Consider the following 72,089-nt stretch of genomic DNA (forward strand, 5'->3'; position numbering starts at 1 on the left):
CTGGCTTTGTTGTTAAATTGTCCCCCATTGTGGAAATGATTTTCACTATTCAAAAGTAGGACATAGAGTAGCTCTTCAAGAGTTTATTTAGATACATGCAGCTTCATTTGAGTATTGGAGATTCTGAATTCACAGCAGTGGGAAACAGAAGCAGTATTCCCCAAAATTATTGGAGAAGATGAAGCTTTTAGGAGGTTCAAAAAGTTTCATACTTAAAAGCCAGAGGTTAAATGTCCTCCATAAAGCTTCAGACAGCAATATGGAGATGATTCTTTCTCAAACAGCAGAGCTCATTCTCTTCATGCCTGTGGTGAAGATGGTTTGAGGAGCACTTTGGAATCAGGAGGTTGCACTGCAAAGGCAACACAAATCAGTCTTAGTCAGGGCTGGAAACTGGATCTGCAGATGCTCAGAACCTCTCAGGATCATATAAAAAACCAGAAGCATGGCTTATTCCTCCCATGCAGTCCCTGCAACCTAGCAGAAGGAGAACACTTCTAGCTTACATTTCTCTTTTCCAATCCCCCCTTTCCGCCCCCAACCATAACACTTGTCAAATTACATTATACATTATACATATGGTACAGAAACTTAAAACATACCCTTTGGTAAAGAAGCTTACACAGTTTTCTAGCGTGGGTAGGATTAATCGCAAACGATAATTATAGCTCTATATGTCACACTTATAAAACCATTTAAAGACTCCGCTGAACAGAGCCAGAGTACAGTGCAGCAACTTTTAGCAAAGTGAAGGAAAAGTGAATTACTTCCACCTTAGGAAGTAATGCTCTCTTATGCCTACCAATCCTTTCATTCAATTTCTTTCACTTGCCTTTGTTTACCCAGAAGTGCTATAACACATCCAGTAAGGCAGGGATGCACAACATGAGGCCAAAAACTGTCATAAAATATAGCCGGGGCTGCTCTTCCTCCTTTATTGACAGCATTACCTGTCACATAGGAGCGGATACAGACTATCTTCTCACAGAGTGTCATGACCCATGGGTCTCCAGGATTTATAGGAGCAGCCACGCTCCAACCCTCCGTCTGGCAGCTTGCTGATGCTTGCCTATCTAGGACTCATGAAGCCAAGCACCAGTTTGAGGCTTTACCCCTGTAGTCCTATTGTCGGAGTCCCAGAGCAGCTGATTGGCCTGCTAGCCCTACTTACGCCAGCAGCAGGAGCAGGAAGTTGTCTGAACAACTGGGCTCCACCCTATTCTGGACTGTGCGCCTTGTGCTTCCTGCTCCTACTCCGGGATGTGCTCTGAAATTGTAGAGACTATTTCTGCTCTTCCCTTAGGTCACATATCCCGGCAGAGTTCCTCTGGGCCACGTCCACTTGCTTTCTGGACACCTTCTAAGATCACTGGGAGTGTCTAGGATTCTCTGCTCACTGTCCCCCTCTGACTCCCTGATTTTGGCATTATGATCTCACCCCCATCCCTGTTTTTCCATTAGTTTTCCCCCTCTTCTCATATGGGCTGTGGTTTAGGTAGTTTCCTCCCTTAGGCTGGGGGGGGGAGGAGCCTTTAGATATGGGCGGTATCGTACTTGTCCATGCCCCAGATGCTCAATAAGTGTTCCTGCTCCCCTGGCATCCTGACCTGGTGTGACAAATGGCATCTGATTTGAGGTTCTGACCTCCAGTTTGTATCTGGACTCTGACCTCCTGGTATCTTCACTTGGATTGACTCTGGGTCCTGACTTATGGTTCTGATCTCCAACTTGTCTCCTGCTTCTGACCTCCTAGTATCCTGACCCAGATGACTTCTTACCACTTTCTTGTGACTGTGGACTCTGGCTCTTACTACTAGGTCTGGCCACTCACAATCCAGCCGTGACACAGAGGGCCTGAGTAAAGAACTGACCAACTGGAGACTATTGTTCCCAATGAACTCAAACCACAAGCAAATTCTAGTCATCTATCAAGGAAGACAGAAGTAAGAGCAGAGTCCATGGTTGTGTGAACTAGATGCTTCCCTTGTGGTTGCAAAACCAGACATCTCTGCATCAGGACAAGACAGACTTATGGTGAAAATCTGGTCTCCATTATGAACCTGACTGGCAGAATTCTAGGCTCTTCTATTTAACTATTGCCTAACAGACATACCGGTAAATATTTTCCAGTGTAGAAATTTAAGAGCCAAATTCTGTCCTAAGATGCATCAAGACGCTTTTAAATTATTTTAATGGAAGCTATGCTCCTGTTTTGGAAGCAAGCAGAATTTTGTCATAGGAGCATAGTTAAAATACAAAACATGTTGTTGATTGACCAAGAGCTTCACACATAAAGGTTCCAGACAGTGACGTCATTTGTTATTTCGCGGGTGGAAGGGCAATTGCTCCCCCCACACCTCGGTTTGCTCCACCCCCCAGACTTTTCATAGCTCACTGTCAGCTAGCACTGAACTGTCTCCACTGGGACTGTGGGAGCTTCTGAGAAGTGGACAGGGCTGAGGCTCCTATTTGTTGTTTTGTCGGTGTCATCCCCCACTCCCTACCAGATAGGAGCACCAACGATGGTCTGGGCTGGAGCTGAACGTGGGGTGAGTCAGGCCTTGATCCTTGCCCTGGGCCAGCCATGGTGAGACAACCCTATCCCCAGCCTGCCACCTCCCCAACCTGTGAATAATTCACGAGCAGCCACATCCTCAACAGGGAGGAGAAGCAGGATTGCTGGTACAACTTTACCCCCCACATTCCAGAATTTTTCTGAAAGAATGTCCCTGGGTTCCAGATTTTGCAGTAACAACATGAGGTGCCTATTTAAAAACACAGAGAGAAAATTCTGGATCAGTCCCAAACTCATATATTGGATATTAGCAATAGTTTTGCACAGAGCTGGTTGAAAAATGAAATATCCATAACACAGGAAATTCTGACATTTCAAAACTTGTTTTCAGCCTGAATTCAGATGAAAAGTCAACATTTTGAAACGTTCATGAAATGGAAATTCTGAAAAAGTTGGATTTGGAAACGTTGACGTGACTGTATTGAAATGTTTTGTTTTGATAATGTCAGAAGGTTTCATTTCAATAGCTTTAAAACATAATATAATATAAAATAAATATACAATTTTAAATTCAATATTATATAACAATGTAATATAAAAGATTAAATGAAAAAAGATGAAGTTGAAATGCAATATGTGATTTCAATTTTTAATTGTTTTGAAACTCTTCTGTCATAAATTTTGTTGAAATCAACACTCTGCCACAAAATATTTTAATTTTGACAAAATGGCATTTTCTGATAGAAAACTGTTTCTTCGAAAACTTTTTGACCAGCTCTAATTTGGAGGATGAGAGGTAGTTTCTGTAAGCCCTGTTGCCTGAAGCCCCTAGAGAATAAGGAGTTTGCTATTAACACCTGTTGGTGAAGAAATAAAAGAGTAGTCCGATCTGCTTGAGAACCAGATGGACAGGGGTTCCATAAGGGAGGGAGATCTCTGCTAGCATCTGTTGGTAAGCAAGGGGAAATGAATAAATAACCCAGGCCTCATGTGGATTTCAGTTATGTGACTGGTTGGGGCATCTAGGTCAAAAATCAGTTAAATTTTGTGTTTGATGGTAATAAAATGTTATTATCTTTGTCAGGATTCTTGGTGGGAGCTTGAGCCAGTGTTATTGGTTAAATTCCAAGAAGGAACTTCTAGATAATTGTATCTGTCCCTTTTTTTTGCTGCTGTTAACATCTGGCAGAAGGGTTACTTGATAATGTTTCCTCTTTTGTGCAGGGAGTAGATAGTTTAGGGTCATGGTCTTGAGCTGTAAAACCAATCCCTTCTAGATTATTATTGCAAAATTAGGTCAGGTTAGCTCTACCTGTAACAGCAGCCACATGAGTCAGTGGATTATATGACAGGGTTAGAACAGTTTATAACTGGTCAAGTGACATGGGGCAGGAAATAAAGCTATCCTGAATGTCATACTATTCATACTCCACCCAAAATTTTTGCTTTCTGATGGCTCTGCAATGGCTAATATGAAGTTTCTTGTTGAATCTCAGTCCAATTTCCTGTGGAAAACTGCCCACATCAAGAAACTGTCATTACTACTGATACTGTCTAGAACCCCTTTGTGAGTCTTAGCTGAAAGTCTGAGATTGAAAAGATCATGGTGACTTATGATGGGTGTACCAGGCTTTTGTGCCCTGCTGGAGGCCCTGCTGCTATGCTACACCCTACCCCAGGATGCAGCAAAATGGGAGGAAAAGAGCAGCAAAGGTGGGTCCTCCAGGCCTGCCTAGAGAGGCCTCACTGGGGCAGTCATCTTAGAAACTAGAGAGACCTGATCCTCCAAGGGCTAGAAGGGCTAGTGACAGCCAATCATAGCCCAGCAGGCCCAGATAAAAAGAGCTGCAGGGCCTTAGCAGATCAGTTCCTGGCTGGGGAGAGAGGAGTGAAGGTTGGTGCTGCTCTTTGGCCAAAGGAGCCCAACAAGTAGCCATAGTTTATGGCTGGCTGAATTTACGTTGAGATAGCAAAGAGAGAATTTATTGAAAGAGGCCCAGGGAGCTAGCTGCAAAGCATTGAAGTGAATGGTATGTGGCTGCTGTATATAAGGTACCAGAGTAGTGGGTGGTCCTGGGTTTCCCAACAGTCACAGGTAAAATGGCATAACCCCCAAGAGGGGGGCAGGACTTATTTGGGAGCCTAAGCAAAGGGCTGTGTTAAAAGGACTCAGAGCCAGACTGAAGACCTTGCAAAGGCAAAGGCAGTCTTATTTGCTGGACTCTTTTCAGTATCCTGGAAGGGGTTCATTTGGACTCTGTGACTTGGCCAAACCATTTAAGACCCCCCCCCAAGTTGGCTGGCAGCCTGCAAGGGGCACCAGGGAGGAGAAAAGGACTATGGTACAGCACCCAGCCACTTGAAGGCACTAAAGAGGTGAATGTCTCTTTAAGAGATTAAACTCTTTCACCATAGAAGTGACTGCTCCAGGTCCATTTTGAGGTACACTGGTGAGGCAATATGGGGGAAGCTTGAATTGCCATTGCTGTTGGTGAATCTTTTATTTGGATAGACAATGGAATATTTATTTTCTAGAGCTGTTGACCTGACATATTTCACTAGCATTGAAATTCTCTTTGCAAAATGAATATCACCTGCTGTTGCCTTGAATCATGAAAATCCACAGAATGGTCTTGGAAAGATCATGAGATTGTCTATTGAGGTCTCATGTTGCAAAGTAAGGAGGAGAGAGCATTAAGACATAGTGAACTGGTCATAAACTAGCTAGGATAATGTCTTAATTTGCTAAAAATTACATTTCCATGACCCAAAGCAATTCAAAAAAATATTTTGTTTTTTTGTCCTGGAGGTTGCAGAAGGGGAAGGAGAAACAATTTAGACAAAGATAGTTCTAAACGTTACACCCATACAAGCAGTACAGTACTGTGTGCACCTGTGTGTGTGCATATGCATTATTCTGTGGTGGCCCTTGCTTGCCATAAAAATATTTTCATAAGCAAATATACTCTGTCCCAGAATCTGTTGCAATCTGTCAGGAAAACAGAGTGTCTAGTCTGACAGTGTAAAGTCTTAGTGGGACACCCAGAAAGGGGGACGATATTTGTTGTTAGGTTTTTTTTTTTGCAATTTCGTACACTTGTTTTTGTCCAGTTTGATCAATGCTGGTCTTGTTTCTTATGGATCCCTTTGTTTGCTCACTCTTCCAAAGTCACAGCCACCAGTCATTGGCTATGTGGCAGCCAGCCAGAATCTAGTGAGGTGAAAAAGTACTAGGACCTGATAAGCAGCACTGGATTTAAAACTGATGCATGTTACTATTGATACAGAAAGTAATCTGCAGAAAACAGGAGGAAGGAGGTGTGATGGTTCTGCTGCCCCAATTAGAAGATAAACTATAAGTGAAAAAAATTGACTTTCAGTTTAAATCTCTGTATCGTGCTCCAGTGTGAATTTATTAACCTTTTCCTCTTCCATATATGGCCCATGCTATACAACTCACATTCCAGTACAGGGCACCAGTGGCATCAGGATTCAAAGGTAGGCACTCACACACATCACATGGAGTTTTAATGCACAACAGCACTCTAGTCTGCTACACACCATGTCACCATACACTACAAGTTCCATAGGGCTCTGTCAAACAGCAGTAGGTCAAAGTTCACTACAGAACTTTGGTAGCAAGACCAATATAGCCATTTAGTACACAGCAGGGTAGAGCACTGTACATTTAGACCCTGGCTTGCTGCACAGTGCACACTAAATTGCTGTGTAAACAAGCCTATAGAATAAACCCAGCAGCCTTATGATGAGAACACTGAGGGTCACTTAAATATGCCCTCAATCAGTGAGCTAGGGAAATAGGCTACAGCTCCACTAAGGCAAAATGTTTTCTCTCAGTGCCTTGTGATTCTGGAAATCAATCCCACTTTGTCTGCCAGAGATGACCAATGGTGCCTTTTGGGGATAGCTCAAGGGTTTATTTGTGGTATGTGGTTTCTGTGTTGTTTGCATACCGGAGGGAGGAGGGGCTCTGATTTATTTGTAACTATCGGTTTCAGTTCGCTTTTTTTAAAAAAAATGCCCTTTGAGCACTATGAAGACAAACAATTTTAATGTGATGATACACTTTTCTTTTGCACTATTTAGTCTTCTAGAACAAGTTTTGTGCAAGAAAATTCTTATTTCCAGCCGCTTGTGCCTTTCAACTGCTCAAAAACTGCTGTCCTTTTTCTATCTACATAGCTGGAATATAAAATAGGAGACAGTGAAACCTGTGCTACCAATCATCGGCTAACTGGGGTCCCTTGTCCCAATGGCTTGTGAGAGCTCAGTCCCCATACAACTTCCTCCGTATTAACTGTATCGGATTATGATGCCTAGTGGCAGCAAGAGTGTTTTTATGGCTAAGGAATAGGACTAGGATGTGGGAGATGTGTGGCTGAGTCACAACACTGACATAGGCTTTCTGCAAGACACAATTACTATTTGCCTGAGTTTCTAAATCTGTGAAATTTGGGATCGTGACCCTGACAGAGAGGTTGTGAGGTTTGAATGATTCCTTTGAGACAGTTCTGTTTGTGTGGAAATATTCGTTATTATGGTTATGGTCAGAAAATGTGAAATAAAGAAAGGAATTTGGTGCTTAATTCTTTAATGTATTTTATTTTACTGAAGAATAAATATGTTGAGCTAAGGGACTGCAATAAAACAACTGGTGGGTAAAGGCGATCCACAAAATGTATAGTTACAAGCAAGAAGAATACAAGCCTTTTCCTTTGTATCATGTCAGTAAGCCTCAAATCTAACCCAAAGGGAACAGTCACACCTACGGCATAAGAAAAGCAATCAATTTCCATGAGATATAATTGGCCCTGTGTACCTCTCTTGTATCAATTTATTTGCCTGGTAGGGTATGGTGAATGGGGACTTCTTATCCCTTGGGGGCTCAATGAGCTAAAGCCACTATAGAGTATTTCTTTCATTAGGACTTCTTACTCCAGAAGCTTGAAAAGCAAGCACCTTAATTTAATAGATCAATAAGTTCCCATAAATGTATCTTTAATATGAGCTACCAACAATGGTTTTTTTTTTTTAAACAGAGCTAAAGGAAATTGGAATTGATAGCTTCTGCTAAGAGTTCTAAACACACAGCCTATTTGTGGCAGTTGTTAAAACAAAACAAAAAAGCTGAAACATTATTTTTCAGTGTACATTTAGAGCAAAATGTTCAGCCATGTTCTGTTTTTGAAGGCCCGCTCTTGAATTGGCAATTCATTGCCCCTGCAATAGTGAGCATACCTCTCATTTGTACTTGCAGAAACCACATTGGCTGTGGCAAAGCAGTAGACCAGCACCTCAACAGTATGTGCAAGTGGTTATTTCTGTACACATAACTGGAGCACACCGCTTTTAAGGGCACAATCACTTGTTCATGTCAAAGTGAGTGTTCTAAAATGAAGACCAACTATAAATGTTGTTTTGGTGTGTGTGTGTGTGCGCGTGCGTGTCTGGGACAATAAAATGACAGTCTTTGAAACACAGGCATGGGCCTACAACAAAATTACATACAGGTCTGTTGCATCTTACATGCATTTAACATGCGCAATTTCATCTTTACGTGGTCGGGGGGGGGAAAAAGCCGGCGTGAGACGCGAATCTGCTGTTCCCACTAAAATATTTTTTCGGGGGGGATATTGACAGCAACAGCATGTCTTTAGGCCTGTGATAAGGTTCTCCTCTATAATAACCCTGGAGGGTCGGCAAAAAAACAACAACGAAAAACAGTTTAAATAGTGCGTATGCCCCGGAGTGAGTGTGAGATGGGAGAAGCGAATCTGCTGTTCCCACTACAGTACTGCTGTTCCCACTACAGTACTCAGTCCCCCTGTGCCTCTCATACTGTGCGCATCTCACCATGCTGAGTGAGATTCTACTGTGCCTGTACTGTTTAAAGATACAGTATGTATATTTCGTATAACATGGCCCCTAAATGCAAGCCACCTACTTCATCTGATGCTCAACCGAAGAAACAGCGATGTGTTCCAACGCTGGAGGAAAAACTGGCTGTGTTGAACTTATTGAGAGACGGTACGTCCATCGCCAACGTGGCGCGTAAATACGGCCCCAACGAATCTAGCATCCGTGCCATCAAGATTCGAGAGAGAGAAATTCGTCAAGCCATGGCATCAAATGCTCCAGTAACTGCTAAGGTGACGAGCCAAGTGCGTGATAAGACTTTAGTGGAGACTGAAAAGGCATTAAACTTATGGCTGGAAGACATGAACCGTATATGTGTGCCTATCAATGGCAACATGTTACGAGAAAAGGCTCTTAGCATGTATGCGCTGTTCAAATCTCCCGCCAAAGAGGGATAGCCTTCTGATAAGAAGGAATTCAAAGCCAGCCAAGGTTGGCTTAACAGTTTTAGGAACCGCTTCAACCTCAGAAACGTGCAGACTACTGGTGAAGCTGCATCTGCCAATGAGGAGGCAGCAAAAGCCTACCTCGAACAATTAAAGAAAATCATAGAAGAAAAAGGGCTATCTTCCAGAACAAGTTTTTAATGCTGATGAGACTGGGCTCTTCTGGAAGAAAATGCCCACCCACACTTACAAATCGAAATCAGAAAGACAAGCCCCTGGCTTCAAAGCAGCTAAAGACCGTGTGACTGTGTTGCTTTGTGGCAATGCGGCTGGGCATTTAATAAAGCCAGGCTTGCTCTACAGGGCTGCAAATCCCCGTGCCCTAAAAGGCAAGAACAAAAATCTCCTGTCTGTGTTTTGGCAATCAAATAAAAAGACTTGGGTGATGGCAGAATTATTTCTGGATTGGTTCCACAAGTGTTTCATTCTGGAGATCAAGCAGTACCTTGAAGAGAAAGGACTTGACTTTAAAGCGTTGCTGATTGTAGACAATGCTCCTGGCCCACCCTGCGGCACTCCGGTTTGCGCATAACGACGTTGAAGTTGTCTTTCTCCCCCCCAATGCCACCTCCATCCTCCAACCTCTTGACCAAGGCATCATTAGCTGTTTTAAGGCCACATACACGAGGCTTATGTTCTCACGGATCCTTGATGCTATGGATGATTATCCCAATGTTAATGTGATGGAGTGTTGGAAGTCCTTCAACATTGCTGATTGCATCACTTATATTAAACAGGCAATGGATACAATCAAGCCTGAAACAGTCAATGCATGTTGGCGAAACCTATAGGAAGACTGTGTGAATGATTTTATGGGTTTCCCGACCATTGACAAAGAAGTGAAACTCATTGTTCAGGTGGCCAGGCAAGTGGGTGGTGATGGCTTTATCAACATCCTCAAGGAAGAAAATGAGGAATTAATTGAGGGCCATAGAGAAACATTGACTAACGAAGAGTTAGAGGAACTGATAAAACCGTCTACAGAAGATGAAGATGATGACGAGCAGGAAGAGCCTGCAACTTGGAATCTTCATAAATTTTCTGAAGTGTTCCAAGCAGCGAAACACTTGAATGATTTAATTTCTGAATATGATCCTTCTATGGAACAAAGCCTCAAAATCACACATAGTATTACAGATGATTTGAGACCGTACCAAGAAATGTTTGAGGAGCTCAAGAGACAACAGCAACAGTTGACAATCACCATATTTTTAAAGAAAAAACAACCAGCAGCAACAGAGCCTACACAATCAACTTCTCGAGCTGAACCAGAGCCAACCATTTCTCCTACAACTCACTCTCCGTCACCCAAGCCTGGTCCATCGTCTCCTGGATCGACATCAAGCCCTGACGACTCAATGATAGTGTTGTCAGGGGAAGAGGAAGACTAATCGTTGGAGTGTGTACAGTACAAGACTAGCAAGAATATCCAGGATGACTGGTGACTGTTCAGGTTTACAGTACTGTACTGTTTCCATTTTTTTTCTTTCATTCTTCTGTCTCTTATGTTATTAAAAATTGTAATTATATTTTGCATATGTAGTCTTTATTATGTACTGTACATTGCTGTATACAATACATAGTACTGTACAGGGTTGTATACACAACTGTACTTTTTGGGTGATTAAGAGATTTTCAAGGGTCGTTTTGACTATGCACGATTTTCACTTTACGCGCTCACTGCGGAACGTAACCCAGAATAAAATGTGACAGAACTGTATCCCGAAACACAGATATTGTGGAGGAATTTGAATCCAAGATCCTAATTTTGGGGCTCAGTCCAAGCTGTAGAAAATAAAATTATCTGAAATAAGGCAAGCTTTTTTTAATTGTACCTCAGTGAAAAATGAGTCAAGTTAGAAGGGAAGGCTGTGCACTTTACCTGATTTGAAGTGTCTCTGAGATTATTTTCCTGCTTCTGCCTCTCTGTAAAAAAAGTAGCTATCATAGGATCGTAGGACCGGAAGGGACCTCGATCATCTAGTCCAGTCCCCTGCACCCATGGCATGACTAAGTATTAACATAGCAACTGACTCATCACCCTTTGTTACTTAAGGAAGCATTCACAACCACACTGAGGCACAATCTGCAACATTAAGGGTTTACCTATATAGCGACTTATTGCGTGGCAGACTAACACACTACATTGACAACTGGTTTGCCAATCACTAAGGCTTACTCTAAAAAGAACATAAGAATGGCCATCCTGGGTCAGACCAAAGGTCCATCCATCCCAATATCCTGTCTGCCAATGCCAGGTGCCCCAGAGGGAGTGAACCTGCCATCCATCTCCACCCTCTGACAAACAGAGGCTAGGGACACCATTCCTTACCCATCCGGGCTAATAGTCATTAATGGACTTAACCTTCATGAATTTATCTAGTTCTCTTTTTAAACCCTGTTATAGTCCTAGCCTTCACAACCTCCTCAGGCAAAGAGTTCCACAGGTTGACTGTGTGCTGTGTGAGGAATAACTTCCTTTTATTTGTTTTAAACCTGCTGCCCATTAATTTGGTGGCTCCTAGTTCTTATATTATGGAAACAAGTAAATAACTTTTCCTTATTCACTTTCTCCACATCACTCATGATTTTATATACCTCTATCATACCCCCCCTTAGTCTCCTCTTTTCCAAGCTGAAAAGTCCTAGCATCTTTAATCTCTCATCATATGGGACCCGTTCCAAACCCCTAATCATTTTAGTTGCCCTTCTTTGAACCTGAACCTGTTCTAATGCCAGTATATGTCTTTTGAGATGAAGAGACCACATCTGTATGCAGTATTCAAGATGTGGGCATACCATGGATTTATATAAGGGCAATAAAATATTCTCTATCCCTTTTTTCATGATTCCTAACATCCTGTTTGCTTTTTGACTGCCACTGCACACTGCGTGGATGTCTTCAGAGAACTATCCATGATTATTCCAAGATCTCCTTCCTGATTAGTTGTAGCTAAATTAGCCCCAACATATTGTATGTATAGTTGGGGTTATTTTTTCCAGTGTGCATTACTTTACATTTATCCACATTATATTTCATTTGCCATTTTCTTGCCCAATCACTTAGTTTTGTGAGATCTTTTTGAAGTTCTTCACAGTCTGCTTTGGTCTTAACAATCTTGAGCAGTTTAGTATCGTCTGCAAACTTTGCCACCTGACTGTTTACCCCTTTCTCCAGATCATTTATGAGTAAGTTGAATAGGATTGGTCCTAGGACTGACTTTTGGGGAACACCACTAATTACCCCTCTCCATTTTGAAAATTTACCATTTATTCCTACCCTTTGTTCCCTGTCTTTTAACCAGATCTCAATCCATGAAAGGATCTTCCCTCTTATCCCATGACAACTTAATTTATGTAAGAGCCTTTGGTGAGGGACCTTGTCAAAGGCTTTCTGGAAATCGAAGTACACTATGTCCACTGGATCCCTCCTTGTCCACATGTTTGACCCCTTCAAAGAACTCTAATAGATTAGTAAGACATGATTTATCAATTAATTCCCAAACCTCCTCTAATGATACTTCAATCTATGACAATTCCTCAGATTTGTTACTAACAAAGGATGGCTCAGGTTTGGGAATCTTCCTAACATCCTCAGCCGTGAAGACTGAAGCAAATGACTTTATCATCTTTAAGTGCTCCTTTTTTATCTCGATCGTCCAGGGACCCCACTGGTTGTTTAACAGGCTTCCTGCTTCTGATGTATTAAAAAAAAAAAAACATTGTTATTACCTTTTGAGTTTTTGGCTAGCTGGTCTTCAAACTCCTTTTTGGCTTTTCTTATTACATTTTTACACTTAATTAGGCAGTGTTTATGCTCCTTTCTATTTACCTTACTAGGATTCTACTTCCACTTTTTAAAATATACCTTTTTATCTCTCACTGCTTCTTTTACATGGTTGTTAAGCCACGGTGGCTCTTTTTTTAGTTCTTTTACTGTGTTTTTTAATTTGGGGTATACATTTAATTTGGGCCTCTATTATGTTGTCTTTGAAAAGTGTCCATGCAGCTTGCAGGGATTTCATTCTAGTCATTGTACCTTTTAATTTCTGTTTAACTAACCTCCTAATTTTTGCATAGTTCCCCTTTCTGAAATTAAATGCCACAGTGTTGGGCTGTTGAGGTGTTCTTCCCACCACAGGGATGTTAAATGTTATTATATTATGGTCACTATTTCCAAGCGGTCCTGTTATAGTTACCTCTTGGACCAGATCCTGCACTCCACTCAGGACTAAATTGAGAATTGCCTCTCCCTTTGTGGGTTCCGTGCAGGAACTCAAGCAAGTAACCCTGCTTAGTTCAATGGGACTAATGGAGCTACCTGCCAAGTGCTATTCAGCATGAGTAGGGAGTGCAGAATCTGACCATTTATGGGGACTTGTCTCCTTTGCTTGGAGCTTAATGGGCCAACTCTCACAGTATGCTGCTTTCTTCTAGTTTTAAAGGGACTCTATTGGGGACTTTAACAAATTAATAATAATTTAAATCAGCTGTGATTGGCTCCTACATTTTAGGGAAAATTTTACATGAAAATGAATATTTAAAGTAATACAAGTAATGGATCCATGCCATAAGATGGCACAACTAAATATTCAGTTGTGCATTTGCTTGTGTCTGGCTTATGTGAGGGATGAGTTTTGTCCCCTTTGTGTTTTGTCTTTTCCTCATCCTTTTTGTTAAAAGTAACCGAAAAGGATAAATTGTTAAGCTTGGAGAGAATGGTGCTAGATTTCATAGATTTTTAAGGACTGAAAGAACCACTGTGATCATCAAGTCTGACCTCCTCCTGCATCACATGGGGCATAGGACTTCCTGTATTAATACCTGCCTCAAGTCTATTCTTGAATGAGAGCATATCTTTTAGAAAGAAAACACGCAATATTGATTTAAAAAATTTCAGTGACAGAGAATCTACAACAACCCATGGTAAGTTGTCCCAGTATTCAATTAGCTCACTGTTAAAATTTTGCATCTTTCTAGTCAGAATTTGTCAAACTTCAAATTTTAGCCATTGGCTCTTGTTATATCTATGGTGCTAGATTGAATAGCCCTCTAAAATCAAATTTCTGTTTCCTGTGTAAGTACTTATAGATTGTGATCAAGTCACCCCTTAACCTTCTCCTTGATCAGATGAATAGATTGAGCTCCTTGAGTCTTTCACTATAAAGATGTTTTCCCAACCTTTAATGATTCCTTTGGGTCTTCTCTGAATGATGAGAGTGGCTGTTATAGTGAAAGAGTAACACTTGCAAAAGCATGTCCATGATTTAGAAGCCTAAATCCAAAATTTTACACAATTTATTTGTGTATGCCAGTGATTCTCAAACGTTTGTACTGGTGTCCCCTTTCACATAGCAAGTCTCTGGGTGTGACTACCCGTTATCAATTAAAAACACTTTATAACACCATTATAAATACTGGAGGCAAAGTGGGGTTTGGGGAAGAAGTTGACAGCTCGCGACCCCTCACGTAATAACCTCACAACCCCCTGAGGGGTCCTGACCGCCAATTTGAGAACCCTTGGTGCATACTTTTTAGATTGTCTGTCCCTTTTAGAGCCTGGCCCTTTGTGACCATCATGTGTGCCTACTTGTGGCTCGATGATAGACCAGGCAATACTTTCTGGGCAGCCATGAACTAAGCAAGAAGTTTCTCCTTCCTTGTTTTTCCTGAGTAAGCATGTTCCTTTTGCTATCTATGCCCTGGATCTTCTGTGTCTCTTTACCTGCTGACAGAACAGCCTTGAAGATGAGGTGGATGTCCCTATGAAGCAGAAATGACTAGTAATCTAGTAATATTACCTGATATTAAACTGGGTCCATGTGTGGGATAGAATATAAAGTTGAGTTATCGGACATAACTGTCTCTGAGATTTCTGTGTTTCACGTTTTTGCTTTATGACAACACTAAAAACCCACCTCACAATCCCACTGCTCTTATTTTTATTTATTTTAAAATGTAACCTATATTTTCTTAACAATCTGCTGCAGTCTTTTATACGATGCAAACTGTTTGGCTGAAGCACAGTAACATTTTCTTATACGTTACCTACAATTAAAGCAAACATCTGTGTTTTAATAGGAACCTATATCACAGACCATAATTGGCATCCTGCCCCAACCCTGACTAATACCTGATCCCGCTCTTGCACCTGGACCATTGTACAATGTTTTACATAAGAAAATTCCTTCCTGATCCCTAATTATGATCATTTTACACCCTGAAGCATGAGATTTGATTGCCTCTTGTTATAGTCTTTGCTTAAATATCCACAAATATTATTATATGATCCAGTTCCTTTTAAAATCTACCCTTGATGACTTCCTGTTGCAGTGAATGACAAAGATTGATTCTATGTTGCACAAAAAACCTCTTTGTCTAAGTGTACTGCCCTTTAATTTAGTCCATTTAGATGACTTGATGACTTGACTTCCACTCCCATTGACGTTAATGACAAAACACAAGTTGACCTCAGAAATACAAGGCAGGATCTGATATTTTGAAACAGAAGAACAGATTTATCATTGGTGTAAGCCTGTTGGAAATAACAGAGTTACACTTGGGATAAATTTGGTTGGTTTGGTGAAAGATTACTCAACACAGATGGTAATTGGGGGATGTATTTTCATTAAACCTTCCACAATCCTAAGTATTATAATAAAATATAGTTTTAAATATCTTATTAATAAATATTTGAAAGTTGGGTGATTAAAAGAGCCACAAGCTACTTCTGGAAAACTTGGTAAAACATTGTTTAGAAAGAATTCAATTTCTATATTATTGTCTGTATACAAGCCCCCTGGAAGTTTCTTATGGCTATGGCATTCTTCTTAATTTCTTTGTCTAGCAACACTAAATAAATGTTTAGACAGCTGCCACATTTGACCCTTGAGGTGGCTGCATTTCAGTGGTGGGTGAAATTATTCCTATACATATATTTTCAATCAATTAGTATGGTTTATAAAATGTTTTGGAATGATAGGGAACTAAACATGTCTTGGATTCTTCTCACTATCTCTGTTATGTACCTCTTTTCAATCTGAGTTATTAAACCTATTAGTAACTTTGAAGACATCTATAATCAACAAACAGAATTAATTTGTAACACTTGCTATTTTAAGTTATCTTTATTACAGGAGCAGTTTTTTCCAAAAGCAGCTGTTCTTAAGGTGGCTTCTCTCTCTCTCTCTCTCTCTCTCTCTCTCTCTCTCTCTCTCTCTCTCTCTCTCAAGCTCATAGGTCAACCTCTGACCGAGGGGACATGGGAGATTGACAGGAAACTAACTCCACTGTCATCTTAAAGGTACAATGTTCATCTTCATAATACTTATGGTTCCTAGCACTCAGTCTTCAAGTTCACATTGTGTTTTTTTTTAAGTTAGACAAGGTTTAGTTTTCATCTAGACCCCATCACAGTGTAGTGCTGCAGCAAAGTGGCAGAAATTGCACATGGAATTAAAAACATATAGCTCATCCTTTCAGGACAGCTGTTCTACTGTTCCAGTGGGAAATCTCAGAGGTATTCAGTTTTATGGACCATATAGCCTTTTAGGTATTGTAGTCAAAAGAGATCTTAAAGTATACTGGAAGGTTACTAAAGAAAAAGAGAATGTGCAGTGAGGATAAAGTGTTGAAATCATAACCTATCTGAACATGCACAAAAAATGTATATGGAAGGCTAGGTCAAAGTGGCCCAAAGCTACATCTTATCTGTTTTTTTAAACCGTGTGACCTCTTGATAACCACCTTTCTCTTGGCTTGTGGTATGATACTGTATATTTATATAGGGGATCATTAACAGTGCAACTGCAATGTAATTGAATGCAGGATTCAATAACAACACTGAAGTTAAAATACCATATAAATATAAAATTCCATCTCAATCTTGCTCAACCTAATTGAGGGCTTCCCCCCTCTTCTTTTTCAAAGCAGTCTAATATTTCACTTAGTGTGGAGGGAGGGAGAAAGGGGTTTCTGGGCAGGTTTATTTTGATAACATTCCTGTCCATTTGGAAGAGGATAGCCTTACATGTAGCTCTATCTCTGTGATAAAGGAGGGCTCAAACAAAAAGTGGCCAATCCCAATGATAACCAGCATTCCAGACTCCAATCTAAAGGGAAGGAGTAGATTTTGTTTTTGGTTTGCTTTTTTATTTAATTTTACAAGGGAGCATGGTTAGGACAGTGAGGGCCAATTAGCTAACTGATCTAAAGGAGATTTGAGCCCCTCATTTAAAAAAAAAAATCACATCGGCAATGGCACAAGTTTCAAGTTATGATCACTCCAATTAGTGTTTGTCAAGGCCAGGGGAAATTTAGGCCTTTTTAACTGCCAGCCTATGTGTTTGAGAAATATAAGCAACAGGGAGATTAGAGGAACATGGCATATTTGAGTCTGGGTTGTTCCTACTTTTTATTTCATATAGTCTTTCCGATTTAGGGATGCACTTTGTCTAGTGGTTAGAACAGCAAACATTCTTGCCTTCCCTTCCCAACTCTGCCACTGACTTGTGTGACCTTGGGCAAGTCACCTAACCTTTGCATGGCTCAATTTTATTTATCTAAAAAATGAGGATAAAAACACTTCCCTGGCTCCCAAGCTGTTCTGTGGCTTACCTAATTAATGCTTCTTGAGTGCACTGAGATCTGTGGATGAAAGACCACATGTAAGTGTTATGTATTATTACGATGGTTATCAAACTTCCATCTGGGTAAAACTGAAGGGTACCCACACCATTGTGGTGTGAAATAGTTGGCAAGATGGCTGGAAATGCTCTGCCTGGATAAGAGAAAGGAAGGTCAGTTGTCTGTATTGAGATGGAAAGCTGGCCATATAAAGTGAAAATGGTAGTTAAATAGTGGGCTTGTTTTAGAAATCCCAGGAGGGTTGTAAGTTCCTTGGTGACTGGATGTGAGGGATATAAGAATACTTTCACAACTAGACCCCCAGTGGAAATCCAGCCCAGAATGTTAGTGACTCAGGATTTTTTAGTTCTGGTGGTGGTGTTTTTTCATGGAGGAGAGAGGCTCAGTCCTGCAAGACACTGAGTTCAGTCAACCTCCACTGAAGCCAACAGGAGTTGAAGGTCCTCAATACATCATAGGAGGGGTGAGGTAGTGGTCACAGTCCAGTCTCTATTGAACAGCTTTTCACTTCACAGAAATACCATTAGAACTAGCAGTTCCCAGCAGAGAGGCAAATGGCTGAATGGATCATAAAGACTCAACTCCCCTCTCCTCTGTAGAGTTTGTCCCTAAGTTTCAGGGTTGAGGTATATTGGAAGAACAGTGAAGGAAGTGTGTGCTGCTGCTATCTGAACTGACCCTGTTCTGAGGATAAACTTTGCTCCTTAGTGCTGTCACTCGAACAAACTTTCATGAGCGCTAAATTAATCACACTTTTTTCCCTTTTAAAGTATGCCAGTTCTTCCAGGTGTCCTAGTAATAATTTTATATGGACAGTAAAGCAATGCACTTTCTTTGTGCCATATCATTAAAGATTGAACCAAACTGGGTTTCTTATTTTGAACAAATCACATTATCCAAATGAAACAGTCAGCAAAATAAACTCTATGTACCAGCAGATGGACTGTAACATTAGCCTGAAAGGTTTTCTTTGCACCTTTTCTGTACTTTAAATCCAGTAACACTCCGCAATGAAAGACTCAGCCATAATTTCACAGAAGTATGAAAAATTACTTTCCCTTGTATAAGAGCTTACTTTTACTGTCTTTGGCAGCTTCGCTTTGGTTGGACCCCTATGGCTACAACTTTCACTTTCAGCTTTTGTTCACTAATGTTGAACTGAAATTGTTTCTGTCAGCTTATCAAGAAGCAGTTGTTTTTCTTTATGCTTTTTAAAAAAAAATGCCTCTGCAGTACTATTTTATTCTGCAGAATTTTCTAAAGTCATGTTTCAGTATAAGCATTGAAGTGGGCATTTAAAAACAACCTGAAAGTGATAGTAATTATTATGGACCAAATTCTGTTCCCCTTACTTGTGCTGAATGGCACTTTATTCTACAAGGAGTGTAGTGAGCAGTGAGCTAAAATTCCAGGGTCTTCAATGGGACTACTTGTGAAGTCAGATGCTACTTATTGTAAATAACAAGAACAGACTCTGGCCAAATATACTTATTGGTTTTTTTTCATATTCTTCTATAGCAGTGCATGGTGCTATATAGGTGAAAGTAAAGATGCCATCCAACCATAATAAGTGAATAGCTTTAGTTTGAAGTGGTTGAGGGCATCCTAGACATAAAGACTTAATGAACTTGACTCTCAAGTCCTTAGATCCAAGTTCAAATATTCTTTAAGGGCAGGGATACTGACATCATCCTTGTACACATTCATGCACTCTGGAAAGCCACCACATAAGACAGAGTACAGTATGTTTAAGTGCTATCAAGAGGTGTAGGTCTAGACTAGGAGGATACGATGGAATGAGAAAGGGTATTGCAGGTTGGTAGGCATGGTCTTTCTTAGTTTTAGAGGAATACAAGAATTGTCTAATGGAGTGCCATTTCAATTATACTCTTCCACTCCGAGAGCAGGGCTCCCCCATCATTTCCATGTGGGTACTACCATTTGCCTCCTTTCCATCTTCTTCCTATTTAGAAAAGAAAAATTTCACTTGAAGACACTCCTCCCAGACTCATAGTTTAGGATACCAAGTGGAGTGGGTGGGCAAAGGTGTGTCAGGTGGGACCACATTATTTAAACATCCCTAAGACCAACTCCCAGACTCATAGTTTAGGATACCAAGTGGAGTGGGTGGGCAAAGGTGTGTCAGGTGGGACCACATTATTTAAACATCCCTAAGACCACTCTGGATCTCAAGCCTGGAATAGCTGAAGGGTTGCAGGTCACAGCTGTACTACCAGAACTGTAAAAACAAGCTGATGCTGTATACAGTCGATAACTGTGTAATGGGCATAGCTGCTCTATACTAAAGTAGTGCTAAAATTAATCCATTGTCATCTGTCTTTGTTTTTCTCACCTTTTTGATTAGACATTACAAGTGCATCATGGGAAACAAGATCACAAAGAATTTTGGCACTAAATTTTGAGATCACTCTATAAAAAAACTGCATATAGAATGATTATTAATAGTCAGTGAAACTCAGATGTTCCTCTTTGCACAAGCTGGCACAAATATTTTATCTAGCTGTGATCTAGATGAGTTCAACACCCATCAAGCTTTTATTTGAGATAGAAGTATGAATAAAGCTAATGCCTCAGAGCAAAACTCAGTCAAAATTCACATGGGAACAGCCATACCAAATCAGATCAGTGGTCCAGCTAGTCTAGTATCCTGTCTCCAACAGGGACTATGAATTAGTTATGTTTTTAATGAAAAACCATAGGTCAGATCAGGTTCACTATAGTCTTTGTAGTTAATTAATTATCATGGAGAGCAGAGCTAAACTGATACAAACTTTCTTTAAAAGATGCAATTCCAGATATACACTAGTCCTATGCAGTTTGCATTGTGGTTTCCCTAACATGATTATTAGTACTAAGTAAAAATTACTTTAAAAACTGGATTACAGATCATCCACTGTATCCCTTTATGAACAAGCAGTGAGCTAAAATTTTGGTAATCAGGACAAGTGTGAGACTGTCCTGGTGCCAGTAGTCCAGCCTGGTTCTGTAACACACACTTGTAGCATGATTTAAAAAATCTGTCATATTGGATACTAACTTTGCTTCTAAAAGCAAGACTGTGGGTATGCCTTTAGTGCTGGTGGCTACCCTGAGGGCAGTGTTTGTTGTCTGCATGATGTACAGGATGGAAACAAAGTGTGATTCCTGATTTCACCATGTGCTCTTGTTCTCTATCAGAAGATGAAAAAATGTGTAACAAGTCCACCCTTTCTTAACTGGTGGGACTGTGTAGAAACTACTTTCTCATTCAAGGATATAGGCAATTAGACAAATCAATTGGTATCAGCTCTAAAGAGAGTTGATGACTGAGTCATGATTCTATATGTGTTATCTTCAAGGTGAGTGAACATACAGAGCATTTCACCCAGTTGTGCCCTTTTGAATATATTATAACATACTGACTAACGTGGTTGTGTACCACACTGCCTTGCTGCCCACCTGTGTGTCTAAGGTTCTATACTGATAATGCCTAGGAGTGATTCTCTCTCAGCTCAACTGGTGTCAAGTCTGTGTTGCTAGAACAGAAGTTTTTGTTCTGTGGTATTTTCCACTGTGAAGTTCTAAATGAGTAATTGTGTGCAATAGAGCTGGTAAGAAAATGCCTACAGACTTTAGAAAGAAAACTGTGATGAAAAATGAAAACAAATTATTGAAAATTGTTTGAAAAAATGTTTTCCATTTTCTGAACAGCTCTACAAATGATTGGAACTTTTGTATTGACGTGAAATTTCACTGAAAAAGGAAAACAAATTGGACGGCATTTCCCAACTTTTGAGTGCTTGACTTTGCAACCTAAATACACTCACAGAACTATGTTACAAGTATAACATCTCACTCTATATTTATATTTATATACATAGAGTTAAATGGATACAGTATACTTTGTACTATATATATTTCTGTTTTATTGACTGAGTGTAAACTTCTCAATGCACAGATTGTGCCAAAGTGGATTGGTACCACTCTTTCTCAGGGAACTGACACACACACACACACACACACACACACACACACACACACACACACACAAATATATATGAGAGAGAGCTATTATGCTATCAGTGGGTGTTTCTACACTGCACATCTGTTTCTTATTCAATATTTTACTTCTACTTTATATACTAAGCCCCAGTCCCCACCTGAATCAGATACCTATGTGCAGAATTATCACCGGGAAATGATAGAAAGGTAACTGTTCTCATTCTATATTACTATTGCTCAATTTAATTTTTAGAGGCACTCTTAGGTATCTTTATAATTATTATTCGTTTCTATTCATGCCTATAGTGTGAAATTCACACATGGCTCTAGATTTCAGATACTTCAAAGTTTGGAGAAAACCAGGTGTAGGGTTTTGGTTTACTCATTGAAAAGATAGGGTCTATTTGCAAATTCTGATCTCTATCTAGGTCTGGATGTTATTTGAAACCAGCTTGTTGGTAAGAGTCCATATATTCTTTCTCTCTTAAAAAGTTCAGGTACCAGAAGCTTGCCAGTATGTTATAATATGTAATTGAGAAAACAAAAGGAATACTTTCAAAGTTGGGACTTAATAGTGTTTAGTACATTACCAGAGATATGTCCAGAAGTAAACAAAAAACCTACATGGTATAGGTCAATACATTCGGCTGGCAGATGGCCATTTTTATGGTTGATTTCCAGTTAGCTACATTATATTGAGGTTGCAGTCAAATGTTAAACTCTTATTGGTTTTCTATTTTTTACATGGTAATTGGACCTTCACTGAAAATTTTATTGTTTTTACATTCACTTCCTACAAGCATTAGCTCAGGAAGTGATAAAGCTGACACAATTACCTGATAGCCTTCCAGTGACTAATGCCACTGGTTTCCTGTTTGGCTATAAACAATAGACTAGGAAATAAGCCTCGTGACCAGAAAATCTAACTATTTTTATAGCTTTTCCTCAAAGCTGACTGGCCTAAAACAATAGGTTCAATAAAACACTTGTAAGCTCACAAATGCAATAGCCCTAATGAGTGATGGGAGAATATATGAAGGTCTGGAGGAAAACCCAAAAGGCAGATGCCTAACCACATCTTACCTGAACCTACTAGACCAGACGCAGGTCTCCGTAAGTATGTCTCCACTGCATCAGGGAAACAGTCTCCCAGCCTAGGTCTGCAGACTCATGGTAGCAGGGCTTGCACTACTGTGCTGAAAACAGCCTTGTAGACCTTACAGCTCAGGCTGAAGTTCAAGTTCTGAATTCCTCTCCTCCCCCCCAAGGATTCAGAACCCAAGTTCCAGACTGAGCATCTATAACAGAGATCAGCAACCTTTGGCACGCGGCCCATCAGGGAAAGCCACTGGCAGGCCGGGACGGTTTGTTTACCTGCAGCATCCACAGGTTCGGCCAATCGCAGCTCCCACTGGCCGCGGTTCACCATTCTAGTCCAATGGGGACTGCAGGAAGCGATGCAGGCCGAGGGATGTGCTGGCCACCACTTCCCACAGCTCCCATTAGCCTGGAACAGCGAACCGCAGCCAGTGGGAGCTGCAATCAGCCGAACCTGCAGACACTGCGGATAAGCAAACCCTCCCAGCCCACCAGCAGATTTCCCTGATGGGCCGCATGCCAAAGGTTGCCAATCCCTGATCTATAATGTGCAACAGGGAAAAATCAGGGGCCGTTTAAAAAAACGTATACTCATTATGTTTACAAAACTGGACTGGAAGTCTTGAGAAAACAAGCAGGCTTTGTATTGTTTGTTGTTAGAGTTGTCTAATGCTTCCTCCTACAATCTACCTGGGATGAAATCCTGCCCTATTGAAGTCAATGGAAAAATTCCCATTGACTGCACTGTCTTAACATATTTCAACATCTCTACTTTAGTCACTTGTAGTCCTGACAAGTGAGGGAAAAATGGGGCTGTGGAGAAATTAACCCAATGTTCAGAAGATTAAACAAAAATCAATTTTGGGGATGTATGAATGTTATACCTGAACTAGTCATCATTAAGACTCCTTAAGATATATTTTGCAAAAGCTCAAATGCAGTGGGGATAAATGTCCTGTAAATAGATAACGATCATGGAAATAGAATAGATTTTTAAAGACATCTGAAAGTAATTGTATTTTGGGGGTCATACACTATAGGATCCTCCACAGTTTTTCTAATACTGCTGCTGCCACATCATGTGGCTTTTCTTTCCTTTTTGTTATGTTTTGTTTACTTTTACATTTCTATGCAGCTGCCTCAGTACATTGGCAGAGGGGAGGTAGAGGCCCTTTATAAATAGGGCCAAATCCTCATTATCTGCACCTACTGAAGTCAATGACTAATAGCCTATTGACTTCAGCGGGAACCAAATTGGAAATAAAGGTGGTTTCATTCAGTGGAGCTACTCTTGTGAAAAAGGTGACCAGCATTTGTCCCATAAAATCTGTACAGATCTTTGGGATCCCATAGAATTTAAATGTAAGTTATCATCCAAATGGCCTAGAAGAAAAGAATACAAGTAAATACTGGAAGAAAGAAATGAAAAGCAAAGATGAATCAGGGGACTGAAAGCCTTGAGTGTTCTAACCTCACAGTGCCCCCTGCTTCCCCAGCTATAAAATGGGGGTAATAACTGCTGCACAGCAGTTTTTGGGGCTTAGATTCATGTTTGTAAAGTGCTTTGACATCTTTAAATGAAAGGGGCTGCATAACTGCTAAGTATTACACTGCTCTACAGCCAAAATGCTTCTGAAATAAATGTAGTCAAACTTTACTAATTCTGGGTCACTGAGAACGAAAATGATGCTTAAAATTGTTGATTGGCTCTAGTTTTCAAGATATGCTATTGGGTCAGTATATACGACCCTTGACTTGGGAATGGCGGAGGATAAGTGAGTTATAAAGGGAAGGGATCTCAATTTAAACCAGAAATGACTAAAATACATCTTTGACTGGATCTATGAATAAATCTATGACTGGGTTTGGACAGTACTTGCTTTTTAGGCAAAACAATGAATGATGCAATCTGAAGCGGGTATTGCGTCATACATGATATGAATTGCATCATGTTATTCCTAGAAGTCATGAATGATGCAATCATAACGAAGCTTACATCACTCTGCTGAACAAATTGCCCTATATCAGCTCTAGAAATCATACAGTGTCGTGCTCTCTTATTTGTCAGTGTTTGATTTTGCAAAGGGACACATTTCTGTTTAGCCACAGTGAGCAGAGATGCCTCGTACTTGTGTGAACAGTGCAGATAACTTCTGCTATGTGGTGAAGTGACTTTTGCATCACAAAAGCGCAGTATAACCACTATGGTTAAGAAAGCCCATCACCTTTATTTTGGCTGTAAAATTGGAGATCAGGACAAGAGGTGGGCCCCACACATTTGCTGGAACACTTGTGCAACAAATCTTCACCAGTGGTTGAACAGGAAAAGGAAATCTATGCCTTTTGCAGTGCCAATGATTTGGAGAAAGCCAACAGATCATACCAGCAATTAGAACAGGAGTACTTGTGGCACCTTAGAGACTAACAAATTTATTGTTGGTCTCTAAGGTGCCACAAGTACTCCTGTTCTTTTTGCGGATACAGATTAACACGGCTGCTACTCTGAAACATACCAGCAATTGTTACTTCTGCATGGTGCCTCCAGTTGGGAAAGGTGTGTCAAAGAAGAAAAAGTGGACTGTGCATTATCCAAATATTCCATCAGCTATACGCCCAGTAGCCCACGGAGAAGGACTGCCGGTTCCTGATGCACCAGAATCATTCTCACTTGAATCAGACGAGGAAGAGGTCCTGAACCATCAATGTCACAGGACCCACATTTTCTCCCATCCTCCTCCTCTGAACCACGCCTCATAACACAAGGTGAACTGAATGACCTTGCCAGGGATTTGGAACTACTCAAGAGTAAGGCAGAGCTGTTGGGCTCCAAACTACAGCAGTGGAATCTCCTGGCAGGTGATGTTAGGGTTTCCATGTTCCGTGACCGTCAAAAGGATCTTGTCCCATTCTTCTTCATGGAAGGTGATCTTGTAGCCTGCAACAACATCGATGGTGTGATGGTAGCCCTCAACATCGTTCACGATCCAGATGAGTGGAGACTGTTTATTGATTCATCGAAGACGAGTCTTAAAGCTGTTTTACTGCATAATGGCAATGTTTTGCCATCAATTCCAGTTGGTCATGCAGTCCCTATGAAGGAAACTATGACAGCATGAAACAACTTTTGAGGTGCATAAACTATGACCAACATCAGTGGCAGCTTTGTGGCAATTTGAAGGTTGTTGCTCTCTTGCTTGGTCTGCAGACTGGATACACAAAGTACTGCTGTTTTCTTTGCGAATGGGATAGTCGTGCAAGAGATTCCCACTACATCAAGAAAGATTGGCCACTCCGACAGTCATTGGAGCCTGGGAGGAAAAGTGTTCAGCATCCACCACTTGTTGAATCGAGGAAGATTTTGTTACCACCCTTACACATCAAGCTGGGTCTGATGAAGAACTTTGTCAAGGCCATTGACAAAACACAAGCAGCTTTCAAGTACCTCCGTGGAAAATTTCCAAGGTTAAGTGAAGCTAAGATAAAGGAAGGTGTCTTTGTTGGCCCTCAGATTTGTGAACTTGTTCGAGATGATGCATTTGACCATGCAGTGCGTGGCAAGGAAAAGACGGCATGGAAAGCCTTCCAGTTAGTGGCAATAAATTTTCTCGGAAACAACAAGGCAGACAACTACAGGTTGTTGGTGGAAAACCTCCTCAAGGCATACAAAAGCCTTGGTTGCAACATGTCACTAAAGATACATTTTTTGCACTCATATCTAGATTTTTTTCCACCGTTGAGCCACGAGCACGATGAGGGATTTCACCAGGTCATTGCAACAATGGAGAAACGCTATCAGGGCAAATGGAGCCCATCAGTGCTTGCAGACTATTGCTGGACAGTGACAAGAGATGCTCCATTTAATGAATACAAGAGACAAGCCAAGAAGCGCCGAGTACACACTGAATAGGACTAAACTATGCACATAATAGTTTTTTGCCTTTTGTTTCATAATACATTTTATTTATATAACCCTTTTGCTGATTTTTAAAGTGTTACATAAACAGGACAGGTGAAATATTATCATGTAAAGCAACCATAAACACATGAAAAGACCTAGGTTTACAGTTTATGATTAAAACTCTATCTACACAATATACATAGACATAAAATGTAAAAACTGAAATAGCTTAGAAAGAGTAGCCAATCAGTTGTTTTAATTATCATATTTGAATTCAGCACATCAAAATACATGATAAATAGCACATTTTATCTCTGAAGCAGATGACTTCTCAAACATTGTAGACCAGTGTTATCTGTGCAGCTAGATTGTCTACACATCAATGACCATAGATGAACTATTTGTGCAAACAGAAAAGAAGTTTCTTTTTTTCCCCCCTTTCTCTTTTTTTAATGCTGCCCCCGCCCCCAGTTTGTAATTTTCAGATTGTTGTTGCTGGCAGTTTCACAGCTCTATTGGAATTCAAGGTGATCTACTGGAGGAATAGGGTGCAGAAACCACACATGTAAAAATCCCCCGTCCTTCCTTAAAGAAAACCAACACAATTGTTTTTGTTTTCTGTTTTTCTGCCACTAAAGTTGGCCACAAGGTAAAACTGTGATCTGAGTGCCCCTTTACCTAATCTTTCTCCCTTGCTTCCTGCAGCCGACAGCATTGTATAACCCTCAGTATATAACAAATGGGCCACAGGCAGGAGCGATAATGAAGTGAGGTTTCCAGCCAAATTTAGACAGAAACACATTTTTTCCCACAGAACTTGGCCCCTTGGAGCAAGATTTTGTTTTTCTCTGGTAAGGAGCACTCCATCTATCCATTTATTTATACTGTTAATGTTTGGAGCTTAGTCTATATCTGAGATTGGTGTGTTATGTATAAAACACTGTTTGCCTTGAAGCTGTAATATATATGGGTATGTGTGTATATTATATACACATACCCATGTATATATTACAGCCTTAAGTCAAGCCGTCTTGTAAAGGAAAGAACCAAACGTATGTCATTAATAGTTAAACAATTGAAGGGGTGAATGAAATTGTTCTGTTTTTCCTCATGCAGTAAATCTATAACATGGTGGAATTTCTTGCCCATTTGGGTTATATATTAATACTTAGTGTATAAGTGCCTACAATGTGCTTGGCAAGTTCTAAAATATATCCAGTCCTTGTCCTAGAGAATGTACATTCTAACATAATGAACTGGAGAAGACTGGTGCATAAAGAGGGATTTGCACTGAACATTTCAAATGTTCAATTTTGATCACTGATTGTTGTCACTCTAGAAGTAAGCCTTTGGGAGGTACTTGAATTGAGAAAAAGTATAGTGACCTGTGGTGGGGAGAATGTATCATGCTTCGTGGCCAGGGCAGGAAAAGGCATAACAGGAGGTGGGATTATTATTATTATTTTTATTCATATTACTGTACCAGCTACAGGCCCCAAGTGAAATTGGAGGCCCATTGTGCTAGGCACCATTCACACACTTTAAAAGACAATTTTGCCCCTAAGAGCTTACTCTTTAAATAAATAAGTAAATCTAAACAGAAAAGGTTGTGAGAGGAAACAGAGATCAAGTAACTTGTCCAGGGTCAAATAGCAGGACAGTAACAGAGCAAGAACTAAAACTCAGGGCTTCTGAGACCAAGGATCTATCCACTAGACCGGTTACAGACATGTGGAGTAGCATGGAAGAAACAATGGAAATGCACAAAGGAGATGACAGGAATGAAGTGGTGTAATCACAATAAGAAACACAAACAGATTTTGGCTGGGCACAATTGTGCAGAACTTTGAAGACAAGAATGAGAAGCTAGCTTGATGCAGAAGTCAGTGAAGGGATTTGTAGAGGATCAGGACAAAGCTATGGGTGAGGAGGATGATCTTCATTGCCACCTTCTTGATGAGCTGGAGGGGAAAGTAGGGAATTGGGGATTATAAGATTGCAGGGGAGAGATGTATTTCCTGCATCTGCTCAGGCCTAGAAATAAAAAAATGGCAATTTTTTTTTTTATAAATCTTACCTTAGTTTGTTTGAACTTGAGAAAAGGTTTAAATCAAGTCTAGACAAAGGCTTAAATTGGATGTTATTTATTTTAAGCTATCCCATTCATTCCTAATACTGTTTTGAAACAAAAACAATGAGAAACCCTCCTGTACTATAATTCCCAGGACTGGGCCAAACAAGGTTAAAGTGTCTGTGAGCAAGAACAAAGCATTTAACTGCTAAGCATTGCTGTCAGCACACTATATTAATTAAGGGTCCAGGCTCTGTTACTTGCACTTGTTTATTTCATATTTTATATTTATCTTAGCCTGAATTTGAAGTGCCTTCTGATAGCTCTTATCCTGTGAAACATTTGTACGGTATTGTTCCAAATCAACTACTACACTATCTGCACAGTTCTGAGACAATTGAGGTCATAAGAGGTGCAAAGATTCCTTATCTACATGAGACAGGGCTGAATTTTCCCCTGGTGATAGCCTCACTGACTTCAGTTACAACCTTTTTTCAGTGGAGAAATAACAAAAACCTGATTTTAAGTCATTTGGGATTTGGGCCCCTAAGTGCTTAAGTCACTTTGAGAAATTGAACTTAGGGTCCTAAATCAGATAGGCACTTTTCAAAATATTGCCCTTGGTGAATAAGTTTTCTCCAGATAATAAAAATAACTGCACAAAGCAATAAAGATACAGATAATATATGCAGAAACGAAGCAGATATGTGATTTAAAAACAAAAACAAAAAAACAACCTCCTCACAGGTTCCGCAGACTTGTGAATAAAACCAGCGGCAACATTACAGATCCTTCGTGCCACAAGAAGCAATTAAAAGGGCTCAGAATCACTTACTAAGAGGAAAATGAATAATAAGTTTCAGGGACACATATCCACATGACTTAATATGGTTCACATCCCAGAGTCAAGAATGAGCCTGTGTCAAATAATTCAGATTAAATTAGATAAATTAAAAATCTAGACCTGTTTGAACACCTCCAAATATGTAAACCCAGATTTGAATGTTGCATTTTTGAATCACCTCTAGCAAATATAGATACATAATCCATATAAATATGCTATAGTTTCCAGAAATAAGTGAACATTTTGCTATAACATGAATATTATCATGAATTCGGCATATCCAATTACGTCAAGAGTTTGCGTCCAACGATATTTCAGGGAGGAAATGCACATATGACTGAATTCAGAACAAAAACAAATGAAGGAACATTTAAAAAATTAAGACAGCAATTCACAGAATATGATTAACAGGAGGAAATTATTAAACCATGAATTTCTAATACACATGAATGAGGAACTCTAAGTGTTTTCTTTTTCTGGCATGAACTACAAAAGTTTGAGATGCATAAAACCGCATTGACGTGATTAGGAAGTGTCTCAGTTGTGCTTGCCAGATAATTATTTGGAATAAAAAATTCCCAGAAGCTAAACATGGGCCAAACCAAAACCCTAGATTCAAACATCCATGAATAATAGTATGAAATCTGAACTCGAGATCTAGATAGTCTGCTTTGAAATTTGTGGCTTCAGTCCATTTAAACAATGAAAAGCATCTTCTCTGTCAAAAATATATTGGCCTTTGCTCAGCCCTTATGAGACCTGAGAGTGTAGAAATTTGCATATAGATGAAATGATGTTGCTTTGGAACAATTCAGAAGAGGAATTTGGTATCTCAGGAACCTCCCTAAAAACTCCACTCTGAGAAGTATAACTTCTCACACATCTAATCCTCATTCTCAAATGATTCCACTGCTTTCCTATTCATTTCAAGATCTTTTCAAAGCCCATTGTCGATCTGATCCGAATCCCAAAAGTCAATGGAAAAACTTATATTTATTTCAGTGAGCTTTAGATCAAGCCCTTTGCTTTTATACCTTTTGATGAATTTGCCCTATCCAACCTCATGGAATTTATTTCTCTCTATCTTACTCCTCTCACCACTTAGCTAGCATTGGCCTCCTCCCTCACTTTTCCAGCCCATCTTACCACTATTGATGGAGTCTTCTCCTCTTCAGCCTTCCTGTATCACTCCTGATCTCATTGACTTTCCATTTCTTTTTAAGTCATTATTGATTTTTTGAAACCAGCCACTGCAGGTTGTTCAGATTTTACCTGCAGAAAATACACACTATCTGAGATATCTCCAGTACTTTTCCCTGCCCCCAGGTTATAAGAAATAACTTATACTAATTCTCATGCCATTTGGCAGCTCTTGGTTTTCCAGTAGTGGCCATTAGTCCATTTTTTAACAATGGCAAATAGTGTATTCCCCACACACCCACCTTATTTGTACTTCTTAAATTTAGTTTTTAAATCTGTTACTGTATTTATTTCAGCCATGCATATTTGAGTTGTGAAGGGCAAATCACCCATTACTCAGATTTGGATAATATTCATAGTTGATTCAGATATGTTAAGGCCAGAATGGAACATTAGATCATCTAGTCTGACCTCCCGTATAACTAGGCCATAGAACTTCACCCAATTACCCCGATTTAAGCCCAATGGCTTGTATTTGGCTGAAGCATATATTCCAGGAAGGCATCCTGTCTTTATTTGAAAACATCAGAAGATGGAGAATCCACCACTTCCCTGGGTAGTTTGTTCTAGTATTTAATCACTTTCACTATTAAGGCACATATTTTATTTCTAATTGGAATTTGTCTGGTTTTAACTTCCAGCAATTGGTTCTTGTTATGCTTTTCTTTGCCATATAAAAGAGCCCTTTATTACCTGGTAGTTTCTCTCCATGAAGTTCATTATACACTGTAATCAAATCATCCCTCAATCTTTTTTTTTTTTTTGATAAACCAAACAGATTAAATTCTTTAAGGCTCTTGCTGAAAGACCCTCAAATAATATGTGTGGCTCTTTTCTGCATTTGGGCACAAATAGCACTCTAAATTCAGGCCAGGCATGCTACAATAGCCATAGACCTTTGCAAACCTACATGAAACATCAGGTTCATTATGAAACTCCCACACTAGGCTAGTTTTGAGATTTTGTTAGGAAAAAATTCATATTGTTCTATCCATAGCTCTTAAGCTTGAAAGCAACTAGGACTCTTGGCTCCTTTGAGGAAAGATTCAAGATCCAGATGGCAGCAGCACTGTCCATTTCCTTCCTCCTTCTTGCCCTTCTCTGGTTCTCAACCCCATTCCCTCATCTGCACTGCTACAGTGTAAGGCACCATGTACCATAGTTGCTCATGCACAGGAATACAGATTTCCTCCATACAACCTCTGCACCACCTATCCTCTTCCCTTCTGCTGCTGCATTTAGGGCCTTCTGTGCTTCCATAGAGAAAGGTAGCATTTATTTCACTGGAAAAGTCCAGTACATATTTTTTTTCTAGCCCATTTGTCCTTTGTTTGGTTTTCATTCACATATTGCCTGAGGACCGGTTACAGTTGCCAAAAATAATTGTAAATGTGTTTTTTAAAAGAGAGGGGAGAGAGAGAGAAGGGATAGTTGCAAAATGTTGCTCTTGGTTCAGTCCTCTCTATTCATTTAGCATTTATAGTAATACCACAGATTATAAAAATGTGACCCAGTTCTTAGGCTACTGTATTTTGATTGTCACAGGGAGTTTAAAGAGGCATTGATCTACTCTGAAAGGAAATGCATAGGATATAATCAGATACTTGTCTCATATCTGGGTATGTTTTGGGTGAATTCTTTTTTTGCAATAACTTTCTCAAATCTCTGACTTTCAAAATACAGCGAGGGAGGAGGGAGCGAGATACAAAGTCAAAGACAAGTAGAAAAGATATTATCAACAAACTTTTCCACTGTCATAAGGTGAGCTTGGTCTTTTCAAGGGTTCAGGTCCCAATTTGGACCTGTGCTGATTTTTCTCCTCAGTCACTGGACTTTGAGGACTGAGATCAGGTGATTTGGAGCCAGGTGGATGGGGAGATATAAGAGGCAGCCTGTTCTTGGCAAGAGTCAGTTTCTTCTGTAAGTTAGGACTGGTGGTGACAGCTCCCTGCTGGGGGGAGAGGGTACTGAACTGTGAAGGTGGGAGCCTCTACCTGGGGAAAATGAGGGGAAGGAGAAAGACTTTGCCATCAAGTCAAACAGTTCTCAAAGTCCTCTCACGGAATCCATGTCTGAGCTGAAGTCTTTGGTATTGATATTGGAATTATAGTCCAACTCTTATACAGAAAATTCTCTCATCCTAAAACCCCATTTTGGGAGATTTAGCTTTAAACTTTAAAATTTGGTATGTGTATGAGAGATTATACAGAACAGAGAAACTGAGGCACTGTGGAACCAGATGTCAGAGGGATAAACCACACTCTAACATCCACTGTGAGCTGCACTTTGTAGAGCTCCACTGTATATCCTACTCTTTATTTATTAGGACAGCTGGGATTCCACTGACATCAATGAAATCTCCTTGCGTAGTCTAAGTGAAGTTTATCCAACAAAAATAGGTGTGGAGGCTGCTGAGGAGAAATTTGTCCTGGAAAAGGAAAATATTTCTGTATTACTTTTGGTGTATGGAACTATGATACTTTTGATTTCCATGAAAATACCTTTTACTTTTCAAAGAACTCGGTGCTTGGAGCCTGCAGAAATTTTGTTCTTGCAGTTTTTCCAGCCTGTTTCAGAAGAACAGTAATGTGGAAAGAGACACCTGTGCATGTGTGTATGAATTATATTAATAACCATAAGCTGAAAGCCAGTGCTGTCACATGAGTGTAATTTGTGAAGTCATGTGTGTAAAAAAGCTGAAAATGGGGTCTCTTCTTTTCCATGCCCTCTGCAGTGAGCAGTGTTGGCTTTTTATACATCTTCTCTATTGTTTGTGTGCAGATCTGCCCTCTGGCTGGAGGGAGGCACAACTGCCTCTTTGTTACCCCACATAGCTGTTATTCCCTCCTTATTTGATCATCCATCGTATCCCAGTTGTCACAGAATCTTTGGACTCCAACATTTCGTCTGGTTCCCACAAGGCCAGTGATGACTGGATCTGGTTATATTCTGAACAAAAGGAGCTCTCAGCCATGCATGTAGCTGCTTCCATCACTTCACGCTGATATTAGAATGACACACACAGTGACGTCCCTGGAATCTTCTTATATAGATGATACTGCTATTAGTGCTGTCTAGCCGAAGAATGGGTCCATTCAGTTAAGTGAAAGACAAATACTATTTTTCATTTAATTAAATTGAAAAATTACACTGTATGTGTGATGTAAATCATTACTAGTTTTCGCTTGAGGAGCTGTTGAGAAGACAGAGTATCATAGGGAGCCTGAAGCATTTAGAAAAGCTACAAAAAATCACCCACCTCATGTATAAGATACTGTAGCTCTTATGTTGTGAAAGAACATGTCTACTTCTATTTCCTCACAGCTGCGAAAGATTTGCAACTGTTTTCTCTAGCAAAATTGAAGCAATTAGGTGCTCCATATGTGCTTCATACCTCCCACATTATTACCACCAATTTACTGAAGCTGATATACTCACATGTACTTCAATTCTTGCACCCAACTGTACTCAGTTTTTTCCAGTTTGCAGGTATTACAGTATCCATCCTCTTCCTGAAATTAAAGGTCACTCTACATGTATGTTTCCTTCCCTTGACCCCACAGAAACAAAATATCCTGGGTGTAATTTATATGTCATTTCACCTACCCAGTCTTTCCTGATATAAGTAACTTATGTTTAGTTTTCTGTTTGGCTTCTGACTGGCACCAGCTGGAGCGAGAACATAACTCAGGCTTAGTTAGATTAATTGCCAGAGGAAGTGTCTAGGGGTTAGAATGCATGCCTGAGAGTCCAGACTCCTAGATTCTGTAGCTGACTCTGCCAGTGACTCACTGTGTGACCTGAGGGAAGTCATTTCAGCATACCCATCTCATAAACAGATCTAGTAACATACCTACTTCACATGGGTGTTGTCAGGCTTAATGTATATAAAAGATCCGAGATACCTGGAGGAAATGAGTTCTGGAAGTGCAAAATATTCTTGTTGTTATAATTCCATAATAGTTTCAAGATGCCCTTCTTGACCTTCACATTTTGGACCAAGCTAGCTCTGCAGTCAGGTCACTCCTTGATCAGTGTTTAGGATGGTACAGAGCACAGTGTCAAAAGCAGTCAAAAGATCAAGAGGATGAGAATGGTTAGGAAGAAGTCATTCAAGAATTTCATAAGATCAATTTCAGTGGACTAGGAGGGTAGAAGCTAGTTTGGTAGTGTCTAAGACGTAGGTGGAGGAGAGCAACTTAAGACAATTGTTGTAAACAAATGGTTGTGTTTGGCAGTTGGTTTAAAATTTCTAATCCTCAGTTGCCCCACCTACAAAAGGAGGATGCTAATGCCTACTCACCTGCAAAACCTTATATGATGCTGGAGAGCCAAGTATTACGTTCAGTTATTGCTGGGAAGCTTGATAATACCTGATACCTCACCAGTACTTTGCCTTAGCTGTTGCCAGGAGATAATGCAGAGAAAACTGTCATTGTTTAAATCAGACTGACTTGTTTCTCTGTTGCTTTAATTTGTTTGTTGGCTATCACAGACTGTATTATTAAATTGCTCTGTATCTTTTACTAAATGACCTTGAGATGTGAGGCACTTTATACATTGAAATTGTTTTGTTTCTATATTTTGCAGTGCCAATAATGTAATAATGCATCCCTGAGTTAAATCTCCTCTTCAGCATTTCACCTTGAGCACTAATCTATTTGAATTACATACTGAGAAGTGATTGACATTCTCTGGGTTTTGAACCCATCATTTAATAAGAGGGAACACATTTCAATAAAATGTTCTACCATAATTATTTCAATGAACACCAGTATGAACATGTTGTGTGAGAGTAATCTGTGTCATGAATGGTGGTGCAGAGTCAGTAGTGTTGACCTAATAAAACCTTTAACATTTCTTTTTAAGGACAATAGTAGAGACAGTCTTCCTGTGCCAAAGATATGGTAAGACCCTGCAGAAATGGCCAATACAGTTTGATAATGACAGCCCATTCTTGTGAGTACATTAAATGACTTTCCTTTTCTTTTTTTGCTTTTGCTTTAGAAAAAAACCTGTCATCAAAGCACAACCTGTATACGTCTAAGGCGTGCAGGTGGAAATTAATGTCTGCTCAAACCTTTGGGGGTTACTTGATACAGCAATATGGAGAGTTTATGCGAACATAAAAATGATACGTTTTTAGTGTTCTTCTATGGTAATGAGACCAGGACTGCCTACCAATGAGATGTTGGGATGAAGGTTTGTTTTAGATGGTCACTTCTTCAGTAATGACTCAATCTCATGGTTTTAAAGTAAATAGACTACATTTAATGTTTGTGAAAGGAGATTAATTGACAGCTCTGACGGCTGAAGTCCTTTATCCACAGACAGGCTACTGAAGAAATGGAGGCTTTCATCTTACACAATGCTCTCTGTCTCAAACCTGGCCTATAGTTATTCCCTTTTGGGTGAGAAAGTATCTCTGGCTTCTTACTCATTGGCATTTCTGCTGTGACTACCAAGAGCTCCTAATTAATGCCAACGGGGGTGGTAGATTTCTTTCTTTTTGGAGGGAGGAGAAGTGCTGGTGATGTGGACACTTGTCTACTATAAATTGGTCTGACACTATTAAACTCAATTTAATATTTGGTTCCTTCTGCCTCATACATCACTAACCATGATTAAGGTGATGTTTATGTCACGGAGGTCATGGAAGTCACAGAATCCTTGACTTCAAGAGACCTCCCTGACATTCTCTGCTTCAGCTCCAGGGACGGCAGACTCTGGAGCTGGCAGCTAGCGGGGCTCTGGCAGGGTTCCAGCAACAGTGGGCCCCCTGCGAGGTTTCCAGCAACAGGTGACAGACTCCTGAGGTGACCATCAACAGCTTCACACAGGGGAGGGGGAATGCCTCAGGTGAGCAGCTGGGGGTGCCCCATTTTCTCTTTGGGAAATATGGTCATCCTGCGGCTCCCAGCCACCCTGGGTGGAAGGCCCTGCACTTGCAGCTGCCGTGAGCAGAGGGGGAACCCCACAGCTCCCAGCCACCAGGGTAGCAGGGAAAACCATGGAGCAGCAGCAAAAGTCTCACAGACAGGACACAGCTTCTGTTAATTTTTGTTTATTGCCTGTGACCTGACCATGACTTTTACTCAAAATAACCATGACAAAACCTTAGTCCATAATACATTCGCTGCATTCAGAACTACAGCTGTTGGAGGGGGGGGGAATGATAATTTTGAAACTCTCTGATGAAAAACAGGGTCAATTTTGTTTTTTGTTTATTTTATTATCATTATTTTATTTTGTATAGATCTGCCTGGAACTTAGTTAACTGCTCTACTGATGATGCAGGAGCCAAAGTAGAATTTAGCTCACTCTCCTGTGGCTGTGTTGCAGCCAAGAGCCCATAATAAGCGTTAAGCATATTTTTAGCATTCATATAGGAAAGTATGATTCTGAATACAATAATGGAGTAGATTGGTAGAGGAAAAGGATTCAAATTTTGCAGTGATTTGTATTACCTTAATCACAATTTAAATACAAGAGTTTTATGGCAGAACTGGAAAGGGTCACTATTAACCATAGGATCATATCGACTATATTTCTATTAAAATATGCGTGCTGAACAGCTGGAGTGATTTATTTTGATACAAGGGAACAGACTTAGTGTTATAAATGAATGACTAGTGTTGTAATTTTTATACGCTGAGGCTGACCTGTATTATAATGCAAAAATTAATGTATGGCACCTTAGCTTACCATTTCAGGTTGCCTGTGGAAATAAGTGCTCCTGCTGGCCCTGAACTGGGGAAATGCTTGCTGGCTGTCTCTCTCCACCTGATGTTGTTGTTGTTGTTGTGGAGTGAATGCAGCAGAAGTGGCAATTGGCACTTGAATGCCATGACGGGGTTGTGAAGGAATTTGAAGGACACATTTCAAGATATGGTTTCCTGCTCCTTTATGATATTTTTTTAACTCTTCCCAAAATAGAAACGTGGTTTTTTTGTTTGGTTTTTTTAATGATGTGTAAAGGGATTGGCCCTAATCAGCCTGCATATATTATAGGAAAGACAGGGTGGGTGAAGTAATATCTTTTATTGAACCAACTTTTATTGGTGAAAGAGGCGAGCTTGTAAGCTACACAGAGCTCTTCTTCAGGTCCTATATTATAGGAGAAATTCATGCTGGTGGTGAGCTGACACACAGCCCTCCTCACCCCTGAAGCCACTTGGTGGCGGGGGAACTGTGGGCAAAAAAAACAAACTGGGGAAGGCAAAGGGATCGGTCCACTGTGTCCACAATAAGGTGAATGAAGTGGCCCTAGCATCCAGCGTATGAAGCCCAGCATGACTGGCCTTGTTATTCAAACTCAAAGGTTGGATAGTGTTCATGGAATCCATGACTTGCCCCAGGATGGAGGTGATGAAACTTACACTCCCATATGCTCCACCCTGCCATAACCTTAGGGACATGGGCTTTCTGTGAATAAAGTGTGTTTTACACTATACCACTAATGCTATTGTCTTCTCACCAACCCCAGTGCAAGACCTTCTTCATTAAGAATTTGCCCTCATTCCAGCCATCAGTATAGCTGTTCCAGTTCAAACCTCAAGTTTAGACAAAAAGAATGCTGTGGTTTCAACCAGGGGAAAACTCCATTGGGCATTGGTGCAAATCACAACTGGCCTTGCCTATACAGCTGAGACTGGCACTAGTGCAGTTACAGTGGTAGAGGGCCGCTGGTGATTGAAATTAGGGTTAATTCTATATGTGAACATGCCCTAAGGAGAATCAGATCAATCTTCCACATACCCGCACACGAACTGGCTAATATAGATATAAGAAGAGGCCAGCTAAACCAAGGAAGAGGGAAAGGGGGGAAACTACCTTCTTATACTAGCGAAAGAAAGAAAGAAGGTGTTCTCCCTCTGCTGATAGCAGACAAGGATCAACTGTATTCCCTCTTCTGCCCTTGGCTCCCCCTAATGTTAATCCTTCACCTACACATACTAGCCCCAGGCTTCCATTTCCCCCATGAACTGCAGTGGGATGTTTCTTTTCTAAGTGATTGACTCTGTCATCAATTCATTTCACAGCCTTTCCTCATTCTTTCCCATGATTTATTCTTTTCAGTGTCACAGACCACACTTTTCTATGGAAACACCTTGCCAGTCAAGAAAGGCTAGTGCCACCACTGGGTTTTTAGGCTCATACTGTTACCCGGGGTTCTTTCAACCCAAAGCTCTTGGTAACTTTACTCTGTGCAAGGAGGTGTCAGGAAATAAAGCAGGGGGAACATGGCTGTCCGACCGATAGATGGCTGGCACAATCAGGACAACACAAGAGTGCTTTCACTTAAAGCTAAACTTTACTAGTCTGAAGCACTTACACACGTCCGCAACAAGATTAGTAAAACACCCCCAACCCTTGATGATAACCAAAGCCGAGTGTGATTCTCAAGTGGCAACCCGTCTGCAGGTGGGGAACACAAGATACATCCAGAGGGAGAGACCAGTCCCGAAGAGTCCCCCAAAGGAGTCCCACTATCTCAAGCTTTTTCCCCTTATTTATACATTAGTAATAGAATGAGATATCCCTTAAAGAAACCTTGTTAAGTAAGCAGTTTCAAGCAAGAGGTTCCTTCTGATTTTTGATTAACCAGGTGTGGGTCTTTCCAGAGCCTGCAGCCTTGAGATCCCAATAGACATTCCTGAGGGTACATCCTGCTCTTCTAATATGTATCAGCAACTTCAATACAATTCTTATCAGGAAGGATGCGGGGTCAAGCTGCCCTTTCTGAGACACCCTAAACCCCCCTCCCCTCCTGCCTTGGTCAAGCTGAGATTGCTGAATGGCCAATTTACAGCTTGCTGACCAGGCTATCTTTAACAATAAGCCATAGTGGTTTTAGGCACTTTACTGGTTTGCCAAAGTCTCCCCGTACAATACCAGCAAAATGTCAAAATCAGTTCAGAATTACCAAGAGCACTTGCACTATGAGAAGCACACCTGTCTTTACTTGTCACAATTTGTCCCTGTATATCCAAGAACTTCAGTATTTAAATATTGAAGTTCTTGTATGAATTTTAGTTCTTGATAAATTAACTGTGTGCACTTCTATCTGTGCACAGAGGAAAGATTTAACGGGCAGGTCAAACAGTCTTGATGCAGACTGAAATACCAGTGATTGATTAAGCTGTTGGAAGTCACAGTCTGGATGCTGCCTTTGTTGCTAACAGAAACTAGATCTATTATCTAAGGATAAATCTGTTAAAGGAAGACAAATCAATGTATTCATTAGGATTTGCAGTGTATTTGTTAAGATGAAATACAATGACATCCTAACCGGAGAAAAGATACTGACCTCCCGCATGGTGGCATCGCAGTGTGTAAAATATGAAATCTGTCAAGCTTGGGTCTGCTGCTACGCTCCTGTCAAAGAGACAAGATCAAAAATTTCTCATGATGACATCACAGCAAGGGAGAATTAGTACCTATCCCATCATTTTAACAAATCATGAGCTCATTAGTGTGTGTGTGTGTGTGTGTGTGTGTGTGTATGCATATATGCCCTCAGAAGCTCTAAGTGAAACTCAGGAGTGTTAACTCCATGTGGCTATTAGTCAAAGCAAATATTTGCACAAACTCACGATAGGCCTGAGATGCAAAGTCTGAATCCAGAAATGGATCTGAGCTTTCTCACAGTTTGGGGTGCTCACAACAGGGTTTTGGATTAACCCATTATAGGGATGCGGCAGTTATGTTGTACCCACACAAAGATCAGCTGTGTGCTTTCATCCCAAATATATGTGTGTGTGGTTTTTTTTTTAAATTTTAGATTAAAGAAATTCCCACAAAGAGAGAACAAAAATGGTTACCCTGAAAGAGAGAACGAGAGTCTCCTCTGTAACATTCTCCATCAGCTTCACTCATAAAATGCCTCTGCAGATGTGTGGAGTCTTTCAATTAAAGGTGCTGTACCCAGAAAACAAAATCAAAACAGTTACATAGCTAAATATATCGAGGACGATTGTTGCATTTTGGATCCAAATCCAACTCCCCCAAGCTTTAAGCATGTTCAGATCCAGGGATTTAGCCTGGATCACTTTCTTGCACGAACACCTACAAAGTGAAACTCTGGAGTAGTACACAGTTCTCTCTAAAAGTACTCCCCTGCCCTAGATGATTTATAGTCTAAGCAAACAATATGTAGACAAAGGGCAGTGTATGTGATTTAACAAGAGCAAGAAGGGTGAACAATGCAGTTTGCATGTCTTGCCAGTTCTCATGGAAGAGCATCTGGCCGCTGTGACATTAAGGAATTAAAAGTTGTTTTAAAGCTGTTATCACTATTTTATTCTTAAACATCATTATTATCATTATATAAGATCCTACCTTCACACCTCCTCCTTCTACCATTGACTCATTAGCCTGATAATTTTGGTCTGGGGTAGTGAGCTGCTGTCAGTGCAGCTCTGTCAATCATTCAGGAAGAAACCACGGATGCAAGACACAACAATTCTATCAACAGATCTAGCACTGCTTCTGCTTTCCAAAAACTATTCAGCCTGTTTTCCATCTGAAGCACTCAACCGCTGGTCTGCTTAGCAGTTCATGTTTCAGTCAGTGAATATGCCTTAGAGTACGTTAGATGCATTTCAGCCTTCATTTGGAAAGCTGGAAAAAAATGTAAGGGATACACATCCATGCTTTTGGCTCTGCTGTGCAGCAGCACAATGTATTCTCTGTTCTCTCAGCAGTGTAGTTTGTACAGTATGCTTAGTCTAAGGGATTGCTTCCCCTCTTGGTATTCCTCCACCTTCCCTTAAAAGAAAAGTAGTCCTCCCCAGAAAGAGTAAATACCATCAGCTGTTCTTTCTGATGCTATCCAAACCACATACACCCCACATGGGTTGGACAGATGCAAAACACATCAAACATGGCTATTTGCAATTTACTTCAATTTATTTTAGTTTGAGAATTATTGTGGAAAAGATCCATAATGAACAGCAGAAGGGGACAAGGTCAATCAGGAAACTCCAGGACTGCTATAGAGAGGGCAGCTACTGACACATTGTCTGTTTGGTGCGTATGTCTATCTCCTGGGGTGGAGTGGCAGGAGAGGGTGAAATTGGCCATGGGCAGTCTTTACCAATGATACTTGTCTCCAGAGAAAGGGGAGTGGGGCTGGATACAGTTGCATTTGGAATGGGGAGCAAATTGCCAGCAGATTCTTCCAGCAACCGTACTGACTTCAGAATTGGGAAGTAGGACACTAGCAATCCATCCCCAGGATCCTTCTGTGTCAAAGATGTGTTAGAGAGTGGGCCTACATTGTCCATCCTCTTTCTTTGCACCCAATATCGTTGTCTTCTGAGAAAGGGAACAGACTGTCAACAAACTACTTCTGAAGATCTCACCTGTATCCTGTGTAGCTTGTTTAATCCAAAGTATTCTTTGTCCACATTTGGAACTTTATTTGGTTCACTGATGTGTAAATTACCAAAAAAAAAAAAAATCTGGTGGGGAGCTGAGGCACTGATGTCCTACACTGGCTTAGTATATATAATCATGTCTCCCTCTAGCCACTCCCACAGGAAGCCTAAACATCTACTGGCAGCTAGTGCATTTGGAGCCAAAGCCTGGTGAAGTCAGTGGAAAGACTCTCATTGACTTTAATGGAGTTTGGTTTAGGTTCTTACTCTTTTATCTCAAGTGGCAGGGACTTTTGCTTCTATGTTTCAACCTACTCAGTTCAGTCCCTACAGATGAGACATGGTGCCTCTATGTATGTGGTCACAATTATGTTTGCATTTAAGGAAGATGTGATACTTCTCCAATAAGTCATAAAGAGGCATTTCAAGGTATAATTGAGGTGAACGGTGCTTTGGAATACACTAAAAGTGTGGTGGAGATGTAGTGCAATCGTGAAGTTTATTTAAGATGCACTTAGAGTATACATCTCAAGTAAACTGTACACTGTATCTGAGCTAAGGTAAGTAATCAAATGGGATATATGCACTTGTAACTGTACTTTATTAGATAAACAGCGTCAATCCACTTACACAATGGGTCTATTTTTGTTTATGTTTTGAAAATCATAATAAATGTAGCTTCCTACATCAAAGAATTGAATGAGCCATTAGAAACAGAAGCTGATTAACAGTTATAGTTGATTTTAAAAATGCAACTAACAAATCAGTTTATTGCACAAACACACAAATTTTATGTAAACTAATTTATTAAAATCAAAACCAGTAAGGCTCAGATGGCCACAACAAATATATTTCTCCAAGTATTGATTCACACACATACCAATATGTTTTGCATAGATCAGCTCAATTCATAAAGCACCAATTTATTACAAAGGCAAACATCCAAACCATAAACAAATCAATTATCTTTATGCATCAACCAATAGGTATACAGATACACACACACACAAACAATTCAATAACATTATTGTAGAAGACTCCGTATTTTATTTGATAGCAATCTAACACTGGTGGGCTTTGTGCTAATTATTTTTGTTCTGTCTTATGATGGAGTGATTTTCAAAGCATTGGTAATAGGGCAAAACAGCTTTCACTTCTAGATTACTGGTTCAAATCCATCTCATATCAGTTGTTATATATTTACTGTTTGTTGGTCTCTGCAAAGTACCTTGGAGGTCCTAAGCTCTACTGCCTCATGTAAAAAATTGCTCTTGTGGTTGAGGAATTACTCGGGAAATCTGGGCTCAGTTCCTGGTTCTGAAACAGACTTCCTGAGTGATGATGCCCCAGTTCCTCATCTGCTAAATTGAGACAATGATCCTTCCTCTCTCCTATCCATTGTCTGGTTTTGGCTGTAAACTATTCAGGCCGAGGACTGTCTCCTACTTATGTGTATGTTGTACCTAATTCAATGGGGACTTGATCTCATTTGGAGCTCCAAGGTGCAACTGTAATAGAAATAATAATACAGTAATTATGTACCCATCACAAAAACACCACTAGAATTTAATCAGCTATAACTGGCTCCCTATTGGTCTTCTTGGAAGTGAAATCAAGGATTCAATAGGCCATGGAGACTGAACTAGCCTTCACACCAAGAGAGGCAATCCCTTCAGCTCTGGGATGAAGCATATAGGGGCAAAGGCTATGTGGAAGCTGCTCCCTGTGCTGTACCTATTCACTGGATAAATAGAGGATTGCTGAGTCTGCAGGGATATCAGTCATGAACTTTTCGCTAGAATTAAATTCACTCCTTACTTATATATTTAAAAGCCTGTGTGATCTAGGATGCAAACCAATGTATCTTTCCTATGCCAGCATATATAATGTTTATTAAACATATAACTTCGTCCTACTGTTATTTACTTTAAAAGGAAAAATCCTTCACAGATTGATCTTGAATTCGGCAGTGGCACTGCAATTCATTTCATCATATGTCCCTGGCGCTTGCACGCAGTCCTCTACTACCATCTTTGGTTCTGTCCGTTTCAGCGTGAGAATAGTGCGGCAAGCATTGCTGTTGCTACCCTTATAGCCACTTGTAAACCTCCTTGTGAGATGATGAGCTCAACCTTGACAGCTGTATTTGGTACTCTCGGATGGTGCTCAGACTAATAAATATATCAGACTTCAGAGGCTACCTTCCCCTTGGTCTTTTCAAAGAACCAGTCATCCATAAAAAATGACATTAACCTTTATTTTAATTTCCCCCTTATGATACTGCACACTGCTTTCAGGAGTTTACTGACCTGAGCTGGAGCTGGTGTAAAATTACATTGAGCTGATGTGGGAATCCCAGTGGCATGGTGCACATGATGTAAAGGCAAACCCAATTATCTATGGCATGAATTTCACAATATGTTTTGGTTATTTAAATAAAATGCAATTAATGCTACATTGTTCAGTGCTAAACCAATCTGATTTATATAATTCGTAAAGTATTTGGGTGATTTAGATGCTAAAATCCTGGGGATCTGGCTCTGCAATGAACACCACCTAGATTAGAGGTAAAATAAAGTAATTTTTTTTTAGCGGGTCTTGTTTCTTTTAAACCTCTGAGAAGCTGGCAGTGTTAACCTACTGTAAGGACCAGTCTACATGATTTCAAACAGGTTTCATAATGTGGTATGTGACACTCATCTAGCCTGTTTAACACAGATACACTTGAGAGGATCCCACACGGCAGTTCTTTTCACAACACAAAAGTGCAATGGTGGGGGGAAAGGCAGAAGGGGCTTGCTATCCCTCCTCTTGCCAATGTCTCAGATTTTGTCCCAGTGCCCCAGCTCCATTCATGGGGGCTTCAGTCTCATATGACATTACTCCTGAATATTTGGAAGTGGAGATTTCTCCCTGAGACAATGCCGACTGCTACACCTTCTCAGATATGAGACTCCAGATGTTGTTCATCCTTCATGAATACCATGCTCCTCCTGTTGACAGAATGGAATGTCTGCAGCCAGGGAGAGGCATAGAGAGATGTGTGTGAATAATGGATTTTTGAGTTTCTTGACCATTTTTTTTTTAAAAAGAGTATATATATATATTTGAAATGTTCAGTGAACTGAAAAGTAAAAACAAATTGTTTTGTGTCAAACAAAATATTTGCTTTGACAAATATACTTTTAAACATTTTATTGGTTTTAAAAATAAAATTAAAGGAAATTTTAAGTCATTTTGAACCAATAAATTGAACCATTTGGTTTCAAAAATGTCCAAATTAAACTTTTTTTTTTAAATTATTTCTTAGGGATTCCTGTTTCATTTTGTTGTTGTTGTTGTTGTTTTAATCACGCAATTTAGCGAAACAAACATGACCTTGTGGAATGCGCTGGTATAGCTGAATCTACTTTTTTTCTCTGAAAACACTTTGATCCAAAAAATTCCACCTTTCTTTAATTAAGAGCACATAAAGAAAGAACAGGGGGTTGTCATCTAGATGGACATCTGATGGGGTTTAATTTAAAAGCTTTGATTGAGCCTTGGCCCAGGATATGAATTTCGTATTATGAACCTTTATTTTAATTTTTAAAGTTAATCAATAGGTAGATGTGTAACACCTGGGGGTAATAGATCTTGGATACAAAAATATAAAAATTAGTGGGAAAAGTTAAAACTGTGGTGGCGGTAGGGACAGAGGGTCACACAATGTGTGTATTGTCTTAATCACTTTTCTTGTATGGTTTATCCTCCCTACACACACACACACACACACACACACACACACACACACACACACACACACACACACACACACACACTTTTTTTTTTTTTTTACACTGTGCACTCTTCAGGGCAGGAACTGTGTCTTCTTTATATATTTGTACAGCCCCTAGCACCATTGGGCCCTGATCCTGATTGGGGTCATGGATTCTGCCACAATATATATGTCACATTTTACTTTAAGGTTACTTTTATAAATGCCATATAAAGAGTTTATAAATTATTAATATATGTTATCAACATGTTACAGACATGAGTAGATAGTGTTACAGATGGGTATAAGCCATAGTTATAACCAACTTGTTGGGCCACATGGTTCAAGCCTTGCCATATGCCTGTGTTTTGGGTGGTGGCTAATACTGTTCCATAAAGCAGCTCGATTCTTTCTTACATTTATCCTGAATGAAGGGCAGCAGTCATAGGCACCAGTTTCACAGAGGTTTTGCCAACCCCACAGCAGAACAATAACTTATGTCAATTTCTGAATACAAAAGTATACCTCTGACCAAAAATGTGCATGCTGCGATTGCTGGAAGGTTTAGCTAATTTAACAAACACCAATGAATTGGTAGGGGTGTCTCTTCTAATCTGGGGTGAGGGGGGAGTACAATAGTCAGAAAATGAAAATCTAACAAACCTCCAGTGTGTTCAGAATTGATGAAAGAATTGCTGATCACAGCTTTAATGGAATAAATGTCTTTACACTTGTGTCCAGACAGGGAAAAATAAACACAAATTTGGTATCAATGTATGTCTTGATGTAGATCATCTAGCATGCATTTTATACATAGTGTCTACTAAAGACTAAATTTTATAGATGAAACTTGTAGTTAACATACTTTGATCTCGTGACCCTATGCTTGAGCTTTCATGTGTCAAAAAAAAATTTAAAAGGGGAAAAAAGCAGCAAATTATAAAGCAATGGATAAGTATGTTGACATTCCTTAGTAATGAAGTAAGCCACAAACAGTAAATCTCTACAGTAGGACTGTATTGCATTCTGATGCATACTATGGTCAGTTTGTTTTTTTACTGGCAAGATGACAAATCAAGGGTTTAAACTGGTGTAGTGTCTCTTTAAAATGTAGCCATTCAGCCAGCGGTTGGAAAGATTAAGTAGAATGATAAAAGACGTGCCCGGTTCAGCTTGCATAGATGATCCTACACAAATGTAATGGGTTTTCAGAAAGCACTCCCAAAGAGGTGTAAATCCCATCATATTCAATTGCTCTTAACCTTTTCAGTGAAATCTCTCCATCTCTCTGGTACCAGACCTCCCCTCCCCACTGGACTTAATGAGATTGCCGGGAACAAAAGAAAATGAAAATGGACATTTAATCCTTTCTAGTCAGTGTAAAAAGACACAAGCCTTTTAGCTTTCCTCATCATGTCTTGCTCTCCCTCCCTTCCCCTATTCCTCTAAAACCAGGCCAAACCTGTTTGAAAGTAGTGGTATAGCTATAGAGTAAAAGATAAGAATTTGGGTGTGGATTATTTCATTCGCTTGTGCAGGAGTCGGAATATCACTAGAAGTCTTAATCTGATATTGGCAAAGCAGTAATGTGGATGTTCTGGAAATAACAGTTCTCTGAGGTTCCTAAGTATGTCAAACCATTAACAGGCCAGGTATGGTAGGTTGTTGTTGTTTTGTTTTGTTTTGTTTTATTGTTTGTTTGGATTTTTTTACTAGAAAATCATCTCTATTACAAAATTTCCTAACCCACAGATTAGCTACCATGAAACCTGATAAGTGATAATACATCATATCATATGTCTCACAATGTGTCCAGCATCAGTTTTCTTGCTGGGTCTCTTATACACCTCCTTAACTGTTTTGAACATCATGTCAGACTTGACACAAAACCTGTTTTTGCTGAAAAGTCAGTGACATGGTGTTAGGTCAAGATAGTCTGAATCCTCTTGAATGTTTCCTGTGTTGCACCTGAAACAGAGATCATAGCATATCAGGGTTGGAAGGGACCTCAGGAGGTCATCTAGTCCAACCCCCTGCTTAAAGCAGGACCAATCCCCAACTAAATTATCACTGCCAGAGCTTTGTCAAGCCTGACCTTATAAACCTCTAAGGAAGAAGTTTCCATCACCTCCCTAGGTAACCCTTTCTAGTGCTTCACCACCCCCCTAGTGAAAAAGTTTTTCCTAATATCCAACCTAAACCATCCCCACCTCAACTTGAGACCATTAGTCCTTGTTCTGTAATCTGCTACCACAGAGAACAGCCTAGATCCATCCTCTTTGGAACCCTCTTTCGGGTAGTTGAAAGCAGCTATCAAATCCCCCCTCATTCTTCTCTTCTGCAGACTACATACTCCCAGTTCCCTCAGCCTCTCCTCATAAGACATTTGCTCCAGTCCGCTAATCATTTTTGTTGCCCTCCGCTGGACTCTTTCCAATTTTTCCACAGCCTTCTTGTAGTGTGGGGACCAAAACTGGACACTTTCACTCCAGATGAGTACGCACCAATGCCAACTAGAGGGGAACGATCATGTCCCTCGAACTGGTGGCAATGCTCCTACTTATACAGCCACAAAAGCTGTTAGGCTTCTTGGCAACAAGGGCACACTGTTGACTCATATCCAGCTTCTCGTCCACTCTAACCCGTAGGTCCTTTTCTGCAGAACTGCGGCCTAGCCACTCGGTCCCTAGTCTGTAGCAGTGCATGGGATTCTTCCTTCCTAAGTGCACTCTGCACTTATCCTTGTTGAACCTTGTGGCGGGCCTGGCACCGCAGCACCCCTTTGTGACAGGGGTGGGATGGGGTGTCGGCGCCTCACCACTGTCCAGTCCTTGGATCCGCCTCCCTGTAGGCAGTCGGTTATGGCCTCTTGGCCTTCTTCTTGACTATCGCCTCTGTCTGGCGGGGTAGCGTGGCCTAGCGGCCTGAGTCCATACAACCCCTTGCCCCCCCCCACGAGCAGGGTAGCGCAGCCTAGCAGCCAACGTTTATACAATCCCCCTTCACGAGCGGGGTAGCGCGGCCTAGCGGCCAGAGTCCATACACCCCCTCCTTACAAGCGGGGTAGTGCGGCCTAGCGGGGATTCTCCCAGGGGATCCTGCCGATCAGTTCCCTGAGGGAGTCAAAGTCTGCTTTTTTGAAGTCCAGGGTCCGTATTCTGCTGCTTTCCTTTCTTTCTTTTGTTAGGATCCAGGCAGCCAGCACATCCCTCGGCCAACAGTGCTTCCCGCGGCCAATGGGAGCTGCGATCGGCTGAACCTGCAGATGCTGCAGGTAAATAAACCGTCCTGACCCACCCGTGGATTTCCCTGACGGGCCATGTCCCAAAGGTTGCCAATCCCTGCCTTAATCTATAGTTACCTGAGGGTTCTTAGAGTTCCCTATCTCTCGATATGGGGTGTTGGCTTCACATATTTAATTTTGTCAGGATATAATCTCCTTGTCCTTGCAAAGATGTTCAGCTGGTGAACGATATATGTTATAAGAGACAATCTCCCTATTGCTGAGGTCAGAATCCACATGTTTTTAAACTAAGTCTCAACTGTATGATTCATCCTTTCTGTAAAAGACAAATAAAGATGATGAGGATAAGTGTGAAAAGGATTGTTTTACAAGAATTTACAAATAGTGATGCAAAGGGCTGAAAGTAAACTGGTAGTCACTGAGTATGGATCCCAAAAAACAAAACAAACAAACAAAAAACATAGCTGAACTATTTCAAACCACACAAGAGGTATTGGTAAGGGTCCATTCTTTTTTTGCAATCAAACCAGTTTGTCGTACCAACTTTTTAAAATACTGCTCTCATGGTCGATTGTTTAGGCTTCCCAATAATAACTTAAGGCTTAGAAATTGGGAAACCTAAAGTCTGAAAGATAATTAGTTAGTCGGAGGTCAAGTCTGGGTAACTCCTGAGTTAAATATTTGCCTCTCTGGCTAGCTATGTTCATTCCAAAGAAGGTTATATATTTTTTTTTTGGTCTTCTCCTGTAACAGGAGCTTTACTTCCTTAATGATTGGGAGTTTCAGTGGGTTAGCTGATTTCCCTCTCCCCCCCACCCTCAGAAAAATGGATTGATGCCAATTTGTGTCTGACTGCACTCAGATTAGGGCTATGGGTTGGACGTAGATATGTGATGGATAAAGAGGCATCCAATTTGTTCTGGTAACTTTGTCATTAATGCTGCTAAAGAGGTTACTAGCTAGCCAGGAGACTATAAGTGATTCCCAAGGAAGAGGAAAAAAATAAAACAACCACCACATTTTCACTTGCAGATGGAGTGTATTTTTGCCATTCCAGTGCTGGCAACAGAAATCATTCAAATCTCAGTGACTTCACAGCAAAGTGTAACAACTCACTTCTTCATCTTAGCCTTCCCACAAGACCGTTTACAAACTTGACAAAAAAAAAAGGAAGAAATTAACAGGTTCAAAAGGAAGCAAATGAAGACAGTATGAGAGGGAAAGGAAAGGGGTGGAATCCTGTAATGCTAGCTGCCTTGGGGAAGTAAAGAAAGAAATTGTCCACAATACCTTTTTGGAGCATGAAAGACCTTGTAAGGTGCCCAGATACCATGACATACTTATCCAGAGAAATCCATAAAAACAACTCCATAAATAATAGTGCTATGGAACCCATTCAATTGTACAAGATTCCTCTTGTGCTAATGAGTATACAATAGTTAAGTAACAATACTTTATTAAGTTGTAGTCTTTTAACAATATGGTTCATGCCACTGAAAAACTTTGTTCCTGTCCACACTTGGATCAAAATCATGCTAACTACAATCATGTTTGAACATACCTATATATGCAGGGTTCTCTGACCCAGCAAGGACAGGGAAATATAGACTCTGGCTACAGACCAAAATGTGCTAAGTTAGCATGGGGATATGTTGGAGATGGAGCTAAACTGTATTAAAACATGCTGTGGGACTATATTAAAACTATGGTGCCAAAATCTCCACTCACTGGGATTACAACAATGTAACTGATTCGAATTTTGCCTATTATTTTTTCAGAACTCTGTTATGTAGCATGAATAAACACAGGGTGGTCTCATACATGCAGGCAAGACCAAAATTGTGTTTTAATACACTTCATTTGCCATGACAAAGGAGCTACACAGCCATGTATTTAAATATATGCTGTAAACTATTTGTGAGGGATTTATAGGATAGCTCACTTATCACTCTTCTCAGTAAAAACAGAAAATATCCCAGTTCACATTAGTGTGGGGAAAGATGGTAGAATTGTACTAGCAAAATGCTTGATGCTTAAACATGCCAATAGCTATCATGCTTCTGTGCCCATTGTGGACATTATATTTGTGAGTGAGCTTCAGAAGAAAGCAGAAGAAGGATGTGTGCTGTTTGCCCCTGAGGCTAATGCATTGCTCTGCGAAGGCATATGTTGATGTTAGTTGTGTCTACTGTGGTATATGATTACAGTACCAAGAGAATGAATCCTGAAATCTATAATCAGAGAGTTTCACTCTGTGGAGCAGAATAATTATTAAACAGTGATTTAATTCTGTGAAAATGGCAGTCTTTTATACTAGGTGCTGACATTGCTCCAACAAGGAACAATGTGATTAGCACAGGGTCCAAAGGGACTTTCTTGTCATATGGCTAACAAGGGGTTAATAACTCACATTTACACTGCTACTTCAGGGAGCCAACATAAAAGCAGATGCTCCAAGAAGACAAGAAGGTAAAACAACCTGGGGGAAGGCTTGAGTCTGTGCTTAAGTGTAGGGGTCTGGCTTAGAGACCTTCGCCTAAAGAATATTTTTTGTTGTGTGACTGATGTTCCATTAGGTATTGTTCATTGCCTGGTATATAAACATCTCTCTGAAAAAGGGATAGGACTGATTGACCATGAATTTTTGTTTGTTTGTTTTGTTTTGTTTTGGGAGGGAGGCGGGGGGAGTTGACAGTTCTTGTTCACCATTATGCAGTGCTAATTAACTTGTGAATTATGGCAATTTATAAATGTCTGCCAGTCAATGTGTTTTTCTACTTCAACAGCCTCTCATTAAACTTCCCCTAGTGTTCCCATCCCAGCACACTTATAATCAAAGCTCCAACATGACTAGCCTTGCCTTTGGTTGACAACCCTATGTTATGGCTGCTGTATGTACTCTCTGGCTTCCAGTCCCACTACACTCCATCGTAATCATCTCTCTTCATTGTGATCATGGTGTTTGGCTCCTGTGAATGGCCCTTATAAAAAGAAGGAGGATGTTTTTAGAAAAAAAAAAGTCAATTCACACTGCAAACTGCTCAGCTTTGTGAAGGGGTGGGGTGGGAACCGGTCTGCCCTCAATTCACATGAGTGCTAGTAGCTCAACCTCTCTTAAACTCATATATTTACTAAGGTTGAAGCTGGGTATTCATGAGGTTACGGGCTGGATTCTCAGATTGCTTACAACTGTATAAATACAGAATAACTCCATTGCTTTCTGTGGATTTACACAAGATGCAAGTAGATCTAACCTCTTATTTTCGAAAGAACAACTATTTCTCTGAGTTGGTTACATTATATCCAAAGGTACTGAATGATGGCCTGTTGATCTCCATGGTGGCAATATCAGGCTTATAACCATGGATGGAGGGAAAGTTAATGGTCATTTCAAATCCATTGAGCAGCAGGCAGGTTTCCTCAACTCTAATGGTGGTCATGGCACATGCTGTCTGTGAAAGGAGTTCAGGAACCCTCAGTTGTTTCATCTTCTCTTCCCTGGAAATAAAAAAAATAGGGTACTAGTGCTTCATCCAGAGTAAATTAACTCCACTCTGGATTCTAAGCATTAGCACTTTCCTGGTGTGAGCCACCATCAGAACCAAACCCTGTCTTGTCCATTTCTTCATCTTCAATCTGAGATTTAACAGGAGGGCATGCAAGGTGATAGATTGTCTGGAGGACTAATGACCCCATTTCCACAGTGTATCCATCAGGAGGTGGGGGAGAAATGGAAGGACAATGCTTGGCTCACATTATTTAATTATCCATCTGACACACGGAGTGGCAGGAAGCAGCAGGAAATGGAGGAGGTTGAGAGTGCAGCACTCACATTGCTTCCTTTGGGGCACTCCATCTGAGAGGAACAATGCAAGCCCCTTGGTAGATTAACTTGCTGTATTACACAAGAAAAATATCAAAACGTACAGGAGACAAGAGCAGACAGAGCAGTTCAAGGAAAATGGAGGAGATTCCTTAAATGCATTGCCTTGGTGGAGAGAAAAGGTTCAGTATATTCTGTCATGTATTCGTGTGGGAGATGGCATTCTTGCTACAGGACCACATTTATTCATATGGGCCCAGAATGTCCTTTATTCCTCTGAAAGAAAGTTGTTCCTTTCACAGGTCCAGTTATAGCTCACAATAATGTGTTCATCAGTCTAAAAGGTGTTGCTTTGAATGAATATTTAAATAAGGAAGATCCTGCCATTCTTACTCACAGGAGTGGTTCCATCAGCTTCAGTGAGATTTACTCCTGTGAGTAGAGGTTGCAGGAGCCAGTCCTTTGCTCTAAAGAGGAAAAGGAAAGTGTATTCCATATAAAACAAGGCATTTTTTTAAACATGTCCATTTTCTGTCACAGCATATGGATAGATTGTGAGCAGCTAGTTTTCAGGACTGGGTGAACACCAAGAATTTCTAGGTTCACTGTGCATATTTATCTTCAGTCAGGAGATTGGTCTGGCAATTTCATGACAAAATGAAATGCATTCTGTGTGTGTGAGATAGAGAGAAAAGGGGAACAGAGCTGGAAGGTGTAGTTCCAGAGGCAGAGCCAAAGAATCTCAAAATTCAGGATTACTGAAATCCAGTATTTTTATTTGACCCAACAGCCCACTGGGAAATTCAGATGTCAATCCAAGTTCCACTTCATCAAAGTCCAAGGGAGTTAAATCTGGAGTTTTGGTTTATGTCCCTCTTATTAATAAATGTATCTATCAAATTTTGTCTAATTCTTTAACATATGCATTTAATATATATATCTATTCATGACTGCACCCGCCCACAGCTAATTATAATTTTATATTGATGGTGTAGTGCTGTGGTTTAAGGCACTCATTCAGGTCTAGATTTTGATGTTAGACATAAACCAGAGCAAGGCTTGGTGTGTAAACTGGAGTACTCTAGGGAAACATTGTAACTTGGAGACACCTGATTGTGTCACAATTTCTCCCCTGCTTCATCCTTGCTCCTAAAGGTTAGTAATTTGCTGCAGGCTTGTATCAGTTTTAAAGTACTATTGTGTCTCACAGTTCTTCAATGATGCATCTTCTCTGCTCAGTGAGAAGAGCTCTGACCCTTTCCCCAATTGTCACATTGTCTGGAGTGGCTCGTGGCTGTGAGTGCCAACCTCAGGGCAGACTGTTGAAAAGCAGAGTAGAAACCCCAAACTGATTGTATGTTCTATAGTTAGATTTTATCAACCCAGTAACAAGTGTGAACTCCTAAAGCCATATAACAGTCTTACCATTGAGTAACAGACAGTCCCCTTGGGCATTCCAGTCCGTCTTGCCTCCGAGGCAAGCTGGACTGTGTGATAGATGGTCATTTTACACCCCAAATCATCAAAATATCCAGGTTACTGCCAGTCCCAAAGGACCAATCACTTACCCCAGCCCCTCAAACCAAAGACATGCCTGTAGCTAATCCTGTAATAAACCAACTAAAGATTTATTATCTAAGAAAAGAAATAAGAGTTATTTACAAGTTTGAAGCAGGAACATACAAACAAATGAGTTACAGTCTTAGATTTTAAAAAGGTAAGATAAGCTTCTGTAAGAAGCAAATATATATGTGTCTTTTAGGGCTAATCCATGCCAAATAGCATGGTGATCTCTTGCTTATGTTTAGGAATCTTTGCTCTCAGAGTCCAGCCAGCACAAAGATCCCAGTTTCTCTTTATCAAGGATTTTAATCCCCTTCAACCCAGAATCCCAGCTGATAGGATGAGTTCATGCACAGGCCTCCCCTTGCTGGAGGGATTGAGGAATGCAATTAACAAGATCTCTGTGCTTTGCTATGCAATGCCTTATTTGCCTTTAATGGACCCTTTTGTGTGCAGGATGAGCACTTTATCTTAATTAAGCTGTTTTTCCTGTTTGGCCCATTATACAATTATAGAAGTTTAAAATGCAAGGACTCAATATAACAGTAGAACATGGGATACAGCTATTATAAGTAGGATTAATACATGCAGAATCCTACAAGCATTACATAAAATCTAAATACATTCTTATAACACTAGTATCTTAACCATAGTAACCCACAGGTGAGCCAGACTGGTTTCCAGCTATGCATTTGTCAGTGTTCAGTGAGGTCGTAGACCTTGGCATGAGCTGGGAGCTGGCCTTTCAGCATCACATCCCACCCACTCTTTTGCCCTTTCTCCTGCTCCCTGGGAGCAGTAAATGGAGAAGTAATCCTATGTTTTCCTCTGTGTCTAAATCCAAGGTGAAGACAGTCCAAGTGAGGATGGAAAGAGAGTTCTTACTGCCTGTGACATCCCTATATGGGAGTGTCATCAGAGGCATAAACTTGTCCTGTGGATAAACACATTGCTCTTGGATTGGCTAAGCCATGAGTGAGTCATGCAGGTTGCCCTGAACGAGCCCCAATAAACCCATTATATTACATCACCCTATCATGCATTCTCTTTTTCACATATTTTGTAGGAATAATATTTTATATATTTTAGTTTTATTTTTATTGATAACATATTTCATATCCCTCTGTCTGGAAGGCCATGAGCCCAACTGCACAGAACAGAAAAAAATTAACTAATTTTTAAGAAATTTCTAAAAAAAAAAATTCCTCAGATAGCTTTTCTGTACAGAATAACATTGACCTTCCAGAGCTAGAAGGGAGTGCTTGTATCCCTTTGGAAATGAGGGGAAGCAGGACTGCATCAGCATGGATTGGGTATCTTTTAGTGAGTGCCAGAGGGTACTATGCAGAACAGCTAGAATGCAGCATGTTAGAGCACTCTACAAATCACAACCCTCCAGTGTGCTTTGTTGTGCCAGGTAGACAAGCTCTAAGCAACATCCCCAAAGTGACACAGGAAGTCTGCAGTAGAGTAAGGAATCAAACCCAGGTCTCCCAAGTACCAGGATCATACATGCAGGATACGGATGCTTGTAATAGATCATCCAGTGATTGTTACAATTGTTTCTATGTTCTCTCTGAGCTAGAATCTTGACATTTGTTATGCTCATTTATTATAGGCCCCTGAGCACAGTAAAGATCTCAAATTTTAAATTTGACCTCTGAACCAGAGATCACGGAAAAGACACCAGTCTTTTACCCTTTACATACACATTACAGGTAACAATTAACACACTTTATATTAGTCTTGTCTGTGACCTGATCACATGGGCTGTGAGGCCTTCAGTTTGGAGGAATGAAGGTTGTCTGTGGTCACTGGTTTCCCTTTATTACATTTTAGCCAAGAAAGAGAAAGGAGAGGAGATTTTAGAATCACCAATGTCATTTTGAGTCAGTGAATATTTTTGCAAGTAATTTTGTGTGAATTACATGTGATATATGTCTGGGGACTGTTAGCACTGGATCCGTAGAGGCACTGTATGTGTAGATGACAAGTTTCCCTACATGTTGCAGCTCTAGCTCTTTAGATTAGGTCTAACCTGCAGAACCCTCTGCTCTGTCAATCCTATTCCTATTTCCAGTTCAAATGCTATTTGAAATATATCTCCGTGTTCCAAATCTTAATGCCTGAATAATTCTGTAAGCATATCTCCAACCTGTTTTGCAGAAGCCTCTATTATATAAGGTGCAAGACCTCTGCTAAATAGAGGACTGGCACATTGAGGCAGGAAAGGTAGTTGGATTGTATAGTTTTGTGATGGCAACACAACCATCTATTAGCAACACACCAAATTCTTTATCCCCTTTCTTTCCACAACCAGAATTTGAAACTCCATTTCCAGAGGTGCTAGTCAAATTCAGCAACCTACTGAACTCTCCAAATCATCTCAAATCAATTCACCGTTAAGCATTTTTAAAGGTTAAATCAACCTCTTCTGAAATGTATAAGCCTGCTGTGCTTTGAAAGAGTCAAATTTTTTTCATGTAGCTGGTGTAAGTTTCCAAAGTAGTACTAAAGGCATTTAAAAAAAAAAGTGTAAAGGACTAAAGATTAATGGGAGAAGGAAGATTTATTTAAAAGGTTGTGTTACAGTCACAGAAATGAAAGCATGTAAAAGACAGATGGCCAAAGAATTAAAACTTTACAAGACAAAGCAATCTTTAGTTTAAATTAGAGCTCATTGATTTTAAACGGCTTTTAATGATCGTGCCAGGAATTTTGACTTACATACCTTCACCACAGACGCAGCACAGGCAGCTTTTCTTGTTCTCCTGAACTGTCCTAATGAAAAACTGAAATCCTAAAGCTCACTAAAAAAAAGTTTGATACTACAGCCTGGATTAGAAATCTACAATCCAGGCCTGATTCTCCACTCCATTCTGCTGGTTTGAAATCAGTGTAGTGGAGTTACACTGACATAAAACTAGTGTAATGGGGTATGGAATCAGTTAAGATCATTTAGCTATTAATTCAAAATAAACAAAATGGGTCAAATTCTCCCCTGGTGTAACTCTATTGACTTCAGTGAGTTTGGCCAAATATGACACTTTTAGTGTTCTCTATAGCCATGCAGGTTATAACCTGGGCTTAAGCATTTGGAAAAAGCTGGGTTAACTTAAAAAAACCCCACCAAAACTCCCTTTTCTCTTCTGCACTTTTTACTATCAGCTGGGACAATTTGTGGAAATACCAAACTCTCGTAGGAAAAAACAAATCTACTGACTACTTAGATTTATTTTATGCTCTACACTCAAACACTAGCCACTCAGCTTCCTCATAAAAGTTGGTATAAGACTCCTGCTCCAAAAGCACAAGGCATCTATGACATGAGCTGAAGTTGAATCTACTTGAGTTGTTAGCAGTATGACGCCTATGGCAGATATCTGATCATCTCTGATTCCATCAAGTAGAAGGCAGTGGTCACACAGCAGCAAGTTCACTACAATACTGTCACCATGATCCCAACTCAACAAACCCAGAAAGTACTGAAAACCTTGCAATAAAATCTCTTTGCAAGAAATTTTTACCATGATTTATTCACTAAAGAGATTCAAAGAACCATCTGGATATTTTTATGCTTCTTGTGTATATAAGCCAAACTATCTCACTTCTTGTGGTTTGCTAATCACCATTCTTAAACATGCTTAGATTTTTGGCTTGCTGTGACCTGTTGGGAATGTCATTAACAACTTTCAGTGATAATCAGGGAAAGAGGAACTAGTTTCGATAAATTAAGAAGTGACTTAAACCTTTCCTCATCCTTTGAACTGAACATGTACTGTACCTCTTCTGAGGTACGTTACATTTCAGTTCACTTTCTCTCTCTCTAGCACATCTCTGCACTTGCTGGTTCTGGCCAAGTGGAGAATTACCAGGAGTACCATATAGGTACTTAAGTAAATAAACTGATCTACAATATTTCTATTTTCCTTCATTGTTCTGGTACATGTTTGGAGCTCTAAGCACCTACCAAGATATTAAACACATCATTAGAAAGTCTAATTTGTGAGTACTTTCCTTCATTAATTTTTCAACTACACATTTGCCAAGTAATAGACTGAAGACACTACCTAACTATATAATAATACCCCACCTACATCATCCTTCAATCACCAGTCCTTCCAGCTACAAACCCCCAGCCTCCATAAGAGCCTGTGAGACAAGAGGAGCTTTGTAATGTGCCCAAAAGATTAGGCTCTGCTAACCAAGGAGGGAAATCAGTTCCAAAGGGTATGACCCCTAATGGAGATCATCCTGAGAACAGTTCCCTCTTATTTATAGCAAGGGAGGATCCAGCTTGAATGTCTCCACTGATCTAATCTATGGTAGTTTGTGGCATGAGGAGGAGTTGAGGTCCCTAACGGAGTTTGGCTAGATTGGACAGACCATAAGAGAAGGTGGCTTTGGTGGATTTTCCTGCATAATGAAAGGCCAATGGAACCAGAACAGCCACATTGTGCTACATGTAACATAAGATGAGAATGTGTAAGACTGTGGCACATCTGAGAACATAAGTTTGGCCCACTCTCTACACTTCATGATCTCAGAGGAAGTCTGTCACCGATATAAATCTACTAACTTCAGATTCAATCTTTGAAAGTCCCTATATGGAAAAGGAATGTTGTATGAAGATTATTGATTATCTAATCTCAACCTTTCCATGGTGTATGGAAGGTACTTCTCACTCTGTTTTTGTTCCACCTAGAACAGCCTTCCTATTGAGCTGCATCTAGCTACAGCCTTCTTATAATTCAGTATAAATATAAGTGAAATGTCTGTCTCTCTCTCATATAAAACAATGGGAGCTGAGCACAGGAAGTACTAGAAACTGATGATTCTCATGTCACTTGACCATTACACCCTTCTTCACACATAGTTTAACTGAATTTGTGCAGAGGGACTTCCTTCCATCTTCTGATACATATGCATGGATAACACTTTGTGGAAATAAGTGGCACCGATAAGATTTTTTTTTTCTGCTTAGAACACAGTCTATATGCCCAAGGCTATTTGTTGCCTTTACAGTAACATAGCAAACTGTTGTAAATCAGGGATGTGTGTTGTCATATCTATACTCAGACAAAATAAACAAGCACTGCATTCATGCCTCACTTGATGCTAGTTGCCAGAATAATACAATTAATGACAGGTGGAACTCCCTTCTCTGGATATCTGCCTCAATCTATATTGTCCCACTTTTAAATGATATTTGAAAAGTCATCTTCATTTTGAAGTATGTTAATTCCCTGGATTAATCTGTAGGACAAAGCACAACAGAGCTCACTGCAGTAGCCTCAGGTCTCGTAGGTTTGGACACATTTCATCCTCTGTTTTCTGCTGTTTGTTTTATACAACCTGAGCTTTACCTTCACTTACAGATCGATCAAACCCAAAACCGCAAAGGGAAACTACACAGTAATTGATTAATTTCTTCAGGTTTTGCACCCAAACTATGCAAAACAACCAAGGTTTTCATAGTTTAAACATTAAACCATAATTTGGTACTGGTTTCCTGATATGTGAACCTTTTGCCAGACTGAGTTTTGAGCTTGTAATGAAACATCAGACCAGGTGTTCAAAATCCTGGCCCCTTTGTAGTTAATGGCAAAATTCCAGTTGATTTCAATGGGGCCAGGATGTCATCTAGTAAAGGTTTTGTCACCTTCATGTATGTTTTGATCTTCGTTGCGAAAATTTCACTCTGTTTTTCTTAAATGCGGGGAAGTCCATTTGGCTTTATATTGTGTATGACACAGTAAAACACTGTCACCACCCACTGTCTACCACCCTGTTAGTATTTAAATAAAGGTCACTTCTAATGTCTCTTCTAATGTCTCTTCTTTGTCTTTTAGGGCCTGATCCTGCAATTGTTTTTTTCCAGATGGGAAGCCCCCTGTGATCATGAGGATTCACATTCATTTCAGGATTCCAACCGCATGCATTATATTGTAGGATTGGGACCTTAGATCATACAATAAGATACTCAGGGCAGTGATCATGTCTTCCTTTGCATCTTGTATATTTCAAGATTGTTCTCAAACAAAGCTTATCAAGTTTACAGTACAGCTAACTATTTTTCATTCTCATCTCAGTGTATCCATGAAAATTAAAAACTCGTCTGGCCATGTAGAAAACTGCAGTTTAATGCAGAAAACTGGTTTTGCTCCAAATTCACATCTTCAGCCTGCATCAAAATGTGTAAATATTTAAAGATATTTGGAGAGCCTTAAAAGACAGAATCAGTTTTTCACACATGAACAACAAATAAGAAATTGTTAGCAGTGTGGTTGTAGCTGTTTTGGTCCCAGGATATGAGAGAGACACCGTAGGTGAGGTAATACCTTTTATTGGACCAGTTTCTGTTGGTGGAAGGGACAAGCTTTCAAGCTTCACAGAGCTCTTCTTCAGATCTCTGAAGAGAAAATTGTTAGTTTCACACTGTTCAATTTTTTAAAACATCAAAATCATCTTAATTTATCTTCTTTATCAGTGACCACACCATACAATTTAGAGATCGGTTTTCATGATTCATACTAAGTTAAAACTTCTGGTCTCATAATTAGAGCTGGGAACTGGAAGGCAGTTAACTGGCATTCTGTTCCTTCCATCTCTAAGGCTGCTCTATTGTGAGACCTTGGACAAATCAATGAATCTCCCTGTATCATAATTTCTCCATCTAAAATGGAGATCGTTTGAGTCAAACTTTTTAGATTCAAATCCAGATCTGGATGTGGGGCTTTGGTTCTGTCGATTAAATAAGTGGGGCAGGCAGAGCTGGGTTAATACAGCAAAAGGGAGTCACAAACATTCATTCGGATTAAACGTATGAGTTTTAATAGTATTTTCAACCCTTTCCCACAAATATTTGTAGATGTGATTTTATTTTTTAATTTCACAGCAACAATATCCAATGTCCATGTAGGTGAAACTCACAAATACTTGTGATTTGGTAAAGTTTCCCACCAGACAAAAGCAAGTGCTATCTGAAAATCTCTGATTTCCATCCTCCTGTTTATAAAAATGTCAGTCACTTTAAAATACAGTAAAACCAATGTGGCATAGATTACCAATCACACATCATCAGTGCTGAGTAGTTGAAGAGACATACAAATATATTTCAGTCCACAGCTTGTTAGCAAACTACTTGCTTTGGGCTGGTCCCCACTAAGCCCCCACTTCGGACTAAGGTATGCAAATTCAGCTACGTTAATAACGTAGCTGAATTCAAAGTACCTTAGTCCGAACTTACCGCGGGTCCAGACGTGGCAGGGAGGCTCCCCCGACGATGCCGCGTACTCCTCTCGCCGAGCTGGAGTACCGGCGTTGACGGCGAGCACTTCTTGGATCGATTCCAGAACATCGATTGCCTGCCGCCAGACCCTCCGGTAAGTACCCTTTGACTAAGTTATTCCTCAAATTCTGGACAAATCATACAAATCTCCTTATGTATGATATAACAGATAAAAGGGCAGTATTTGTGTATAAATGATTTGCTGCTCATAGTTGTCCAGCTTTTGGACCAGTTGCAAAAATCAGATCCAGCTCTGACTTTGACTTTCAAATTCTTTAAAAAATTGGGGATGTTCACATCCAGGATATTCATTCTAACCCTTCTCTCACTGTATACACTGTATGTATGTATTTAAAGCCCCATGGACAAAGGCAATGTCTTGCTGTATCCTAAAACCCCTGGAAAAAATGTGTACTATTTTTAAAAATTCACCAGGTCTGTCATTTAAGAGATTCAACCAAATCATGAGCTAATCCAGGGGATGGCAACGTTCGGCACGCGGCTCACCAGGGTAAGCACCCTGGCGGGCCAGGCCAGTTTTATTTACCTGCTGACACGGCAGGTTCGGCCGATCGCGGCCCCCACTGGACCACCCATATTCTCTAGGTAAAATGCAATGAAAGGCTAACCAGTTTTAGATAAAATAAGAACTGATCTGGACCTTCTCTTTAAAATATCAAACAAAGATTTTTTTGTTTGTTTGTTTCGGTTTGGTTTGGTTTTTTTTTTCTTTATAAAGGGTCAAAGAACATTTCAGAATATGCCCAGGAGTCAGAAATTGAACATTATTTCTTTAATGGCCTGTGCACTGCTACATTCCATTTAAACTGGATGGCATCCGATCGACTGAGTAAAAAATTTGGAACTTAGAAGTGAACATTTCATGGGTAAGACAGAGGGTAGAGAATACAGTCTGGCACTGGAGCTGAGCAGAATTATGAATTTTCATTCTGTGAGATTCTGATATTTCACCTAGGACTGTTGATTAATCACAGTTAACTCATGTGATTAACTCAAAAAAAGTAAGTGTGATTAAAAACATTAATCGCAATTAATCACAGTTTTAATCTCACTGTTAAACAATAGAGTGGCATTCTATTCTAATAGAATAAAATTATTAAATACTTTTGGATGTTTTTCTACATTTCAAATATATTGATTTCAATTACAACACAGTATACAAAGTGTACAGTGCTCACTTTATATTATTATTTTTTATTAAATTATTTGCACTGTAAAATGGCAAACAAAATAAATAGTATTTTTCAATTCACCTCATACAAGTACTATAGTGCAATCTCTTCATTGTGTAAGTGGAACTCACAAATGTAGATTTTTTTTTGTTACATAACTGCCCTCAAAAACAAAGCAATGTAAAACTTTAGAGCCTACAAGTCCACTCAGTCCTACTTCTTGTTCAGCCAGTCGCTAAGACAAACAAATTTGTTTATATTTATGTTAGATAATGCTGCCCGCTTCTTATTTAGAGTGTCACCAGAAAGTGAGAACAGGCGTTCACATGGCACTTTTGTAGCCAGCATTGTAAGGTTTTACATGCTAGTTATGCGAAACATTTGTATGCCCCTTCATGCTTTGGCTATCATTCCAGAAGATATGCTTCCAGGCTGATGATGTTCGTTTAAAAAAAATGCATTAATTAAATTTGTGACTGAATTCCTTGGGGGGAGAATTGTATGTTTCCTACTTTGTTTTATCGCATTCTGCCATATATTTCATGTTATAGCAGTGTCAGATGATGACCCACCACATGCATGTTCATTTTAAGAACACTTTCACTGCAGATTTGACAAAACACAAAGAAGGTATCAATGTGAGATTTCTAAAGAACTTGCTTCAGTCTGCACTGCTTTGGATGGTTATCGAGCAGAACCCATTATCAGTGTGTCCTCTGGAATGGCGGTTGAAGCATAAAGGGACATATGAATCTTTAGTGCATCCGGCACATAAATATCTTGCGACGCCAACTACAACAATGCCACTTGAACACCTGTTCTCACTTTCAGGTGATATTGTAATCAAGAAGTGGGCAGCATTATCTCCTGAATATGTAAACAAACTTTTTTGTCTGAGCGATTGGCTGAACAAGAAGTAGGACTGAGTATATTTGTAGGCTCTAGAGTTTTACATTGTTTTATTTCCGAATGCAGTTATTTTCTGCACATAATTGCACGTTTGTAAATTAAAATTTCATGATAAAGAGATTGCACTATGGCATTTGTATTAGGTGAATTGAAAAATACTATTTGTTTTGTTTCTTTTTTACAGTGCAAATATTTGTAATCAAAACTAATAATATAAAGTGAGCACTGTACACTTTGTATTTGGTATTGTTATTGAAATCAATATATTTGAAAATGTAGAAAACATACAAAATATTTAAATAAATGGTATTCTATTATTGTTTAACAGTGCGATTAATCGTGATTAATGTTTTAAATTGCTTGACAGCCCTGATTTCAACATTTGTTTTCATCCCAAATCAGGACAAAAAGTTGAAATACCAAAACTTTTCCTGTAACAAAATATTCCAAAAAACGTCAATTAAAAAATGTCAAAACATTTTATTTTCATATTTTTTACCGAAACAAAATATTTCAACTGTCCCCAGATATTTTTGATCAAAAATGTCAAAATGAAATGTTTTGACATTTCCAAATAGAACCAGTTTTAAGTCAGTTCAACATTAACCTTCATTTCCCTATTGTGGTCATTGCCTTTTGGGCGTTTTAGTTCAGGAGCCTGCTGACCCCATTCTTCTCTAGGGGCCAGGCCGCTTGATTGGATTACATCTCCTATGAAGTGACCACCCTCGTGACTCCCATGATGCATCACACAGCTTGGCTAGAGGGGAGTCCTCATTGCATCATGGAAAATGTAGTCATTCAGGGTAAGCAGCCCCTAGGAGAGCATGAAGTCTCAAGCTACAACTCCCATGAAGTAATGCACCACAATAGGGAAATGAAGTTTAAGGTTGTGTCTAACTGATTTGAAACAAAACATTCTGGGTTAGGTCAACAAGATGACATATATCCAATTTGGGTTAAACTGACTTGGACTGAAATATTTCATTTTGATTTTCCCAGTGGAAAATAGAAATTTTTCAGCAAAATGTGAAATTTTGCAGGAACTTCATTGTTCCTCAGATAATCATGCAGTTGAAAAATTCCTGAGCAGGTCTATTTATCACTTATTTACCTCCTTATCCAAACCTTTTGAAAACGAGTAAAATCCTTGTAGGATGATGAAAGGTCTGAGGTTCAGGACACTTTGAATGAATCATTGTAATAGAGATTTAGTGCCAAAATATTGACAAAGTTACATTACTAGCTGGATAGTCTTTACAGTTGTGCAATGGTGTGGATGGCCATTCTTGCTGAATAAAATAATCATGATGTGGACAGATATCCATTGTGAATTATGTGATAAAGCCAACCACTGATTTTTTACTTGGTACATAATGCAGCTTATAACCCTATGGGCCTCTTTCTATTGTCCTGCACCTTATCTGTTATTTACACTGGAACAAAGTAAGTGCAGATTGGTTGTAAAATGCTACCATTCTGATTTGAAGTATTTTACATACAATTTGCACTGGTGTCAATGACTCCAGAAGTTGCAGAGCAATACAGAGCAAGCCCACTGTTCTTCGGCAGCATACCATATTATTTATCATAGCATCTCGCCTTTTCTACAAAGAACAAGTTGGCTTGACTTTAACGTACAGTGACACTTCTGGAAGCGATCACACATGAACATCCTAAATTCTGTTCCATTTTCACTGGGAGATGACCTCCATTAGTCAACCATTTTTTGTCAGTTCTTTGATTGGTTTGATTGCATAACGCAAGTTGCACTCTGTTTAACAAACACGCTTCTACCTAAATAACATCCTGCTTCCAATGGCCACTGCCTGCCCAGTGGATGACAATGCAGCACTTTGTTGCCAGATCAATCACACAGATTCAGGCAATGTGAAGGTGCTTCATTTTCTCTATGCCCCTTTTAAGGGTTTCACAGGGGGAGAGGATCCTGTTTCCCATTAAATTTAAACGGATATACTGGCAGTTGCATAGAGGGAGCCACACCTCTTTTGAAATAACCATCATAACTCTTCAGCCTAATTAACATGTCTCCTTTGTCAAAAGTGGGATGCCTGCATTTTTTCCCCACTCTCCTTCATATTGTATAGAAAAAGGAAAGCGGGGAGGTGGGGGGAAAGCAAAGATTAAAAACCCAACGAGTTAATACTGGACCATATCACACTCCTGGCAAAATGTCCTTGACATCCAGACAAGTTTGGAACATTTTTCCAGACAACAGATCCACATTTTTTTTCACCACTGAGTGACTCATGTGTCAAAACAAAGCCCTTGGCTCAACCCTCTTAGTCTGTTTTGCCCACTGTTTCAGAGAGGTGAGTCATGTCAATTTTAAAAATAAAAATAAACCAAACAACAGACAGCTTTTGAGCTACAAAACTGCTTCCTTTCACTGGCATTTGTAGAGTCAGAGTGGCTCAATCTTTTAAATCCCACAGTTGAGCCACAATAATCTCCTTTTAAAAACGTGTTCTGCTGAGAGGTCACCATCAGTTGAGCTATTACTAAATTACTTTAAAGATCTTGGGTCAGATATCTGCCATACTACAACAGCTTTGCACTTCCAGGGGTCAGATCTTCAGCTGATGTAAATTGTCATAGCTCATTGACTTCAGTGGAACTAGATCAATTTTTCACCAGCTGAGAGTCTGCCCCTAGTAGTGCAAAACTGCCCGAAAGACAGTTTAGGGACTTAGTTTATGCTCTGAAACATTAATGTTTATCATATCTAAAATAATATTTAATTATTTTTTTTAAATCCCACTGAGCCCTTGAACACCATGATATCATGTGGCAATGAGTTCCGTAGGTTAAATATGCAATGTGTTAAAAGTAATTCCTTTTATCATTTTTAAAACATGTTGCCCTTCAGTTTTGTTGTGAGTCCCCTTGTTTTTGTATTTTTAGAAAGGGTAAATAGAATCATCCAATTTATCTTCCCTAAATCATTCATTATTTTTCTCTCTCTTTTATGTCCCATCTTATTTACCTCCTCTCTCTCAGCAAAGCAGTATCAATCATTTCAATCTCTCTTCATAATTTTTTTCCAGGCCACTAATACATTTTCCTTGTATTTCTCTGAATCCATTCTGTTTCTTCTATCATTCGGGGAATGGGATGAACAAAACTGAACACAATATTCTAGGCGCGGGCATACCATCAATTTATAAAATGGCACTAAAATATGCTCAGTATTGTTTTTCTATCCAATTCTTTATGCATCCTATCACTTGTGTCTCTGTTCTTGCCCACTGCTGCACACTGAGCAGAGATTTTCACTTGTTTTCCACATTGATGCCCCTGGTCTTTTACCTGAGCGGTCACAGTTAATTAAGAGATTTTTACCTTTATAATCAATATCTGAAAAGCTGCTAATAAAATTACGTAAATGCATAATGGATGAATGATTGAGTTGTGTCCCAGACCTCTGGGACCTTAGAGCTAATACAAGATTCTGTTAACTATCACCTCTCTTGAATACATTCAGTCCAGCTGGATAGTTACATAACAATAACTCAGTCTCCCAAAATGCTCCACTGGGTATTGCACACAATTAGGCACGGGGTAGTACCAAAATACAGGAGTTGAACAACTCAAAAGGTTCAAAGCTGAATGAAAACTTTGCAACTTAGATTTAGCTATGTATAAAACTTGTGAGGGTGTTGACCATCTCTACTGCATCACTGATTGGTTACTTTGATTTACGACATGGATATTCCCCAGTAGAGAAAGTGAATTCTCAAGTGATTGGGTATTTGGTGACAATGCAAACATTTGGTAGTCCAGGTTCCATTTATTCAAGGTTTAATTTAATTTAGTGTCTTAGCCACTGCACATGATACAATTTTTAAATTGATAAAACTGTGGCAATACAGAAATTACAAAAGATGAACAAAGCTCTAGTCAGGAGTCCTGGATTCTATGGCCAGCTGCTCCACTGACTCACCATGAGACCTCAGGCAATTTTCTTAACCTCTTTGTGCCGCAGTTTCCCTATCTGTAAAATGAGACCAAAATAGGTACCCATGTCTCAGAGGAAAATAGTGATTATAATAGCAGTCTGAGAGCCTCAATAGAAAAATGCAAAAAGACCTGATCCTCCTTGTCTAATGCTAAGTATCCTCAATTCCCAGAGGATGGAGTGGAAGTTGAATCCTCATCAGCCGAATGATATTATTTTACTGCTGCATCACATACCACTCATATCACAGCAGCCCAGTATCGAATCACTAAATTTCCCAGTAACATGGCTGGAAAATTCACAGAAGATCAGCAAAAAGTTATCTTCACCAGGATTTCTAATTCAGACACAGCTAGGTGTCCTTCCGTGCTCAGCTCCTTAAACTTCTCTTTCTAAAATCTGTGCCAACTGCTGTGATCTCTCATTTTCTCTAAACACTGCATCACATCTACCATCTGGTTTTCTACAGGTACATATTCTATGAGCAGGCAGGCTTTTTTTTTTTTTGAGAGGCCTCGCACAGCAACAAGGCAAATACCTGGGCCTCAGCCTCCTACTTGTATCCAGGATCAATACACTCACTTATCTATTCCCTTTCCAAAGCCCTGTTTACTGTAGGTGATAAAACTCAGGAAGAGGGTTTTAAAGGCCCCAAACTCAAACTTAATTAAAGCATCTGTTTATCACCAAACATAACAAGCCATAAATTATATAGATGTTTCAGTTTATTTTGCTCTGCAAACATGTCACTTTGATCGATATGAATCTGGCTTCACTTGTGTACAGAAACAGTCTAGAAAGTGACAGCTCACCTCTTTTGGGGTTTCTTTAATATTGTAGAAGGAAAGGTTGGATGGATAATTGTCAAACATGATTGACGAAGGGGGAGATTTTCAAAAGACTTAGGTGCCTGAATCCCACTTACTTTTAATGGTAGTTGGGCATAAACACAACATGACTGCCTGTCTCTCTACAGCACAATCCTTTAAGATTTAAAGGAGAGCTATATGGGGAGGGAGCATAATATGTAAATAGTTAAATATACTGCCACAGAATAGCTTAGGATACTCCAGGAAGAAATAATTAGGATAAATGGGACGGACTAAAGAAAAAGATAATTTAGATGAACAATGGAAGCGGGGAGTGGGAGGGGGGAGGAGGCCTCAGAATGAGATCTGTTGAACATTAGAATAGTCACTAGCACCAATGAGAGACCTAATGTGAATAAGGTGCCCATGGCCAGACCTGTTTTTACATTCATCAGTTTTAACTGACATAACAATAAAAAACCTAGGGCTCTCACCAGTGCTAACATTGGGTCAGATGAACTATTTTTAGCACCAGCAGGATTTTTTCTGTAATATTCCTTGTTGTAGACATGGGCTGGAATTTTCAAAGAAGCCTATTTCAATGGCAGTTGGGCACCTAATTCCTTTAGGCACCTTTGAAAATCCCAGTTATGGCCTATTAAGCCATGTCTAAACTAGGAGTGCTGTAGTGTAGACATTTCCTACAGAGACAGAAGGGATTTTTCCAGTGATGTAGGTAATCCGCCTCCCCACAGGCCAGTAACTAGGTCAACACAGGCCTTCTTCCATTGACCTAGACATGTCTACAGTGAGAATTAGGCTGTTTAAGTACAGAGCTCAGGGGGTTGAATTTTACATACCTCTGAGCGATGTAGATAGGTCAATCTAAATTTTAAATTTATATCAGGCTTTAGTCATCACCTGAGTCTCTTCTAACCTCATCACTTGAGTAATTTCTAACTACACATGGCAAAACACTTGGGTATTTACTGAATATTGCATTGCCTGTGGAAAGGGGAAAGTTCTCTGTGTCAAATTTCTAGGATTCTGTGACACAGGGAGGTTGCTCTAGAGAACTAGAATAGTCAAGTGTGAAAACTTCTTTCCTTTTGCTTATGCATCAAGTAGATAGGCCAGATTTTATACAACTTTATAGAATGCCCTGGGGCAACTTAATAGTGTGTTTTGAAGATTTTAATGGACATGTGGGACAGAAACAAGTGCCCTGCAGTGGCTAATTTAACACACAGAATTCCAATTTGTTTCCTTTTCTCCAAAGAATATGCAGCAAGTTGCGAAAACTTGTACCTAAGCATGGTATAAAAAGTTACCTGGTTAGAAAAGCCATTGAGACTGGGTTGTTGTTTTTTTTCAAGCTGTCATAAGAATCTTTCTCCCTCTCTCTCTCTCTCTCTCTCTCTCTCTTTGGAATGCCTATTAAATCTCCCTTATAATTTCCATGTTTTCTTCTTTACCCAAACTTGTAGCCACTCCCGAAAAAGTTTCTAATCTTGGTTCAGGTCCTGTTAGGTTTGCATTTTTATTCACAGTTCTATAACTATGAATGTAAAACCGTAGCATTTGGCTATTTTTGTACAAGTCATCTCACACCTTTTGTGTGACAGACAGGTTTCTTTCCACCTCCACATATGAAATGTTTTGATCAGACTTCCTAAAAGGCTAATGCTCCCAATGGAGGCTGTCCAGAGCATTTGGAACTTGCAGGCCACAACAAGCTCAGTGTTAATCCGACAGATTAGTAATTGATGACTGTCAGGAAATGTAGGAACACTTCATAAATTTACATTTTGTTCAAGGAGAACTGGTTGAACATTGCAAAAACAGTGTTCATTCAAATTCCAAATGGCTTTTTAGTTCAACTACATTTATGTCTCTTTTTATTGGTTCTTATCAAACATCCATCCAAATGGGTTGTTAGTCATATATATATTTGGGGAATAGCTATCCATGTAACAACAGAAATATTCTGGAGTGCGTTGGTCCCATGATATTAGAGACAAGGTGGGTGAGGTAATATCTTTTATTGAACAAACTTCTGTTGATGAGAGAGAGACAAGCTGTCAAGTTACACAGAGCTCCCCTACTGGGGACCTGAAGAAGAGCCCTGCATAGCTTGAAAGTTTGTCCTTTTCACTAGCAGTAATTGGTGCAATAAAATATATTACTTCACCTACTTGGTCTCTCTAACAGGAGTATTTATTATCCATTATGTTTAATTTACTATTCTCCTGATTAAAAAATGTTTCAGTCATCCAGTCAGGGAAGTGGAAATTGTACCATGTGACTTAGGTGACCATTGTGCACCATGAATAACAAGTATACAATAGTTCACAAACAATCCAGAGGCTGAAAATTTTTTGAACTACTGTGAATATTTATAAATACCAGATACATTCACAGAACTGGGGGCAAGTTCATGAATAAGTAACAAATGGGAAAAAAGAAAGGATGCTTAATGTATTAGACAATGTATTAAGCATAAATAGGTCTCTGCTTTCCAGCATCTTGCTAGGCAAAGAGAGGTTGAAAACAGTTTTAGAATAGACTGCTTTTTTCCTGGGTTAATTATTCTGATCCTCTAAAACTATACTCCTTTCTGTTGGACCCAGTACACTACACTATGGCAGGACATTCTGTGGTTGAGTCTTCTCTGCCCCCCATATCCCCTCTCTGTCAGATTAACAACTGAACAGTTCATTCCCTGGGTCCTTCATTGTCTTATTTTGGAATTAAAAGGAGATTGTTTAGTATGTGTAACTATGAAGTTAACTGCATTAACATATTGGAAACACTGGGAAGTGTATTAACGCATTATTGATGCAAATAGCTTACACCACCAATTGGAATCCCAGTTTGGGTATCTGGAAAGCCACATATGGATAAGGGGCTGAGCCCTAAGTAAATATGGTCTCAGATACGTAGATGTGTGAAAAAGGGGGTATAAAACCTGATGCATTAATGTTCACAAGTGGGACATTGGGAGTGATTGAGTAGGTGAAAGCTCAAGACACCATTTCCTCTTGTGATGATCTCCATTTACTTTTCCCGCCATCTTTGCTTTAGCCAGTCTTTATAATGTTGTAAGTGTCTAAGCACCGAGGATTGATTTATCCTGCAGATTGTAGGTATGCACAATCTAGGGGGCAGTTCTATTACATGTCGAGCATATTATCTAAATATAAATCATAAAGTCACTGTGTTTTTTACCAATCTCATCTTCTTAATTAACTCTAAGTGGCTGCCAGCATAAAGGTATTTGTGACAAGAGCATTCACATCCCAAACTAATCCAAAGCTACAGAATGAATGTGTCACCCTCTCACAGTGGGCTTATGGGAAGGGTAAAAAGCTGCTGCTAAAGTAGTTTTTTCTTAATTAATTATCCTCTTAGAGTTGGTAGGACAACTCCCACCTTTTCATGTTCTTTGTATGTGTATATATATCTCCTCACTATATGTTCCAT

At 39.8% G+C, this 72,089-nt stretch overlaps 1 long non-coding RNA gene across 1 annotated transcript; it reads right to left on the reverse strand.

Annotated features, from left to right (window-relative positions):
• Positions 1–26,573: 26,573 nt before the first annotated feature.
• On the reverse strand, positions 26,574–41,327 carry LOC122174174 (uncharacterized). The gene is made up of 4 exons (XR_010600298.1): positions 40,999–41,327; positions 40,482–40,578; positions 39,968–40,035; positions 26,574–28,503 (listed from the first exon to the last, which is right to left on the reverse strand). It is a non-coding gene; the product is annotated as an uncharacterized LOC122174174 (long non-coding RNA).
• Positions 41,328–72,089: the final 30,762 nt, after the last annotated feature.

Source organism: Chrysemys picta, chromosome 4 (genome assembly GCF_011386835.1).
Source record: "Chrysemys picta bellii isolate R12L10 chromosome 4, ASM1138683v2, whole genome shotgun sequence".
In the NCBI taxonomy this organism is placed as follows: Eukaryota; Metazoa; Chordata; order Testudines; family Emydidae; genus Chrysemys; species Chrysemys picta.